The sequence below is a fragment of the Rhinolophus ferrumequinum genome, chromosome X (genome assembly GCF_004115265.2).
Source record: "Rhinolophus ferrumequinum isolate MPI-CBG mRhiFer1 chromosome X, mRhiFer1_v1.p, whole genome shotgun sequence".
NCBI classification, from domain to species: Eukaryota; Metazoa; Chordata; class Mammalia; order Chiroptera; family Rhinolophidae; genus Rhinolophus; species Rhinolophus ferrumequinum.
In genome coordinates, this window is record NC_046284.1 from 73,731,393 (window position 1) to 73,803,481 (window position 72,089).

Here is a 72,089-nt window from a genome sequence, read left to right on the forward strand (position 1 = left end):
CTGGTTTGAGCAATATGAACGAATGTTGGTATGATGTACTGTACTGTAGTAAAGAGAGAAACAGGTGTGTAGGGTGTGTGTGTGTGTGATGCCTGAGAGACATCAGTTTATAAAGTAGGCAGTAGGGTTTTTGAGGCCAGAGTTCAGAGAAGAGGTTTAGCCTAGAGATCTAAATTTGGGAGTAATCTGTGTATAGATGGTATTAAAAGTTACAGAAATGGGAGCAAATCAAAGAAGAGGGTATAACACGACCTCTCTCCTGTCAGAATGGCTATCATCAATAAATCAACAAACAACAAGTGATGGCAAGGACGTGGAGAAAAGGGAACCCTCATGCACTGTTGGTGGGATTTGCAAATTGGTGCAGCCAGTATGGAAAAGAGTATGGGGTTCCTCAAGAAATAAAAAATAAAACTGCCTTATGACCCAGCAATTCCACTCCTGGGTTATTTATCCAAAGAAATCCAAAACTCTAATTTGAAAATATGTATACACCCCTATGTTTATTACAGCACTGTTCACAATAGCCAAGATATGGAAACAACCAACATGCCCATCAATAGACAATTGCATAAAGAAAATGTTGTACATTGATACAATGGGGTATTACTCTGCCATAAACAAGAATAAAATCTTGCCATTTGCTATAACATGGATGGATCTAGAGGGTATAATGCTAAGCAAAATAAGTCAGGCAGAGAAAGACAAATTCCATAAGGTTTAACTTATATGTGGAATCTAAAAAAACCCCAAAACAAACAAATAAAACAAAAACAGACTCATAGAAATAGAGACCAAAGGGATGGTTACCAGAAAGGATAGGGTAGGGGGTGGGGGAAGAAGGTGAAAGGGAATATAGTCAATAATATTGGGATAAGTTTGCAGGGTGACAGATGATTACTAGAATTAGTGGGGTGATCATGTTGTAAGGTATAAAAATGTTGAATCACTTTATTGTACACCTGAAACTACTAGAACTAATATAATTTTGATTATCAACTATACTTCAATAAAAAATAAAAAAATAGCTATTTCTACCTTATGTCCCAATAATTCTACTTCCAGAATATACCTTAAGAACTCTTAAGTGTACAGTAAGACAGTGAGCCACTACAGCATTGCCTGTAATTGAAAAAAATGACAGCAACCTATAAATGTCCATCAAGAAGGAAATGAATAATTAAAATGTGGTATGTTTATGTGATGGATTATTACATATACAAATGTCGATACATCAACATTTGTAGATCTCAAAAAAAACAATGTTGAGTAAAAAGTATGGAACCTAGACATATACTAAGTGTAATATTTATATAAATTTAAAAACACATATAAATATTGTATATTATCTATGAATGCACATTTATACATGGAAAAGAATACACAGTACCTCATGAAAATAGTTGTCTTCAGGAAGGAGAGCAGAGAAGAAGACTAATGAGTGTGGTGAAAGGAGACTTCAACTTCATCTATATTATTTTATTTTTTATTTTTATTTTAAGAAGGACTTGAAACAAATGTGACAAAATATTAACTGTTGTAAATTCTTGAAGGTGAAAACGTGGGTGTTTAATGTATTACTCTTTAATTTTCTATATTTTAACAATTTTTCATAAAATTAAAACTTCTTATAAAACTATAGAGGACCATGTAATATCGAAAGAATATGCTATTAAACTTATTTAAAATAAAAAAAATGAATATTCCCTTCTAACACTGAGTAGGCTGAGTCACAGGAAGATCACCTACTCTTACTTGCTCAAGATCCTAGCGATAAATTCATATTTACTCTCCCCATACACTCCATGATTTTACATACTGTTTCAATCAATACTTACCCTTTCTTTTTATGGAGAAGAACATTAAACAGTTTATTCTGATAAAAACCCTTCTGTCATTTGTTGTAAATGTCTTGCTCTGGGTCCTCTCTTGACATTAATTCTTTCTCAAGGAATGGTAAACAGAAATGCCTAAATATTTTGAAGCACCAAGGTATTATGCTTTTGTATTGTGCTTTTTTTTCTTTTGTTTCAAATACCTTTCTTGATGATGTTTACCTCCTTGTTGAGGGTTTTCTGGCTGCAGAGAGCATTCCTTTGTTACTATTTCTGAGAGCCTCTACCCTATACTTTCTAACATTCAGGATAATCTCATTTAATCCTCACAATAAACCAAGAAAATAAATATTATCCCTGTTTTTGCAAATGAGGGAACTGAAACACAAAGAGCTTAATAAATTGTCCAAGATAATCAGATATTAAGTATAGGATCCAGAAATTTAAACCTAGCTTTGAATGACTCTAAATTCCCTACTCTTTCCACTGCCTCCAAAGTGAAAAAAATGTTAAAATGACTTCAAAAATCCCTTCCATGGATCCTAGTTTTACCAATTTTAGTAAAGTGGTTCAAAATCTAGAGATGTTATTTATTATTGCTTTGCTCTTGCTACGGTTATTTCTGCAAAAGAATAAGCTGAAAGATATTTTTGTTGCTATTCCATTGTGTGTCTGTTGGTTTAATATTAAGGCAGTGCTAGATGATTCTAGAGCTAGAGCAGTGGTTCTTAACTGCAGGTGGTTTTGTATTCCAGGGGATATTTGACAATCTCTGGAGACATTTCTGGTTGTCACAAATTGGGGTTGGGAGGAGCTATGGGTATCTAGGTGGTAGAGGCCAGCGATATTGCTAAACATCCTACAATGTACAGGGCAGTCCCAAAAAACAAATAATTGGAAAGCCCAAAATGTCTATAGTGATGGTTAAGAAACCCTGATCTAGAAGTAGTATGGACCACGCTGTAAATGATTTTCAAAAGTCATAGAATGTGTGTACTAAAATATAGAGGACTCAAAATATTTACAAAGCATGCTAACTCTGTTCTAATCAATTACCAGATAAAGTTCTAAAACCATGGGAGTTTTGATAGAATTTTGACTTGAGATTCCAAAATCAATCTAGATAAAGGGTGGTAAGAAAGTAATAGTAGATAAAAGCAGTAGCTGAAACTAAGCGTGTAGGTTCTGTAGCCAGTAAAATGGGATACAGGAGTACAGAACAGCAGTCTTTTAAGAAAGCTAGTGGGCTTTTTGTTTGTTTTTTACCTTGCTTTCACCTGCTCTTCTCTTATTTTTGCTTTTTCTTAAGACTTTTCTTCAAACAGCTCCTGGTTAGTAAAATAATAGAGATAAGGAAAATATTTATTAAAAATCAGTTTGACTATGAGCACTTACACCTATGTTAAAGAATTTGTGAATCATACAACTTTCAAAACCAATTTGGAATCATCCCAAAGTGGGAACCTATCTCTAATAATAGCAAATGCTTTATTCTTTCTAAGTCACCCTTTAAGAATTAATCAACTCAGCTAATAACACAATATAGTTTCATTAGATTATTCAAGTTTAAAAAATGATTCCTGGCAAAGGGAAATTTTAAAGTCTTGAATGCTCTGTTAAAATCAAAGATTTGTAGAGAAATGCTCTTTCTGATAACTACATATTATAATCACCAAATATACCATTTATTACTAAAATAACAATGAAATCTTAGAAATTATCATTTGTAGAAATGGTAAATGTGAATGTATTTTTCCTAACTATCCAAGAGTAATTTTTTCATTTTTTCCTATTCATTTGACTATTACACTCAGCTTCTTGTCTCCTTGTGCTAATCTCTCACTTTTTAATTATAAATTGGATTATTTTTCAGGTCACCTTTGGCAGCCACTCAAACCCATTCCTCTTGTCTTTAAACTTCTGTTCCCACCTCATCCTCTACTTGCCTCAGCTAAAGAGTTTTACCTCTTCAGTAGCTCCAATCTTTCACCTGTCACTTGAAGAATTCTAGGCTAGGGAATTTTGCAAATCAAATGGAAAACAGAATAATGAAATAAAAAAGTTGTTCTTTGTCTGCCTAGGGAAAGCTTTTCCATTATGATGAGGAAAGATCCTCAGTTTTTACTACTCTAGAATTTTTAGGAAACTGAATCTTCTTATGGAAACCAGAAAGACTACCAGCCAACTGGAATAATTCTTCATTTTACTTTTACACTAACTTGGCATGTAAGCTATAGAAAGCAGGAAGCAGAAGTAGTCTCACTTATAATTCCTCCTTGCCCATCTGTTACACACATTCAAAAATATTGGATTAGAAATCAAGGAGAACAGAATTGAATACAGACTCCATTTGCTCAAAACTTGCTTGGGCAAATCATGTTAATTTCTCTGAGCTTTGTTTTTCCTTTTTATTTTTAAATGGTAAAAAGAGGATGATAATGCCTGCCCAGGTTGCTGCAGATTACTTGACGTATCAAATGAAATGATGTATAATAAGCATTTTGTAAACTATGAAGTTCCACCCAAATTGAGCTATATACGGCAATATAGGATGTATATTACTCTATATTAAAACTCTAATTTCCATTACACAAACAGAAGCAAAATATAGACTTCTGGGCTCATATCCAAACTTATTCTATCAGAATCTAAAGCCATCTGTATTTTTAACAAGTACACAGAAATTTGACAAATACTATATAATACTACACGTATTTCTGGTTTACTCCTTTCCACTTCAAAGGAAGTTTGTTATGCACCATTTAATTTTTTAATCATCTTGAAATCATTTGCTAAAAAGTATCAAAAATGTATTGTCACACAAAAAATAGAATTAAAATTTAAAAATTAAGTAATTTTAACTGCAATTGTTTTATAAATGTTTTAACTTCAAAAAGCAAAGCTTATTATGTGTAACAGTGGATTGCAGAATATTTTGAGAACTAAGAATGATTAATCATGAAAATAACTCAATTTCCTGGGTGAATTATAATTTACCACATCAACTTCATTCATGTCAAACATTAACACATTCAATAGCTGCTGAGTTAAGATACTGTATTGGTTCTTTACATCTCAATTATCCTCGTGAAAATTCACAGATATTTTAAAACACATCTTTCTAAATATGCACAGGTGAAATTTACCATATCTGAGTTTATCGATCAATATGTGACTGACGTTGCTTCAGTGAAACCTTCACGTTTAGAGTTAACTAAGCCCCAAAACAACAATTTGGGAGGTACTATACCTATCATCTTAATCATTATAGCCCTGTTATAAAGGGTGAAAGGAGAAGAAGGTTGTTGCCTATTTAGGTGAGACAAGGTATGAGTTATTACTAAATCTGATAGAGTGTAAGAAACAAAGATGAGTTCCAAGATAACCCAAAACAATAAGAATATGAATAAATACAATAAACAATGAATAAATAATTGTGCCTAGGGTGAGAGTAAAATTATATTTTTAAAGATTACATCTGGCTTTAAAAATATTAACCTTAATCATCACTATGATAAGTATAGAGTTCATCCTAACATGGTTTGGAGACTAAAGTTATTGATCTTAGGTTTAATCAGAGTATGTGTTAACAATAAGACTAATATATTCTCAGAGGCTGTATTAACCTGGAAACAACCCAGATATCCCTCAGCAGAATGGATGAATAAATTATAATATATTCATACAATGGAATACGCTATAAGCAGTGAAAATGGATGAACTATGGTTACACATAATAACACAGATAAAGAACATTATGATGAGTTACAAAAACAAGCCACCAGTATGATTTCATTTACACAAATTTCAAAAACATGCAACACTAAATAACATAATGTTTAGGGATGCAAATACTATGGTAAAACTATAAAGAAAAACAGGGAAATTATAAATTTGAGACAGCAGTTACCTCTAAAAAGGGAAGGAAAGGGATGTGATTAGGAAAGGGGTACATAAGAATTTAAAGGGAATGGTAATTTTCTTAAATTGGGTGACAGGTCACAACTGATTGCTGTATTTTGTTTATTCTATACTCATGCTTTGCAAATATTATTTTATTGGTATTCAATATTTAACAAAAACAATTAAAGTTTGACCTCTTTTCTTTCTATATTTTCTCTGTAATAAAACAAGTTTATGCTTTGAACAGATTTCAATTCCTTGTTTTCAACAGGAGCAGTTAGAAATGAATATACATATACTTTAAATAGTTCTATTACTGTACCTAAGATTTAAAAAACCTAAAGAAATAAGATATCCAATTAAATAAATAAGGTCAATTTTAGGAGTCAAAATTAGTTCAGAACTCATAAAAATAAAAGCAACTTCTTGAAGATATAGGCTATGTATTTTTTTTTTAACTTATGATGGACATCAGTAACAAATTTCCTAACTGAAAAAATATCTTCACATCTTAATTTTACTAAAAATCTGTTCCTATCCTAAGGAACCCTCTCTTAAGAAATTCTATAATATGCAAAAACACTTTAAAAACATTTTTTTAAAAGACTTATTCTTTTAGGTTACCAACACATATCTAAAAAAATTTACATAAAACCCGGAAATGCTTAAACTTTAGGGGATTGTTCTAGTCCACACGTGGATTTATTGAAAGAGCTGTGTTAATACATATTAAGCATGTAGGGAAGAACTTTAAATTTTGTTTTTACCTTTATACAAAAAAAAAATCTCAAACAGTGAAATACAATTGGTGAGCACGGAAAGTGATGAAACAATGAAATCTACCAAGTTTTGTCTGTCTCTATAGAAATATAACTTACATCTCAAATACACACACTCACACACAGGCATCAAAAAATAATCTTTATATAGTTTCATCTATGGAAGTGGTTTCCAGATTAACCTTAAATTCAAAAAGGTTTGTTTTTCCGGCATCAAGGGTTTATAATTAGGTAACAGTCTAAAGCCTACCAATCATCCTTAACACAAGAGTAAAACAGCTTTTAGAAACATTTTCGTTCAGTAGAAAACAATTCTGAAGATAAAAAGGAGCTCAGCCAATTATATATATACTCATTATTTCCCCCATATACTGAAATTTCAAATATGAGAAAAATTTTAAAGCCAAACTTGTAAAATTCCTCAGTAAGAGAATAATTATTTTAGCTATTTTCCCCAAAGTAATATCTCTTAGCTCTTTCGTGGAATCTCCGAGTTTTGAGTTTGAAACGCAGTGACTCGACGCCAGAGACCCTTCCTCGTAAGTCATATATAAAATACCAAACACTAGTATGTCGATTAACCTCCCTTCCCATTATAGAGATTTCGTAGTAATTTTCAAATTTTACACCACCTATTGTAAAAGATAATAATGTATTTATTGAGAATATATAGCTCACAACAACTTTACCTCAAACCTAGGCTTACTATTTTTGTCCAGCCTTTCTAACCTAAAAGTTTAAGAATCATGATCCTTTTTAAAACTTCAATTGAAACTCATAATTCAAAGTTACCAGCCCCACTTATCCCTTAGGTCTTTATTTCACACGATTATACTTTAAAAAATAAAAGTACTTTAAAAGCCCTATACCTTTTTTTCCTTCATCCGTAAGATTTAATCTCTGAGAACAGAAGTGAGGGGCCAAAGATAGTATGAAATCTGAGGAAAGAGGTAGGGCGGAAGGTTAAGAGCGGAGTAAGACAAAAGAAAGAACTGGGAGGTTAGCTGGGTGACGAAAACCGTTAGGCGCTGGGTTCCACTAGGGTGCAGGAGAGGAACGCGAGGGGGAGGGGCGTAACCTCTTGCCCTCTGGCCCCCTAACGCCCCCCAGCGACTGCAGCCCACCCTAACCGCCTCTGCGGGAGGCAGCCATTTTGGCGTGGCCCCAGCTCCGCCCCTCCGGCGCAGACGGCTCCGCCTCCTGGCCGGCCTAGCGCAAAAACAGGAAGTGGGATCGCAAACCAAGGAACCTGTCTGGACGCAGCTGGGGACTAAGAAGGCACTCAGAGCGTCCTCCTGTCAAACCCGTGTCGCTGCCCCCGGCTGTCGCCTCCCGAGAAAAGTCGTGCAATCATGTCGAATATGGAGAGTATCCTTTCCTGTCTGAAAAGCTGCTACTAGGGCTTAGGTAAGGGGCGGATAGGGTCTGGGGCCCTGCGAGGAGCCGGGTGGTGACCTTTTATGTCTAGTTGTGGAGGGGAGAGGGCACTGATGCCAATTGATTAGCGTCGGCAGCTTGTTTTGTTTGTTGTTGTTTTCTGGTAGTCGCCGCCATCCTAGAATCGGGGGACTTGGGACTGCTTTGATAAGAGTCAGAGGAGTGGCGGGACTGGTTTGAGAAGATTTTTGAGCGCGAACCCTCCCCTCCTTGAGGGATAGTGTCACCTGTCCTTTCCGTGAATTTATCCACTTAGCAATCAGGGTGGATGGTGCAGAAACAGAGGCGGCAGGAGTTTGCCAGAGGTTTGGGGCGGAGGTATGGGTTTTGAATGCAATACGAGGGCAAATAGCTTTTGTGGAATTTCCTTTTTCTGCATAGAGGTGACTGGTAATGAGGTAAAATACTTAATACCTGCCCTCCTGAGTAAGTTGAGTGCTTGCGTGTTTAATTTAGCACATGGGTAAACTCATATAGTTCCCCAAAGCAATAAAAATTCACCCGTTGCAGCTGGGTTCCCACTTAAGAATGAGGTGGGGTTAAGAACCAACCTGTGTGAAGCCCTGAATTGAGGAATTAAATAGCTTTTCACAACTGAAATACCATCACAGGTTTTCCATATCGGTGTAATTCCTCCTTTCTCCAGGAGTGGGCATTATAGGAAATAGAGTAGCTTGGTATCTTGCCATTGAATGAAACTTCGCAAAATGGCAAAATATGGATAATAGTATTTGTTTGATAGCTCATATTAAAGCTCTTTTGCCATCATTAGTTTGTAAGTCTGAAATATAGAAATACTTTTGGTGAGAGGATTAAATTATATAAGCCATACTGGGAATATTGATAACATAAATTGTAGTGAGCTAACATATACTGTGCTGGACTGTCCAAGATAAACCAAGAATAGAATGTAAACACTTGAGGAGGTGCAGAAATAAATCATTTTATGAACAGAATAGATAATTAAAAGACCCAGTTATCACTGCAGTTTCAAGGATATAGTTTATGGAAGTGTGGTTGTGTTAGATGATTTTTAAAATGCAGTGTTATAAAGGAAAGAACACTGGACTGTGAGTCAGACGATCACTTTGTAATCCCAGTTCTGCCTCTTAAACATGTGAAATCACATCGGGTAGGCTTAGGTACAGAAAAATTAACTTGAGTCATATAGCCTCTGCCATGCAAGGTTTACTCATCTACAAACATACTGACTGACCTGCCAAACTTATAAAGCTTTTATGAAAATAAAATGAAATAGAAGGGCATACTAAATAGTAAAATTTTACAGGGGTACAGGGGCAGCCGGATGGTTCAGTTGGTTAGAGCATGAGCTCTGAATAACAGGGTTGCAGGTTCAATTCCCACATGGGCCAGTGAGCTGTGCCCTCCACAACCAGATTGAAGACAGTGACCTGTCGCTGAGTGCCTGGTGGGGCAGCCGGATAGCCCAGTTAGTTAGAGTGCGAGCTCTCAACAAGGTTGCTGGTTCAATTTCCACACGGGATGGTGAGTTGTGCCCCCGCAATTAAAGATTGAAAACGGCAACCGGACATGGGGCTGAGCTGCGCCCTCCACAACTAGTTTGAAGGACAACGACTTGGAGCTGATGGGAGAAACACACTGTTCCCCAGTATTCCCCAATAAAATTAAAAAAAGAAAAAAGCTCTGGCAGAGAAGCCGGGAGCCAAGATACCCATTTAAAAAAAAAAAAAAGATAGAGTACAATTGCTATCTCTTTCCCCAGTATTTGAGGTAATAGCTCTAAAATTGCTTGTGTTTTCTATGATAATGCAAGTTAATTTTTCTCTACCTAAGCCTACCTGATGTGATTTTTAATAACAAGATAATTAGTTACTAATTTTATTTCACTGAAAAGTATGTATGCCTGACTAAAATTAATGATACTGTTATCAATAGTTTAATACCTAACAGATGAACTATTAACTACCCTTTAGTCTATTAAAGCGAGGTGAGGAGGTTTAACTTGACTCACACCGTCTGGCAGTGGTTACTTCTCTTGGTTCCATTTTGTAGAATCCAGACCTTTTCCTTACAGTATACAGGAGGAAAATGACATGTGGACTCAGACCTGCCTTCCATAAATAAATAACTTGAACTAAAATTTCAGTAACATTTATTTGTCAGCTGTATATAATGCAAAAATCTCATTGTTATAGTATATAAGAAGATTAAATGTGCTAACAAATGAATTAGCATGGTAATTGTGACTAGTGTCTTTGGACAGTTAAAACACACTGAATTTATCACGATTTATCATGGTGGATTAGATCAAATCTTACATTAAAGAATTGGATGGAATGGCCAAATTTATTTGTTGTAACATGTTCATATAGGTGTTTTACAAGTATAGAATTAATAGCAATATATGTGCAGTATTAACAGTGTTTCAGGAGTAGTGTTTGATTAACTATAGGAATGAAACAATAGAAGAGGAATAATTAAGGGATGCTTTCCCACACCCCTATTCTTGTTTGTTTTTTTTTTTTGTTTTGTTGGGTTTTTTTGCTTCTCTATGTTTCTACCCCTCTTCTGGTATTTTGTTGTTTTTGTTGGTCTTAAGCATGCTTCATTTTCCAGGAAGCTTTCCATGTCATCTTTCTAATCTCCTAACCTATCATCTCCAACACACCTAAACATCTGAGAGCATCAGGTCCTACTCTGCTCCTTTTCCCATCTGTTTTCCCCTCAATTTTAGCCTCTTTTTTCACTATTGTAATCATGTTTCCTTTTTTCTCTCTTACATTAGACTGTGAGTTTCTTGAGGATTGGGTCCGTATTTAATCTTAGAATTCTCATTTCCTTGTACGGCACTTAGCCATTAATGGACATAAAATGGGTAAATGACCTTCTATTAAGAATTCTTAACATATATTGACTCTCTGCTATGGGCTGAACAATGCACCCAGGCTGTCGATACAGAGGGTTACAAGACCCATTACCAACTTTGAGCAACTTTTGATCTGAGTCAGCACACACATGGGTGCGGGTAAATAGCAATATAAGGTAGCCATACTAACTTAGGTGAATACTAGAACAGCAGTTCTTGCTCTCATGTGTGGATTTACTAAACTCCTTGAAATTGTATGCAAAATTTTGTATATTAGTATGTGCCTTTTTCCTGGTGAAAATATCTATAGCTGACATCTGTTTCTCTAAGGGATTCTAACCTGAAAAAGTTTGAGAAGTAATGAAATAGGTAATAGATACTATATATATATATATATATATATATATATATATATATATATAATAGATACTATATATGTGTATATATATATATATGCATATATGTATATGTGTGTGTGTATATATATATACATATATATATATGTTCTGAGAGTGAGTACAGAAAGGGATGTGAACTGGACTGGTAGCATTGTCTCCTTTTGTAGTCTCTCAGGCAGATGAGACTGTGTTTTAAGCAAAGATTGCTAGTTACCTTAACAATGTCTGTTCACCATTATGAAAGGCTTTATATCATAAAGCAGAACTAATTGCATATCAGAGTCTCTGAGGCTTTGCTAGTGTTAACAGATGTATTGTGATTTTTTTGACTCAGATATCAACAAAAATAAGACCTAGCCGGACAATCAGCTCTAATGCATCTTTTGTAGCAAAAATTAATATAAGACCCAGTATTATATTATATTATGTTATTTGACCCGGTCTTACATTATAGTAAAATAAGACCGGGTCTTATATTAATTTGTGCTCCCAAAGATGCATTAGAGCTGATTGTCCAGCTAGGTCTTACTTTCGGGGAAATATGGTAGTAATGGCAATTTATTGAACACTACTATGTGCCAAACTTTGTGCTGGGGATTTTGTATATATTATCTCAAACTCTCAAAACAACTCTAGAAGACAGGTGGTAGTCTCATTTTATAGAAGAGGAAGTTAAAGCTAAGAAAGCCACAGAGCTTTGTAAGCATACAGTAAAGGATCTGGCCTGGGCTCCAAAGTCTGCTGTGTTTACTTTTGTACTGTGACTCCACAACTTATAGTGCAATTCAGTTATGTCTGATGGAGTCCTAGAGTTATGTAGAGCTACTTTTTCTATGTATTGACATGGCACTTGAGATTTTGCTTTAAAACTGCATAAAACCATGAATCGCCACAATCATGTTAGGGAAAGCCTAGCTTAGCTTCTCTTGAAGACAAGTCTGGTTCATAGGTATTTCCTATGAAAAGGTACACTTATATGATGTAATATTTAAAATTTTAATTTTATAGAATTGGAAGGTGGGGTATTACTTTCTGAAATTTTGAAATAATTGAAATGTTCAGATGATTCATTGATTTCCTTATTTATCAATCCCAAGGGCCAACCAAATGAGTGAGTTTTTTGCTTTTGAATGGATTTTGAGAGGAGGAGGGAAACCTTTTGCCGTTAGTGGAGGTCTTTGAGACCAGTTTCTTAGAGTCAGTGTTATTGTTTATGTTAGCCAAAAAGCAAGCGTGGTCGTGGGTGCTAAACCTCACAGGGATTCAGAGAGGATAATAGGAAGGGGAGGGAGAAGAGTACACTAAGTATAGGAATTGTTTGTGAAAACACAGAGTCAGGTAACTGGTGGAGCCCGACATCACTGATGCACAGGGTGCTGGATCCTGAGATTACCCAACACCTATTTTAGGGCATTATGCATTATTCTATACATGTGAATAAATATTATCGTTCGGTCTTTCTAAATGTTCATCCATCAATAATAAAGTATTTCGGCCATTATCTTTTCAGTGGGCAAAGAAAAACAAGTGCTGTCTTAATAGCAATCACTTTGCGAAGTTGAATTTATGATGAGTCAGTGAAGGAGATTATTCTGCCAGTGTTATTTTTCCAAATAGGAAAATTCTCCAGGGATTTGTAGCCAACAATATATCAAGTCTAGTTCATAGCTCAAATTAGTAGTGGAATTGATGCCATTATTTTCCACATCAGCAATCAATTCCCACACTTCAATATCGAGGATATTCACTTACTGTAGTATATACAAAGGGTGATTATTTGAATAGCAGACACTTAAGAATCTCATACTCTGCTTGTGACAAGTACCCGAGTTAGAAACAAGGTTTTAGACCCTGGGATGTTTTGATTTCTGGCCTAGGACAAAAGATTCCTCATCAGAAAAACACTGGTGTTACAAGTTGTCTGAGCTACATAGACACATGAATTTATTTGACAGTGGTGATAGTCTAAGATATGTAGTCCTCCTCTGTAGATTTATGTGCTTATGCTTATTTCTACTTAAACTGTTGGTAATCTTGTCTCTGTTATATTTTAGTGTAAGGTTGAGGTCAGAGAATTCATATTCTTATTTCTGAAAGTATAGAATTATTTGCAATAGGAAATGCTAAAAATTCACATATCCTTAATGGACAACTAACTTCATGATAGTTAATATTTCTTAAATTGAAAGGAACTTGGCTGGAGGAGGAGTGGGAGAGGGAGAGAATGCATGTGCATTTTCTGCTTTTATAGGACTGAATTGTTACTCTGAATTTAAGAACAAGTGTAATAATAGGGCTGTAGTTTTCAGAACTGCTAGTAATTGTGATTTAATCAATATTCTCATGCTTTATTTCACTAATCATTGTTGGATTGTATGAAGAACTTTTCATCATCAAAATGTCCCTCCTGGCACTTAAAAGTAAATCACATTTTCAATTATTTGAGTTACTTTAACATTTAATTTATAAGTATTCAAAAGTATAAAGTTTAGACTATTTACTAAGCCCCATATCTTGTTAAAGAGAAAATATTCCTGACAAAGACATATAAATACTTCGATTGTGCAAGAAAGTAACTGTTTACATACAGCACCTTTCCAAAAAGAAACATTTAAAAATTGCCTTATTTCTCATTCTTAGGTACTTTTATACTTTTAAGGTGTGAACATTTTTTTAACAATAACCATTCAATACAATGAATAATTGAGAACATTGCCATACACAGGGAAGCAGATTTTGATTTGAGTTGCCATTTGTTTCAATATTCAAATCAGAATTCATGCTTCTTTAAATTTTTAGAAAGGCGTTAAGGCACATATGCCATATATTGCATTATATCTTGGTAGCTTTGGGTATCACCTCATAATCACATACATTAATTTATACATTGAAGCATGTGAACATTAAGTAGAATAAATTAAAAGCCTATACACAATTTGTTAGTTGAGATCAGGTTTTGTCACCAGATTTTTATAGTCAGATCATATTTTGTTACCAAATGTTATGTATAACTTTCATTTTCAGAACTTTTTGAATTTTGGAATTGTGGATAAGTAATCATGGAGATAGGAAGGGAGGAAAGGAAGAAGGACAGGAGGAAGGAGCAATGGAAGCATTCTGATAAAGGAAATCTGACAATAAAGTTCACGAACTCATCCTAGAAAAAGTGCTACATACTTCATTGCTGAATATCACTACCGTCACCTTCAAAATACTTCCCTTGGAAAGCTATGCACCGACGTCAGCGCCTAGTTCACCCTCCAAAGCAATTTTGGAACTCTTTTTCTGGAATGGCCATCAGAGCTGTGTATTACCCCTGATGTCCTGAATGTCATCAAAATGTCTTCCTTTCAGTATTTCCTTTATCTTCAGGTAAAGAAAAAAGTCATTGGGGCCCAGATCAGGTGAGTAGGGAGGGTGTTCCGATATAGTTATTTGTTTACTGGCTAAAAACTCCCTCACAGTCAGTGCTGTGTGAGTTGGTGCATGGTCATGATTCAAGAGCCATGAATTGGCGAAAAGTTCAGGTCATTTTCGTCTGACTTTTTCATGCAGCCTTTTCAGCACTTCCAAATAGTAAATTTGGGTAACTGTTCAGTTGGTATAAATTCGTAAAGAATAATCCCTCTGATAATCAAAAAAGTTTAGCAACATTGTTTTGACTCTTGATTTGGACCGACGAAACTTTTTTGGTCCTAGAGAATTGGCTGACTTCCATTGTTCACTTTGATGCTTTGTTTCAGGGTCATATTCGTACACCCATGTTTCATCACCTGTGGTAAAACGGCCCAAAATATCGTCTTGCCTCTCCAAAAGTTCTTGACAATCTTCTACTCTCTTTTGCTTTTGTTCATCGGTGAGCTTCTTTGGGAACATTTTTGTACACACGTTTCTCATGCCAAGATCTCCAGTTAAGATTTTGCTAACTGGTTTTTCTATCAATGTTTAAATGGTCTGCTATACTTCTCACAGTCAGCTGACGATTTTGTCGCACAGTTTGACAAATTTTTGCACGGTTTTCGTCATTTCTGCTTGTTACTGGTTGCCCTGACCTTTCTTTTTTTGTTTTAATTTTTATTGGGGAACAGTGTGTTTTTCCAGGACCCATGGGCTCCAAGTCAAGTCGTCATTTTCAGTCTAGTTGTGGAGGGCACAGCTCACTGGCCCATGTGGGAATCGAACCAGTGACGTTGGTTTTATGAGCACTGCCTGCTCTCTAACCAGCTGAGCCAACTGGCCACCCTTTCCCTGACCTCTCCATCAGTGACATGTTCTCTTTCCTCAGAAAAACGTTTAATCTATTTGTATACTGCCATTTTCTTCATGGCATTATCCCCATAAACTTGGACTAACACGTCCCTGATTTCACTTGCACTCTTGCCAAGTTTAACAAGAAATTTAATGTTTGTTCGTTGCTGTAATTCAAGCTCAGTCATTCTTGTGATGGCATACAAAAACACGCAACAACAATAATGAATGCCACTCAGCAAGACATTGCCACATGTCGACATGAACACAGCTGTGAGACACTGATATACCAAGGTTATGAAACCTTACCAAGCTGTTTGTACTGTGCTGCCAATGTAAGTGCATGAAGTTCGCAAACTTGATTGTCAGACATTGTAGTCTGTACTCATATATGTATATCAAAAGAATCAAATAGAGATCCATGATTTCTTTTTATTTTAAAGTAAAGTTTATTGGGGTGACAATGGTTAGTAAAGTTATATAGGTTTCAAGCATCCAATTTTGTAATACATCATCTATATATCACATTGTGTGTTCACCACCCAGAGTGAGTTCTCCTTCCATCACCATATATTTGATCCCATTTACCCTCATCTACCATCACCCCCCCCCCTTGCCCTCTGGTGACCACTGAACTATTGTGTGTGTCTATGAGTTTTTGTTTCTTTGTGTTTGTCTTGTTCCTTTGTTGCTTTCAATTATATATGATTTCTTATGTTGCTTATGATAGCAACAGAAACGTTAGTATTTCAATTTTCCTGTGGAAGAGGATTCTAAGTCAGTTTTTTCTAAACCTAGATGTGCATGAAAATCACCTGGTGAGCTTTTAAAAATTACAAATTTCTGAAACTCATCCCAGATCCACCCAATGAGAAATTCCAGAGATTGGGTCCAAAACTCTATTTTTAAAGAGCTTTATCGGTAATTGTTATACTGCTCGTCTATGATGAGGTTTCAAAATCCAATCAAAATGGGAAAAATAAAAAGGGACAATGTAGACATAGAGGAAAAACTGAGAGTTGCTAGATGGGATGGGGGGTGGGGATAAGGGGGAAGGTAAGGGGATTAGAAAACAGTAACCACAAGATGGCCATGGGGTTTTGAAAATTTGGAGAATGTAATCAATAATGTTGTAAAGATTTTGTAGGGTATCCGATGGTCCCATTTGGGAGACCACCTCAGGGATGATGTAGATGCCTGATCACTGCATTGTACACCTGAAGCTGAAGCTGATCAATAATGAATGCCAACTATAATTTTATGTGTGTGTGTGTGTGTGTGTGTGTATACATACTTACAAGAAGCGGAGTACAGCATTAGGAATAGAGACAGTGGAAATGTAATGGCTCTGCGATGTCAGAGTGATAATGGATGGGGGAGGGGGGTTCACACAGTGTGAGGGATATAAATGATAAACGTCTAAGTATTACTTTGTCTTGTGCACCTGAAACTAATATAAATAAATAAAATAAAAATAAGGGGAAAAAAGTATGCAGGGAAGCTGGACAAGTAAGAGTTTCTGATCCTGCAAAGTCTTGCCTCACTGCTACTGGAATTGAGAGTGTGGCTGTCAAGAAGGTTCCTGGTATTTCTAATAATTCACCTTCTCCAGACAGTTTTATGTAGTGAGGTTTAGGAGAGAATGAGCAGGTCATTGATAGAGAATGTGGACTAAAATTACCCCAAAATTACCTTATTTTTAAAGCCTTTTTTATAAATAGATCAAGGCTGAGTATATCTATGGGTGTGAGTGACCTTAGTCAGTGATTCCATTAACCCAGTAAAAACTGTTTAAACAAAGCATCTTGGAGTTTTCAAGTATATAATACTTACTTGAATCTCACACTCCCTGAATAAGCTACTGACAAATGTGATTTTATTGTGTCCCTTCCCTCCTAAGCTGCATGGAGGATAATAAAGTTACTTCTAGCCAGTTCACTTGGTTTGGTAGAGTGTTTTTATTTGCTCCTTTCTGTGAGATTGCTTTTCGTCTTCAGGAGGAGATAGACTGACTTTATGATGTAATGTTGATAGCAGGTTACAATAAAATGAATGCTGTGAAGAAAAAAAAAGGGACAATGTAAAAAAACATTTTCCATAGCTAATTGTATTCAATTTTAAAAGCTGTCCTTTATTCTGAGGCTCTCCTTCCTATATTTTTTGTGTTGGTATATTCTTTCTTTTAATTATAGCAATCCATGAAATTTAAAAAGTCTGGGATCTGCTTTGACCTTGGTTTTCTAACTCTTTTCGCAGCAGAACCGTTTTTGTTTTTTTCTGAATGAAATCTTATGTGGAATCCTAATAATAGAAACAGCATTGTATTAGTGTAAACTTATTTACAAACATAAATGTGATATTGATTTCTCTTGTCCAGCATCAGTGATGCTTTTTTCCAAGTATATCATGTACCACTGCAAAAACACTTTTCTTGCTATTCATTTACTTAAAGCTATATATAGTACTTCTCTTAAACACTGCACTAGGCTAATGATATAAGGATGATTAAGACTCATTCTGATTTCAGGCTGTCCATAGTCTAGTTGAAGAATCAGACTTATAAACAAGGAATCATGAAGTACAGGAAAACACATAACATGATATATAAAGTAACATGGGAATACAAAGTAGCTACTAATACTGTAAACTTCAAATTGTGTTTTTACAGAGTGAAGGCACGCTTCATTTTATTGTGCTTCACAGATGTTGTGGTTTTTACAAATTGAAGGCAAGACCCTCTACCAGAAAAAGATTATGACTCACTTTATTGCAACACATGTTTTATTGCAGTGGTCTGGAACTGAATCCCACAATTTATCTGTTCTCCTAGTGACAAACATTTAGGTTGTTTCCATTTTTCCTGTCATTACAAATACTGCTATGATCATTCTTGTACATATTTCCTATGTCTACTGAGGACAATATTTCTAGGGTACATACCAAGGAATGGGATTGCTGGGTTGGAGAATATATGTACTTTCACATTTCTATGTTGATATTATGTTGCCTGAAAGTAATAATGCTTTAATGATTTCCACTGTAATTTGTGTACCTTTTATTTCTTTTTCTTTTCTTATCATGCTTGCTAGGTTTCCATAGCAGTGCTTAGTTTAAAAAATGTATAGCAGGATTTTCTTGTTACTGACTTTAAAGGAATTCTAACTATTCGCTATTAAGGATGGTGATACACTTTTTTTTTTCAGGTTAGGAAGTTTTTTTCCATTCATAGTTTGCTGGGAATTTGGTCACAAACCATTCATCTGAATGTTGGTTTGATGAATCTATTGAATGTTGGATTTAATGTTTTTTTCTTTAAGTATTGAGATTGTCATCTGTGTTTTCTCCTTTAATCTCCTAATGTAGTTAAAATTCGTGGATAGTTTTTTTGTTTGTTTTTTGTTTGTTTGATGTTTAACCATCCTTGGCATTTCTAGGATAAACACATCATAAATATGAAGTATCTTTAATGCATTGCTCAGTTGCTAATATTTTGTCCAGTATTTTTGCGTTTATGTTCATAAGTGAGTTTGGTATGTAATTGTCCGTTCATGTATAGTATTGTTTTCTGATTTGGGTATCAACGTTGAAAAGTGTTCCTTCTTTTTTTTATTCTTCGGAAGAGTTTGTATAAGATAGGAATTGCTTTTTTCTTAAATGATTGCTGTAATGCACCAGTAAAACCATGTAGGCCTGTGTCTGTTGCTAGTTAATTAATTTATATGTTAAAATATTTTAACATACTGAATCAATAATTTTTTTAAATTTATTTTTTAGTTCTTTAATATCGTCCTAGGGTTGTCCATTTTGTCTAAGACTTTCAATTTATTGGCATTATGTTCATATTTTATTATTCACATATCTTTATTATATCTGCAGTTATTTCTCCTTTTTCATTCCTGCACTGTTTACAACTTTTTTTGTTTCTTGATCAGGTTTTACAAAGTATGCTAATGTGGGTCTTTATAGAGAACTCAACTTTGGCCTTTCATTTTTTCTGTTAAATCTTTGTTTCTATTTTTCCTCTGAGATTTTTTTCCCATATGCTTCTTTGAGTTTATTCTGTACTTTTCCTGATGTTGTGAGATGAAATCTTACTGTGTTAATTTTTAGCCTGCCTTCCTTCTAATGTGAATTTTTAAGGCTAGAAAATTCCATGGCTTTAGTTCTACATCCCACAAGCTACATTCCACTCATTTCATTGTTACTCAATTCTGTTTTTTAATTGTTCGTTTTAATTTCTTCTTTAATCCATATGTAGATATAGGGTATTTTTTAAATTCCCAAAATATATTTTAATAAACTTTTTATATTGAACAGTTTTAGATTCTTACAGAAAAAATATGAAGAGAATTCCCATATTAATTCATTAATCTTTAGTTGTGGTTAGACAGCAAGTTCATCTGATATCTGTTATTTCATATTTGCTTTATGTCTAATGCATGATAGGTTTTCATATGTCTCATATGCTTGAAAACTATGTGTATTCTCAAATTATTGGGTACAGGATTGACTATAGTTTTCTATATGTTTATTAAATTAAACTTCTTAATTGGGTCTTCTGTAACTTCTATTCTTAACTGAATTTGGTCAGTTACTGAGAGAGTTTTGTTAAAATCTCCCAAGCTTGATTATTTTCTCTGTCAGTTTTATATATGTATACACAAAGACACTTCGAGGCTATGTAGGAGGTGCATGGAGATTCAGAATTATTTAATCAGCTTGTAAATTAATTTTTTTATCATTTTATAGTGGAAACTTAAGAAATGTCCAAACCTGTAGAGAATTTTAATGAGTTTATTTGAGCCAAACTGACAATTGCCGGGAAAGAAAATCTCCAGATTAAGAAAATGCTCTGGAGAATAGCAGTTTTGCAGCTTATTTTATACATTAGAATCAAAGGAGGAGATGTAAGAAGGGTTACATGAAATCCATTTGTGGTAGATTGATGGGGTGGGAGAAAACAAAGTGGGGGAAATCTCTGGGATTGGATAAAAAGTAAAATGGAGAGTTGCATAGCTATTTTACATTGGTGGGTACAGGATAGTTAATAATTAACATTTACAGTACATAGAGATGGTATTCCCGGAACAAGATGACAATGAGGGGTTCTGTGGGCTATGCCCTGAGGGGTCTGGAAAAAAGAGATTACTTTGATATTCCAAGATATGTTAGATGCAAAAAAGACAATAGACAGGCTTACTTAAGGTAAAGATCGATCTTTGCCAAGGAAGCTACAGGCCATGGATATGAGTGCCTGTCATGACCCTCTTTTAATTGGGAATTTTTATGTTCAGACCATCCTATGTGGTTAATTTTGATCTCTAAGTTTATAGGGCCTCCATGGGCCTACCCTGAGCTTGTCAGGTTTAGTATGTGGCCCCTTTTTCATCCACAATGGTAACCCCTACTTTTTAAAAATTCCTAATACTGCTTTACATAGTTTGTTTTGACTGATACTAATAAAGCTACACCCGGTTTTTTTAGGTTAGTATTAATATTTGTCTAACTTTTTCTGTCCTTTTTACATCTCACCTTGGTGTTCTAAAGTTCTGTTTAAAGCGCATAGCTGTAATTTGTTTCATTATGTTTTAATCCAACATGATATTTTGGGGTTATTTCTATCCTTTTGTTTTATTTCTGTTTATCCTGTTTTTTGCTACCTTCTTGTGGAATGATTAAGTGGTTCACCCCATTTTTCCCTCTACTATTTTGGAAGTTAATGCTATTTCCTTAGCAGTGCCCTTCACATTTTAACATGTATAGTTAATCTAATATCTAAATAATCAGAAACTTTCTCCCAAATAATACAATGATTTTTAAACATTTAACTTTAATCACCGCATCCTCTGTCTTGTATGTTTTCATTGTCTGATTATGTTTGTTCTGCCTTTTTTATTTCCCAAATTAGACATTGAGATTATTTTATAGTCAGTGTTTCTTTGGATTTGCCCATGTTTACCAGTCTCTATGCTCACTAAGCCTTTCATTATGTCAGACCTAACTTTCTTTCTTGTGAAGTACAGTTGGTCATCATTATTCAGTCATCATCATTCGTGGGTTTTGTGTTTGCAAATTTGCCCGGTTGCTAAAATCTATTTGTAACCTGAAAGTCAGTCCTTGCTGTGCATTCAGGGTCATTTGTGGACATGCTCAGGCAGTGACAAATTTTGAGTGGCTGGAGGCGCAAGTCTGCATGTGAGGTTGAGCTGTGCAAGGCTCTGCCTTCTTACTTCAGCTCTCCTGCTATAAGTAGTGTCTCTCTTGCTTTCTGTTTAGTGCCACGTTTTTTGTGCTTTCTGTTGGTGATTTCACTGATCCCCGAGTATTGTTTTGAAGTACTGCATAGTGTTCCTAAGTGCAAGGCTGTGATATGCCTTTTGGAGAATATGTGTGTTAGATAAGATTTTTTCAGGCATGAGTTATACTGCTGTTGGCCGTAACTTCAATGTTAATGAATCAGCAATATATATTAAATAAGGTGTGTTAAAACAGAAATACACATGAAACAGGATTATATATTGATAGTGTCTAGAGGCTCGCAAGAATCTAACCAAGTATTTCCCCTAGGAGCAATGAATTCATACTTGCTAATTCACTGTTTGCAATGACTTCATGAAACATAATTACTATGAATAATACAAATTCAATAATACAAATACTATGAATAATAACATCCTTTGGAAGTTACTTTAGCATTTTGTTTGAAAATTCTGCTAAGTTTGATTTTTGTAAGTAATCTGAATTTTCACTATGGCTCTTTAAAAGTAATTTTTGTCTGGCGTTCCAAGGTTTACTATGGTGTATCCAAGTGTGGATTTATGTATTTATTTATTTTATTATTTATTTTTTTAGTGTGGATGTATTTTTATTCATCTTGCTTGGGATTTTTTTGAGAGATTTCCTGAATCTAAAGATTTTATTCCTCTCATCAGTTATGGAAGACTCTCAGGCATCATCTCTTTGAATATAACCTTTCACACATTCTCTTTATTATGTCTTCGTGGGATACCTAATATTAGACCTTTTATTGTATTTTCTTCTCTTTCATATTAACCTTAATTTTTCACTCTAATCTTAATTCAGATGTATATTCAGTTTGCTGATTTTCTCCTCAGCTTTATCTAATTTTCTTTTATCTCCTTTGTTTTTCCCCCCATCTATGAACCAAGCAAGGCCCATAATGACAGTTAACACAGTCATCTCCTTTGCCAGCTCAGAAGACTATTTTCTGTCCTACCCTTATGCTAATGTTGTAGCCTTCAGGGGTTCCTTGTAGCTTTGTTCAGACAGTTCAGCACCTGATCTTCTGTGTGCCCAATAGGGGACTTTGGCTTCAGGAGCTTCAGTGCTTACCTACTGCTGATACTTGCTTCTTCCTCTTTGATTCTGTACCCTGAGTATTTCCCTTCCTTTTTTGCAAGCTAAGCTCTGTATTCAAAAGGACATTTGTTGTATTTTATGCAGTATTTCCATGTGTTTTTTTCAAATCTCTAGGCTTCCATATTTATGGAAATGGTTCATGTCTTAGAATGAAGGGGGAAAAAGCTTTCTGGTCCTAAATGGACTTCTATAATGGATCTCCCATTATTTTTTGGCCAACATTTTATACCATGATTAATATTAACTATTAATATTAAATAATTCAGCTGTCAATCCTCAGTACTTGCATTTTATAGTAAATTTCAGGTTTAAGGGAAGCTGAAATTATTTTTTAAAAGCAACAAATAATATTAATTATAGGAATTCATCTAAAATAATTGGCTATTTAATTGAGCTTTTAACTATAGTAACTTTTTCTACAGAGAGTGTGATTCTGTTTGGGAGATGATTTGGGAAATGAAAAATTTATTCCTTTTTCTGTCTTTATTTCCATCTATATTAGTGATTCGGATTCTCAGCCCGGTTGGATTTTGACTCCCCACCCAGGTGACCTTTGACAATGTCTGAAGACATTTTTGTTCCAGTTAGGGGGGAGGATGCTAGTGTCATCCAGTGACTAGTAGTCTGGGAGGCCAATAAACTTCCCAGAATTCACAGGACAGTACTACAACAAAGTATCGTCTGGCCCAAAATATCAATAGTGCTTAGGTTGAGAAACCCGATTTGTAATCTTAAACTATAACTTTCTCAGTCATCTAGCTGAAAATGATAAATCTTACTTATAAATGTAAAGTATATTTTACATTAAAAGCACCCAGAAATTCACGCACATATACTTATTTTCGTAACAATTCTAGGTATATCTATCATTGATGAAAAATACTCAGGGTAGCTGAGTATTTATTGCTATTCTTATTGTTATTCATAAACAAGGTGTTAAATTAGAACCATGGAGCCATTGATAGATGAACAAGGTAGCTTAATTTATGATTTAGCTTTGGTAAATAAAACCATGAAATAATTCTTGTTTTTTGATAGTGATATAATGCATCCTAAAGTCAGCTCTTTATACACTGTATGTGTACCTTTCAAAAAAAAAAAAACTAACCTTTTTCATAGATGTTCTGAAGAAATACAGAATCAGGGTTAAAAAGAAAGTAGATTTTACCATTTTCTAAAAGGCAGGAAACACATAGACTTCTTAACTAGTCATTTAATCATGACACAAACCAGTTGATTTTTAAGTAATCCACACTGCTTTGTCATATTCATGTGCAAATACTTCATGTTTGTTTTTGTTTGTATCGTGAAAATGAAAGATTTATGGATCAGTAATTGGAGTCCTATTGAATAGAACACTTTTCTTTCCATTATTACTATTTTTTAATTTAAAATGTTTAATCTTAAAATAGTTATAGACTTAAAGAAAATTGCAAAAATAGCAGTTATTTTATACTCTTCACCAAGCTTCGCCTAATGGTAACATCGTACAAAACTATAGTATAATTATCAGGAATAGGAAATCAACATCACTACAATGTTATTAACTAAACTACAGTCCTTACTTGGATTTCACCAGTTTTTCCGCTAATGTCCCTTTTCTGTTCCAGGATCCCATATTGCATTTAGTTTGCTTGTCTCCTTAGTCTTTGCCACTCTATACCAGTTCCTCTGTTTTTCTTTGCTTTTCATGAACTCGAAACTACACTGGTCAGTTATATCCAAGGATGTGTCTTAGTTCAGGATTGTCTGATGTTTTCTCTTGAGTAGATTGAGGTTATGTTTGTTTTTGGCAACACCACCGTAGAAGTGATTCTGTACCCTTCTCAGTCATCATTTTGGAAGGTAAATGATGTTGGAATGTCTTACTACTGGTGATGTTATCCTAGGTAAAGTTGTGTCTGTCAGGTTTCTCTACTGTTGTTACTTTCCCTGCATAATTAATAAATATCTTTCTTGCTGTTAATTTAATGAAGTTTTAAATAGAAAACAAATGTGGAAAGGATAAAATTTGTTCTGCTTTCTCAAATTATTTGTGAAGGGTTGGTTTAAATAGCATAATTTTATCTGATAGTTTTTATAAATTTAATTTCTTGTTTGCAGTTAGGTTGGGAAATGAATAGCCTTAACATATATTTACAGAACACCTATTTAACTTAAAGTTTGCAGCAAAAGAACTTAATAGGAATGCCAAGAAATGTGATAAAGAAGAAAAGGCTGAAAAGGCCAAGATTAAAAAGGTAAGCATTTTAAATATTTTTACCTTTTTTAAGACTCACGAGATAAGCACAGTTAATCATTGAAGAGTGATTAATTGTTTCAGTTTATTTTATATTGAAGAAAGATTACTGGCTTTAGCATTCTAAATAAAATATTTAAATTTTATTATCTGACATAGTTAATAATGTCTCTTTTTGTTTATTACTATTTATGTGTTCAAGTGTGGCTCACATACAGAATATAACTGTTCCGTTACCTACATCTAAAGACTATTCTTTGGTTTGTAGCCAAAACTACTCTTACTGAGAAGTATAAAGCCTACGTGGAAGAATAATATTTAACATTTTGGCTCATTTTAGTTTCTGTAGTCTCTAAAATTTTATACCTAAACAGTTATAACATTAATGCATATTGTGATTTGTGTACGGTATATTTGCTAGGAGGATTCACAGTACTCAGAATATAGTTGTACTCATGGCTATGATGTATTACACTGAAAGGATACAAACCAAAATAAACAATAAAAAAGGAAGGAAATCCTGCCATTTGAAACATGATAGTCCTTGAGGGCATTATGCTAAGTGAAATAAGTCAGACAGAGAAAGGCAAATACCATATGATTTCACTTATGTGGAATCTTTAAAAAAAAACAAGAAACTCAGATAGAGAGAACAGACTGGTGGTTGTTGAGGGCTGGCGGGGTGGTTTGAGTGAAGTGGGTGTAGGTGGTTGGTCAAAAGGTACAAACTTCTGGTTATAAAATAAGTCCTGGGGATGTAATGTATAGTATGATGACTATAGTTAATAATACTATATTGTATATTTGAAAGTTTCTAAGAGAGTAGATCTTAAAAATGCTCATCACAAAAGAATTGTAACTATGTATGGCCACGGATGTTAACTAGGGGAAAAAAAAAACTTGGGAAGTGTGTGAGGTTGCATATCCTAGTGTACACGTATTTATCACATTGCTGCTTGTATTATTGAAAAATTGGAAACAGACTAACTACCCAGCAGTCAGGGATCTTAATCAATCCATGTTCTCAAATTTCAGTCACTTCTGTACCTTCTCGACTTTGCTTTTTTGGAGGACCATCTGAACTATTTGACATTTTCCTTTAAATTGGCTTTTAACTTTAGCCCTGCCCAAAGTTCTTATAGTACGAAAAGCATGAATTTATGTTAGTTACATCCATTTCAAATATACATTTAAATAAATGCATAATTAAAATGAAGATACTTATGTCTATATAACATCTAATATCATTTCATGTACCATCAGTAGTAGTTGTACCACATACGAGAAAGCTCTGGTTAATGGCACATTCATACTACACAGGCTTTAGAAATGATGATGTAGTTATATATTTGATTTAAAAAGATGTCTTTTTAAATATTAGGTGAGAAAACAGTATGCTTTATGCATTTACTTTTGAAATAAATTTATATTGGAATGAATAGGTTTTTGTACTTGGAATACTATATACTCACTAAAATATTAACGGTGGTAATGGCTCAGTGATGTGATTATGGGAAATGTTTTAAACTTTATATTCCAATTTCTTAAAATATTAACAAGTATATATTTTCTAATCATAATTTAAAAATTAAAGAACACACAGTGTATAGATGATGTATAGATGATGTATTGCAGAATTGTACACCTGAAACCTAAGTAACTTTACTAACCATTGTCACCCCAATAAAAATTTTAAAAAAAGAACTATAATTCTCCATTTATTTCCTTAAAAACTGATTGTTAAAGCTCTTAAATATTATTAAAAATAAGTTAATTTGGGGTTGTTTTCTCTTTTTAAAATATCTGTAGTTTTGCTTCCTTTGTTTACCAATATTTACTTTTGCGCTTTGTCTTCACCATTACTTACTTTTGCTCTGCTTAAAACAGGCCATTCAGAAAGGCAATACAGAAATTGCAAGAATACATGCTGAAAATGCAATCCGCCAGAAGAACCAAGCAATTAATTTTTTGAGAATGAGTGCTAGGGTTGATGCTGTGGCAGCCAGAGTTCAAACTGCAGTAACAATGGGCAAGGTAAGGCTTGATACCTATAAACAGTAGTAACTCTTGATTTAAGTTTAATGAGAGTATTAGGAGTTGTCAGAAATGTAAATCCATTGCAAGGTGCTACATGGTGCTGGTAAAGGCCTTCATGGGCAAGAGAGACATAGTCAGAGTGCTTGATGAGGAAAACGGTTTTGTCAGTGGATTTTAAACTATGGTCTATTACTTGTCTTCCAGTGAAAAGTTGGTCGGTGTCTAGACCAGAAATACATACCGTATTTTTACTGTTTAGGAAAGGGTAGACAAATTTTATAAGTTGGTCTGTAAGTAATGTATTTAAGAGACTACATACATTTTGAGATTACTTATAGTACTTTCAAACTTTTTTTTTTTTTTTTTTTTTTATACTCCCAATAGGTAACCAAGTCCATGGCAGGTGTAGTTAAGTCTATGGATGCTACATTGAGGAGTATGAACCTTGAAAAGGTAAAAAAATATATATGTGTATTTGATGTCAGATAGCATCTTTTAACTGTAAGTTTTTCTTATGGTTATATTTCTTTTTACAGATTTCTTCCCTCATGGACAAATTTGAACACCAGTTTGAAACACTGGATGTTCAAACACAACAAATGGAAGACACAATGAGTAGCACTACAACCCTAACAACACCACAAGTAAGAATAGTTTCTCTACTTAGAATAACTTTTTTAAATTACCGAACTTCAAAATAGAATGGCTTTGTGAGCCTAAATCATCTCTAGAATGCAAAGTAAACATGGTGTATCTCCAAAATGCAAGTAGGAAGTTATGCTCTGCCCCTGGATTCCTGAGAACATGTTGCAAGATGATATTCCCTATTTTGTTTTGAAGTTCTAAGAATCATACTAGGTCACATGTCTCAGAGTGTTTGGAACTTGATTTTTCCTTGCTGTCAGTGGTTCTTACTGATGAAGGCATTACAATAGAGGCTAACTGAGGCCAGTGGGTATTAAGTATTATCCTGAGCCTCAGCTAATTCATCTCATTGCAAATATTTTTCTGCTTCCTTCCTATTCTTTAGGTATGTTATTTATGCACAAGTCACAGGTGAACGCATAGTAAATCACAAGATCAATTATTTTTCAGAAAACTAGGATGTTTACTAAACTTAACAACTTAGAGATGTGCTACAGAGAAAATTAATTAAAATGTGAAACTAGTTTGTATATGACACAAGCCAGAAACAGTTTTTTGAAATTTAAATATTCAGATAGAAAATTTCATTATCACTCTTCTCTTTGATCCTAGTACCTATCACATGGTTAATCAAATAAACAAAGAACTTGTTACTACTACTTGGGATGCTAATATGGAAAAAATATAATTTACAAAATAGGTTAGGAAGAAATCAGCAACCATCCATCAATATTTGCAGACAACTCTTTTCACTAACAGGTACATAATAAGAGAACAAGCTATATTCAAGTTTTAGAGTTAAGAAGAAAGAATTCATGCGTATGTCTTATAGTAAGCATATATTTAGCCATTACTTTTCTACCTTCTCTAGAGCTTTGATCCCCAAAATCTTGTTCAAGAATTAGGAACATCAGTATCATCTGGAAGCTCATTAGGAATGCAGACATTCAGACCCCATCCACAGACATACTGAATTAGAATTATTTTATTAAGATTCTCAGATGATTTTTAATGCACTGAGTTTAAGAAGCACTGTCCTAGTGTTTCTGATTCTTATTCACTCACCTTAAGTGATCCCCAGGTGATTTTAAGAAACACAGATGAATTGGAAAAATGACTTGAAGTCAGGACATTTGGATTTCTAATCCCCACTCTACCACTAATTAAATTTGTGACCTTAAGATATTTATTTATTAATAAATAATAAACGTGTACCTGTGTACCTCAGTATGCTTAGCTGTAAAATTAGGGGTTGGATCTGATGATTTCTAAATGTCTTTTAGCTCTGAAAATCTTGAGATTCATTCACCCAACATTTATTGAATGACCTCTCCTGTTTCAGATATTGGGTTAGGTGCTGGGGACATTCAAATATATACAAAACATTCTCCATAAAAACTGAACCAAAACTTAGAACAGAAACAGAGAGGGTTGAACACATTTAGGGCACAAATTGTCATACTCTGCTACTGAGAAGTTAGAATTTAAATTGGCATATCCACTTTGGAGAAGCAATTTGGTAATATCTACAATCTGTTCTTAACATAGCCAGAGTGATCCTGTAAACAGCTCAGATCATGTCACTCTTCTGCTCAAAACCCTCCAGTGGCTCCACATCTCCTTCAAAATAAAAGCTAAATTCTTTACAATGGCCTGTATGTAAGGTCCTGTGGGATCTGCCTCTCCCTGCTTCTCTAACCTTATCTCCTACTACTCTTCAGCACTCTTCTTAGGCACTTGTCCTCCTTGTTATTTCTCAAACACACCAAGTTCATTTCAGTCTCAAAGCCGTTCCTCTTGCAGTTTCCTTTGCTTGAATGTTCTTCCTCCATCTAGCAGACATCCTCGTTGCCCACTCCGTATCTCCTTCAGCTCTTTGTGCAGATGTTATTTTCTCTCAATGAATCAATCTTTCCTAACCATCCAACTTAAAAGTACAACAGCACACCCGCCATTCCTTATACTTCCTACATCTCTGCTTTATTTTTCTCCGTAGTACTTATCACCTTCTAATATACCATATAATTATTTAAAAAGTTTTAATTGCCCCCCTCTTTCACATGCACATGTGAGAATGTAAGCTTAACAAAGACAGGGATTTTTTTTTTAATCATTTTTGTTCATTGATGCATTCCTAGCACTTAAAACAATATCTGGCATAAAGTAGGTCCTCAATTAATATTTGGATAAATCAGAGTGTATGAAAGTGCATGTAACTTACAATCTAGTATTTCTACTTCCAAATTTATACACAAAGAAACCTCTACATGTGTACAAAAATACTTATACATGAGACTGTTCATTGCACCGTTGTCTGTAATCAGGAGAATTTAAGGAAAAAGTCTGAATGTCTAGAATTGAATGGATAAGTAAAATTGAAAGTATTTATATACTGTAGTATTATATAGGAGTGAATGTGAATAAACTAGATCTTTAGATCTCAATATAATTAGATCTTACAATGCTGAATGAGAAAAGCAAGTTGCAGAATAGTATACATATTATAGTACTATTTAAGTAAATTTAAAACACACAAATAATGGTATTTTAGATATAAAGTAAATCTTTTTTACCAAATGTAAATGCACATAAGCATTCAGTCTATTATTTTCTGAACTTTTCCTGCATTTTGGAAATATTTTAAAAGTAAATGAGAACAAGAGAAAGTTAAGGGCCAACAACAAGGGTAGTGAGTTGCTAAAATCATACACCTTGCAAATGGAAGAGCTGGGACTCATCTTAGAAATCCCACTTGTATGTCCAAAATATTTTTAACCACTAAGTTAAAAACAAGAGGTTTTGTTTGTTTGTTTTTAATTGGGGAATATTGGGGAACAGTGTGTTTCTCCAGGACCCATCAGTCGTTGTCCTTCAATCTAGTTGTGGAGGGCGCAGCTCAGCTCCAAGTCCAGTCACCATTTTCAATCTTAGTTGCAGTGGGCACAGCCCACCATCTGAATTGAACCGGCAACCTTGTTGTTAAGAGCTCGCACTCTAACCATCTGAGCCATCTGGCCACCCCACTAGGGACTCAGCAGCAGTTCGTTGTCTTCAATCTAGTTGTGGAGGACGCAGCTCACTGGCCCATGTGGGAACTGAACTGGCAGCCCTGTTGTTCAGAGCTTGCGCTCTAACAAACTGAGCCGTCTGGCCGCCCCAAAAACAAGAGTTTTTTTTGATTAATCAGACTATTTCCTGAGAACTCCTGTACTGCAGTAAGTATCTCAATATACTTATATTTTATTCATCTCTAGATATTTTTAAAGAGTAATCTTTAATATCAATTTTGTATCAACTAAAAGAACGGTTATGATTAATCTAAAATTCAAATCTGTTTAAATACAAGCAAAGTGGATTAGAAAAAAGCTTTATAAATTGGTTTACTCTGAGAGCTACATTACCCAGATTCAAATTATATGTGAATATCACTGCTAATATTTTTTACATAACCTCATAGTTTAAGGCTTTACATTTAACATTATTCAGAAATATTAATAAATCTTTCTTGAAATAATTCAGCTCCCTCTAGTGGTAAACAATATATTTTTTAAATTTCTCTTTTAAAAACTATAGGCCAGTTCCCCCTTTTTAAAGCAAAATCAGAAACAGAAACCACCCAAAAAGCAATAGTCGTTAAAATACAAATTCTCATATTCTTTCTAGAATCAAGTGGATATGCTGCTTCAGGAAATGGCAGATGAAGCTGGGTAAGAAGTTATTCAGATGTTTTAGATAATCTTGATTTGATATCAGGAGGTCCTAAAATTATGTAATGTAGATAAAAATATTTGTATTCAGCACCAATGGTTAGAGTTAGGTTTTTGACCCTAGGATTTAGTGTTGGAAGGACCCTTGAAATAGTCATCCAGCTCTTTACCATGCTTACAAAAATGTTCAGAACATTCCAGTATTTTCTTAAAAATCTCTGGAGATACATTAATTTAGTGTGTGATAAGAAATGGAGGAAGATAATTGAATGAGTCAGGAGAGTTTAAACATTTTCTCGATACCTTCTGTGTTCAGCATATATCAAATATTTGGATTCTTTTTTTTATAAAAAGAAATGCTGCTATGATCAGGCCATTAAGTCTTAAGCCCAGTTTGATTTCTGCAAACTGAGCAATATGTGGCAAAATGTCCCAGGGGTTTAAAGGATGGTAGCATTGCATCATTGCAGCTGGTCATATAGTTTTAAAAAATAAATAAATAATTGACACACTTTGTTGTACTGCTATTAGAAATAGGGTATCTATTAATGGGCTGTTTATTTCAGGCCCTTCGTGTTTGTGGGGAATGACTTGACCATGATAGTATCTGTGCTACAGAAATCATGTTATATCAGTGTTTTCTAGTGTATTATTTAGTTCAGGAGACCATTGTAGGGAAAGATTAAAATATATATTTTTTCAAAGATAAAGATAAAACTGGGTGATACTAAAGTTTTATACTTTATCCTTAAAGGTAGAGTAGTAGATTGAAATAGGGTCCATATATTCTATTCTTTTCTCCTGGAAGGAGAAAATTTGAAGACACCTGGAAAATAGAGTTGGTGAATAGTATTCTTGTATCTTGATTACGTAGAATGAACAGTTAAGTTTGTCAGCTGTTTAGATCACTAATGTATCATTAGTGAATTAAAACCCAAGTTAATCAAGTTTGCAATATTTAAGAGCAGAGCTGATGGTTAGGTTGTACACTGTTTTGCTTTGTTAGTGGCCTGACGTAGCCCACATACCAACAGGGAAGATAGCAAGAAAGGTGATTTTTGTTAAGTATTACAAAAGAGATCAAGGTATTGTGTGTCAGAAGACTCCATTGTAGTAAAATGAGGCTAAGGACTTGTTTCCGTTCCTACCAAAGACTAAATAAGAACATAGGGCTTGAAAATATAGCAAAGAGGGTCTTGTAAAATGAATATTGCCACATTATAGCCTTGCTGACCCTCAGTGGGAATCAAGTTCAGTAGACACATTTTTAGTAAGATTTAGAGCAGGATTTCTTAACCTTGATACTACTGACATTTTGGGCTAGATATTCCTGGAGGCTGTCCTTTGCCTTGTAGGATGTTTAGAAGCATCCTTGGCGTCTACCCTCAAGATACCAGTAGCACCCCTACCCAGGTTGTGACAGTCAGAAACACATCCAGATGCTGCCAAATGTTCCTGGGGTAGTGGAGGGGTTGGAACCCAAAATCTAGAGAGATTAGTTATATCAATAAAGAGTGGAGACTGGAGCAGTAGAAATAGGTAAAATCACTGATGTTGAAATACTGATGCCCATTCTCAAAGATGTTTAAGTATCTGAATTCTGTTTGAATTTGTGATTTCCTCAACAAAATTTTAGTATAGTGTATCTTTACTTTATAAATAATAACCTGTCTATAAACTCTCCTAATGGCTGTTAAAGTTACTTTCTTCCCTGTACAGTGTATTCAAACTGAAGTCAGTATACAGTAGTTGAGAGACAGGCAGAAAGTCTAGTTTATATCCTATAGGAGTCTCCGGTTATAATGGAAATTAAAATCACAGGCCTTGGAGGCAGACAAACCTAGGTTCAAATCTTCTCTGTCACTAGGGTGATCTTGGGCAGGTGTACTTAACTTTTCTAAACCTCAATTGTATGGGTGGATGCAAGTAATGATTCCTACTAAGGGCAGCTCAAGAGCTAGACATACTGAACTTGAAGTTAGCTCAAATGTTAGATATGGATCCTGAGGCTACATTTATCTAGCTTGTTTTATCTTTGCATATTAATTTTCCTTTACAGTGTGGATCATGTAGTAACTTCCAGTAAATTGAATACATAGGATGACTTCTTTTGGTGTTTTGTTCAGACGACTAGATCATTTTCCTGTCTTTTATTAGTTTTTCTATCGTAAGATTATCACCTACATGGGTCACCATTAGGGCTCAACAAAAAATGCTTTAAAAGTAGCCAATTCCTTTATCCTGAGGTAGACATTCGAAAGATGTTTAAGGTCTGTTTACATTTATAAAATTTAGCCAGTTTTATTAATATTTAAATTGAGGTAAAATACTATGTGGAATATTTGTTTGTAATAAGCCTATTTTATTGCTTATAATTACGTAAGGAGGAAAATGCCTATATTAACATTCATTTATGCTAATTATTTTTAAATTGTAGCCTTGATCTCAATATGGAACTACCACAGGGTCAGACAGGATCTGTTGGCACAAGTGTTGCTTCCACGGAACAGGTAGAAGTTGGATTTTATCTTGATTGGTATGAACTTGATGCATGAATTGCATATATGTTATGTATGTATTTATATATATATGTAAATAAATATATATATGTACCTTTATTCTTTTATAAAGAGTCTTTTTATACTATAATATGACATCATTAATTAGCAAAATGCAATTAGCCTTTAGCACCTCAGTGATGGATATTTTCTATTTGCATGCACATTTCATTTAGAGATTGAATTAGCTCCCCTTCATAGCTTCTGCTCTGTTAAGTTCTCCACTTATTTTGAAATGTTTAAAAAAATAATTTTTTTTAAATTAAAGTTTATTGGGGTGATAGTTGTTAGTCAAGTTACATAGATTTCAGGTGTACAATTCTGTATTACATCATCTATAAATCCCATTGTGTGTTCACCACCCAGAGTCAGTTCTCCTTCCATCACCACATATTTGATAAAAATACATTCTTAATTTTGGTTCTTATGTGAATTTCTGAGAAAATATTTTAATTTTATTTAAAAATGTGAGCTATTTAAAATATTAGTGATTTACATTTGTCAGTCTTATGACTTAAAATTTGTTTCCTCCAGGATGAACTATCACAGAGACTTGCTCGTCTACGTGATCAAGTGTAATTTAAAGAACCAGTGCTTTTGTTTACATCACCTGCTTCTGAAATATTTTGTGTATATATAGATAAGTTGTACTCCAGTTACACTAAAAACACCATATATTACAGAATGCTTAAACACTATTTATGTATAATGCTTTCTTTTGCCGTGCTGTACTTTCCAATACTTTAAGAAATTCCAGAGAGTTTCCACCTTGACAGATTTTACAGTTTTATATATTATGTTAAAAAGTGTGAGGGACCTTTTTATTTGTAGATGTCTTAGCTTGTATATGAAACATCTTCCTAAAAAATTACATTAAAAATCTAGCACCAAAGTACTACAGAAATAAAGTACTTTATGCAGAATAATGTATAGGATAAAGGTTTTGGTTTCTTTTTAATTCGAAGCAATTTTAAACCCCTGTCTGCATTCACATGTAATGCATAAAAATAAAAGGAAGAACATGTTTACTTAAAATGGTGACATAGCCAGAAACACCTCATTTAGTGTCATACAATGGAGAGTGCTATTTTTTGTGTTTTATGTTTTCTGTTTGTTTTATTGTTCAAGCAGAAATACAGTTGACTTTTAATCTGCTTTTAAATTTTAAATTATTGGAATATTTACCCAGTAATCTAATGACCATTTGACTTCCTTAAATTTAAAACAATTTTTCAATGATAATTTCCCAATATAACTAGAAAAAAAATCTACAACATTAAATCCGAGAAGTTAAGGTTTGCTCAATTTTTAAATTTTTTCTTTGCTAAATATCACTGTTGTTAAGATTCAGAGAAATTTAACCTTTCATATTTTCAAAGAAATTTGAAACACATTTTTAATGATTCTATTTCAACTCTACCCTTGTTACACTGTAATTTAAAAGATTAATTTACCTGGACTTAGTATCATTTACATTTTCCATAGGAATGTTGACTGCTTTTTGAGAATCTTGGCCTACATTTTTAAAGGAACCAACAACAACAACAAAAACAAATTTGAACCAATTCAAGTAACAACTACTGTAAGCCCTGGTTAAATGTGTTTGTTCTTTTATTTTAAACAAAAACTCTCTAATAACTGGAAGAAATGAAGTGGAAATAAATGTTAGAATAAAATGTTTTTCCTAGCTATGCGAACAGTTTCTAGTCCAATGGAAGTTGGACGCACAACCTAGTGGGTGAGGGCACTGAGAAGTCCTAAGGTCATAAAGAAGAATAAACTCTGGAAGGCCAGACTACTTGGGGAAAAGCATTTGATGGCTAGCTGTACTACTTTCCATTTCCCCAGAAATATTTCTGTTTTACCACTGACACGAACAGATTAACATATGCCTGCAATTTTCTGATATGACATTGGGCAATTAAGTTCACAAACTTGTTGCAATGATGTTGCTAACATTTTTTGATATCAGAGGGATTATTTATTATGAAGTACCAACTGGCCAAACAGTTAACCAAGTTTACTATTTGGAAGTGCTGAAAAGGCTGCGTGAAAAAGTTAGACAACCTGAACTTTTCTCCCACAATTCATGGCTTTTGCATCACGATAATGCAGCAGCTCGCACAGCACAGTCTGTGAGGGAGTTTTTAGCCAGTAAATAAATAGGGACACCCTATTGGAACACCCTCCCTACTCACCTGATCTGGCTCACAATGACTTCTTTCTTTACCTGAAGATAAAGGAAATATTGAAAGGAAGACATTTTGATGACATTCAGGATACCGAGGGTAATACGACGACAGCTCTGATGGCCATTCCAGAAAAAGAGTTCCAAAATTGCTTTGAAGGGTGGACTAGGTGCTGGCATCGGGGCATAGCTTCCCAAGGGGAGTACTTCGAAGGTGACTGTAGTGTTATTCAGCAGAGGTATGTAGCACTTTTTCTGGGATGAGTTCGGGAACTTAATTGTCTGACCATGTATAGCAGTCTCAAATGTGCAGACATGACCAAGCTATATTTCAGTAAGTACTATACTACTAACCTAGGTTAAGTAGGTAAGGTATTTTTTCATTACTTACTGCATGATTGGTCCATGAAATAATTTTAATATTTCATTAATTTCTATTGAAGAGCAGATCTGTTTAGAAAAATCTTTCCATTGCTAAGTCATGAAGGCATTCAAAGTGCAATTATGGATACTCTTTTTTGCTAAGTATTCACCATTCATATATGTTCCCTACTGTAAATGACAGAGTATATAAATGAAGATTATTTTCACTGGCTAATGAAATGAGAAATTACTTTTTTGGTAAATTTGGTTTAAACCTATGTAACTTTCTTGGTACTTGACTGTATGGTGTGACTTCAATGTGGTAATTTTCCATTGTGTTTATACTTGATTCTTTGTCCTTTCTACTTAAAGGGTAGGTTTGTTTATATTGGAACATACTGGGGAGCCACAGAAGAGATTCTTGCAGACTAAAATATCTATGAAATAGAATTTTCTTATTTTTCCGTTGGTGGGAAATGTAGTTTTGTTCTTTTGCGTTCAATAAAAAATTGTTAAATTGTTAATATGGCTTACTTAAATCTAGAAATATAAATGGTTCTGATCTAAAGATAACTGCTCATAGTTTTATTTATCAGCCATATCAGATTTGACTTTTAAAAATAGTGTTCTTTTATAGATATTACGAGGTGTGACCAAAAATACGGTGAATGTTTAAACAAAAAAATGTATTATAGTAAAAGACGCATTGCCATTAATCCACCTCAAAATACTCCCCCTCACTTCGAACACACTTATCCCATTGTCCTTGCCACTTTCTGAAGCAGTTCTGGAAGTCCTCTTTCGTGAATGTCTTTAGTTGAGCTGTTGTGGCTGCCTCAATGTCCTGAATTGTTTCAAAACATTTTCCTTTCATGATTTTGACTTTGGGGAATAGCCAGTAGTCACATGGTGCCAGATTTGGTGAATAAGGTGGATGAAAACACACTGTAATGTTTCTAGTTGAAAGAAATTGCCGTATTAGAAGTGATATGTGACATGGAGCATTGTCATGATGGAGGATGAGTAAAGACACTCATGAAAAAGAACTCTCAGAACTGTTTCAGAAAGTGGCAAGAACGATGGGATAAGTGTGTTCGAAGCAAGGGGGGAGTATTTTGAGATGATTAATGGCAATGTGTCTTTCACTGTAATAATTTTTTTATAATTTAAACATTCATATCTTTTGATCACACTTCATAAGTTTTGCTTTTGGAATTATTATCTTATAAATAATATTAAATGTTCTTTATTAAATTGTTCTTAAACCAAGAGCCCCACCAATCTGTACCTTGTTAGTATAAATTACGTTTCTAGTTTGATAAGTGATTCAATTATTGAAAAGTAACACATGCCAGACTATACTATCTTGAAAGGTAGACATCATAGCACCTTTATTTTACCTTCAGTTTTAATTCCTTATCAATCTAGTTTTGTCCTGATTTTTTCCCTAGGTATTTCACTATATCATTTGATAGACTATGTAAGGTCAAATGCTCAGAAGCATTTTACTGCACCTTCACCTTGTAGACAATGTGGCTATTATTTAAAGAGTTTTTAAAAAGCATCCCTAACAAAAATAATATCCCTGTTCCTATGCCTTGATGCCTAAAATCTTCCACTTTCCTGTGAACCATCTTAGGTAAACATTAGGGGCTGGGTTATTTTACCTGGTTAATTTATTACCAATCATTGCTACAGAGAGGAAACAGGAACAGGAAATAGAACAGGTAAATTATGGTAAGAGGATTTTGCTTTATAGTTTAGAGAGTTACAGGAATGGAACCTCTGGACAGACTATCTGAAGAGAATCAAATAGTACTAGTTATTTATAAATAAACAGAATGATTGATAGGATGCCAAAGACAAACAGCCTAATAATTTTCTACGGATTCACTGAAGTTACTACATAACAGCTCTCAGATAGACTTAAGTTGGCTGTAGTGTAGACTGTAGAGGAAAAAGCCCTGGATCCAATCTGAGGTGATTGAAGTGTGTTTCTAGCCCTAGGTCTGATACTGATTTCTTTCTTTCTTTTTTTTTTTTTTAATTTATTGGGGTGACAATTGCTAGTAAAATTAAATTGATTTCAGGTGTACAATTCTGTATTACATCCCATTGTGTGTTCACTACCCGGAGTCACTTCTCCTTCCATCACCATATATTTGATCCCCCTTACCCTCATCTCACACCCCCCACCCCACTTACCCTCTGGTAACCACTAAACTATTATCTGTGTCTATGAGTTCTTGTTTCTCATTTGTTTGTCTTATTCTTTTGTTGTTTTTGCTTTATATGCCACATATCAGTGAAATCACATGGTTCTCTGCTTTTTCTGTCTGACTTATTTCGCTTAGCATTATACTCTCAAGATCCATCCATGTTGTCACAAAAGTTCCTATATCATCTTTTCTTACCGCTGAATAATATTCCACTGTGTATATATACCACAACTTCTTTATCCATTCATCTATCGAAGGACATTTTGGTTGTTTCCATGTCTTGGCCACCATAAACAAAGCTGCAGTGAACATTGGAGCACACGTGTCTTTATGTGTAGATCTTTTCAGATTTTTTGGGTAGATACCCAGGAGAGGGATTGCTGGGTCATACGGTAATTCTATTTGTAATTTATTGAAGAACCTCCACACTGCCTTCCATAACGTCTGCACCAGCCTGCATTCCCACCAACAGTATATGAGGGTTCCTTTTTCTCCACAGCCTCTCTAACACTTGTTACTATTTGTCTTGTTGATAGGCATTCTGACTGGGGTGAGGTGATATCTCATTGTGGTTTTTATTTGCATTTCTCTGATGATTAGTGATGTTGAGCATTTTTTCATATGTCTATTTGCCATTTGTATGTCGTTTTTTGAGAAATGTCTCTTCAGGTCCTCTGCCCATTTTTCAATTGGGTTGTTTTTTTTGTTGTTGAGTTTCATGAGTTCCTTGTATATTTTGGATATTAGCCCCTTATCGGAGGTACTGTTTGCAAAAATCTCCCATTCAGTTAGTTGCCTCTTTATTTTGTCGATGGTTTCTTTTGCTGTGTAGAAGCTTTTAAGTTTCATATAGTCCCGTTCGTTTATTTTAGCTTTTACTTCCATTGCCTTTGGAGTCAAATTCATAAAATGCTCTTTGAACCCAAGGTCCATAAGTTTAGTACCTATGTTTTCTTCTATGCAGTTTATTGTGTCAGTCTTATGCTTAAGTCTTTGATCCATTTTGAATTAATTTTGGCACATGGTGACGGATAGCAGTCCAGTTTCATTCTTTTGCATGTGGCTTTCCATTTCTGGCAGCACCATTTATTGAAGAGGCTGTCTTTCCTCCATTGTATGTTTTTAGCTTCTTTGTCAAAAATTATCTGTCCATATTTATGTGGTTTTACTTCTGGGTTCTCAGTTCTATTCCATTGGTCTATGTGTCTGTATTTCTGCCAATACCCTGCTGTTTTGATTATTGTAGCCCTGTAGTACAAGCTAAAGTCAGGGAGTGTGATACTTCCAGTATTGTTCTTTTTTCTTAAGATTGCTTTGGCTATTCAGGGTCTTTTGTGTTTCCCAACAAATCTGATGATTTTTTCTTCTATTTCTTTAAAAAATGCCATTGGGATTTTTTTTTTTAATTTATTGGGGTGACAATTGTTAGTAAAATTACATAGATTTCAGGTGTACAATTCTGTATCACATCATCTATAAATTACATTGTGTATTCACCACCCAGAGTCAGTTCTCCTTCCATCACTATATATTTGATCCCCCTTACCCTCATCTCCCACCCCCCACCCCCCTTACCCTCTGGTAACCACTAAACTATTGTCTGTGTCTATGAGTTTTTTTTTTTTAACTTAGATATTTATCATTTATATCCCTCACACTGTGGCCCCCCTCCCCCAATCCACTACCTCTCTGACATCGCACCGAGCCAATAATGAATGCCAACTATAATATTTTATATATATATATATATATATATATATATATATATGTATGTATACATTTACAAGAGGCAGAGTACAGCATTGGGAGTGGAGATAGTGGAAATGCCATTGGGATTTTGATGGGGATTGCATTAAATCTGTATATTGCTCTGGGTAATATGGCCATTTTAACTATGTTGATTGTTCCAGTCCATGAGCACGGAATGTCTTTCCATTTCTTTGTGTCTTCTTCAATTTCTTTCAAAAAAGTCTTATAGTTTTCAGCATATATGTCCTTCACATCCTTGGTTAAGTTTATTCCTAGGTATTTTTATGTCCTTCACATCCTTGGTTAAGTTTATTCCTCGGTATTTTATTCTTTTTGCTGCAATTGCAAAATGAATTGTTTTTTGGATTTCTTTTTCTGAGATTTCATTGTTAGTATATAAGAATTCAATGGACTTTCATACGTTGATTTTGTAGCCATCAACTTTACTGTATTTGTTGATTGTTTCTAATAGATTTTTAGTGGAGTCTTTAGGGTTTTCTATATATAGCATCATGTCATCTGCAAAGAGTGATAATTTAACTTCTTCATTCCCAATGTGGATGCCTTTTATTTCTTTCTCTTACCTGATTGCTCTGGCAAGGACTTCCAACACTATGTTGAAAAGCAGAGGTGATAGTGGACAGCCCTGTCCTGTTCCTGAATGTAGAGCAAAGGGCTTCAGTTTTTCACCATTAATTATGAGATTAGCTGAGGGCTTGTCATATATGGCCTTTATTATGTTAAGGTATTTCCCTTCTATACCTATTTTATTAAGTGTCTTAATCATAAATGGATGTTGTATCTTGTCAAATGCTTTTTCTGCATCAATTGATATAATCATATGATTTTTGTCCCTTATTTTGTTTATGTGATGTATCACATTGATGGGTTTGTGGATGTTGAACCATCCTTGTGCCCCGGGGATGAACCCCACTTGGTCGTGGTGAATGATCTTTTTAATGCATTGTTGTATTCGATTTGCTAGAGTTTTGTTTAGGATTTTTGCATCTGTATTCATCAGAGATATTGGTCTGTAGTTTTCTTTTTTTGTGTTGTCCTTACCAGGTTTTGGTATCAGGGTAATGTTGCCCTCATAAAATGAGTTAGGGAGTACTGTCTCTTCTTCAGTTTTTTGGAAGAGTTTGAGCAGGATTGGTATTAGATCCTCTTTGAAGGTTTGGTAGAATTCACTAGTGAAGCCATCTGGTCCCGGAGTTTTGCTTTTCGGAAGATTTTGGATGACTGATTCAATTTCATTACTGGTGATCAGTCTGTTTAGATTTTCCAGTTCTTCATGTTTCACCCTTGGAAGGCTATATGTTTCTAAGAACTTGTCTATTTCTTCTAGATTATTGAATATGGTGGTATATAGTCCTTCATAGTATTTTGGATGATCCTTTGTATTTCTGTGGTGTCCGTGATAACTTCCCCTTTTTCATTTCTGATTTTGTTAATTAGTGTCTTCTCTCTTTTTATCTTAGTAAGTCTAGCCAACAGTTTGTCAATTTTGTTAATCTTTTGAAAGAACCAGGTCTTTGTCACATTAATTTTTTCTATTTTGTTTCTCTATTTCATTTAGTTCTGCTCTGATTTTTGTTATTTCCTTTCTTCTGCTGACCTTGGGTTTCACTTGTTCTTCTTTTTCCAGTTCTTTAAGGTGTAACATGAGGTTATTTATTTGAGATTTTTCTTGTTTCTTGAGATAGGCCTGTAATGATATAAATTTCCCTCTTAAAACTGGTTTTGCTGTATCCCAAAAATTTCCGTAGGTTGTATTTTCATTGTCATTTGTTTCTATGTATCTTTTGATCTCTCCTCTAAACTCTTCTTTGACCCAGTCATTCTTTAAAAGTATGTTGTTTAATCTCCATGTATTTGTGTTTTTTCCTGCTTTCTTTTTGCAGTTGATATCCAATTTCAAATCCTTATGATCAGAGAATATGCTTGGTATGATTTCAATCTTCTTAAATTTGCTGAGGTTAGTTTTATGTCCCAATATATGGTCTGTCCTTGAGAATGTTCCATGTAGACTAGAAAAGAATGTATAGTCTGATGTTTTAGGATGAAGTGCTCTATATATGTCAATTATGTCCCTTTCATCTAATGTGTCAGTTAGGGGTGCTATTTCGTTAATGTTCTGTGTGGATGATCTATCCATAGCTGTCAGTGATGTATTTAGGTCCCCTAGTATAATTGTGTTTTGGTCAATTTCTCCCTTTACTTCTGTTAGTAGTTGCTTGGTACATTTCGGTGCTCCCTGATTGGGGGCATAAATATTGATGACTGGTATGTCTTCTTGTTGTATAGTCCTCTTTACCATTATGAAATGTCCATTTTGTCTCTTGTTATCTTTTTCACCCTGAAGTCTGTTTCATCTGATATCATGATGGCTACACCTGATTTTCTCTGGGTACCATTTGCTTGGAGTGTCAATTTCCACCCTTTCACTTTGAGTCTATGCTTGCCTTTGTAGCTGAGATGTGTCTCTTGGATACAGCATATGGTTGGGTTTAGTTTTTTGAGCCAGTCTGCTACTCTGTGCCTTTTTATTGGTGAGTTCAGTCCATTTACATTTTAGATGATTATTGATATGTGAGGATTTCCTGTCATTCTATCTTTAGTTTTCTGGTAAGGCTGTGTCTCCATTGTTTCTTTGCCTTTTTGTTGTTGTCTATTATTTCTGTATGGTGGTATTCTGTGATGTTTTCCTCTGTTTCTTCTTTTATTACAGTATGTATTTCAGTTCTGGATTTTTCTTGAGTGGTTACCCTTAAGTTTAAGTAAGAGAAAGTTTGATATTTAGAGTATTCCATTTTCTTTAGCATACTTTCTTTCTCCATTCCTGTATTCCGGTTCAGGCCTTTTATCTCCCCCTTTTTATGTTTTGGTTGCCACAGATTGTCCCTCTTGATGGTGGTGGAATAGCCTCCTTTAGTATTTCTTGTAGTGCAGGTCGTGTATTAGAAAATTCCCTCAGCTTCTGTATGTCTGGAAAGGTCTTTATTCCTCCTTCATATCTAAAGGATATCTTTGCTGGATACATTATTCTTGGCTCCTAATTTCTCTCTTTCAATAGTTTGAATATTTGGTTCCACTCCCTCCTGGCGTGTAGAGTGTCTGCTGAAAAATCTTATGATAATCTAATGGGCTTTTTTTTTGTAGGTTACCATCTTCTTTTCCTTGGCTGCCTTGAGGATTCTCTCCTTGTCGTTGATTTTAGACAGCTTCAATACAATGTGCCTTCGAGAAGGCCTGTTGGGATTGAGGTAATTAGGTGTTCTATTTGCTTCTTGTATTCAAGGATCTAGTTCTGTCTACAAGTTTGGGAAGTTCTCATCGACAATTTTTTTGAATATATTCTCTGTTCCCTTCTCTTTTTGTTCTCCTTCTGGTATGCCCATTATTCTTATATTGCTCTGTCTGATGGAGTCAGAAAGTTCTTGTAGTGTTCTTTCATTTCTTTGAAGTCTCACGTCTCTTTCTTCTTCCATCCGTGTCATTTCCAGGTTTCTATCTTCGATGTCACTGATTCTTTCCTCCATCTAGTCAACTCTACTACCTAAGCTGGTTATTTCATTCTTGATTTCTTCTATTGAGTTCTTAATCTCCAGATATTCTATTTAGTTCTTTTTTAAAATTTCTATCTCTTTCGTAAAATGCTCATGTTGTTCTTTGATTGTGTTTCTGTGTTCATTAAATTGCCTTTCTGTATTTTCTTGCATCTCGTTGAGTTTCTTCAGAACTGCAATCTTGAATTGTTTGTCATTTAAGTCACAGATTTCCATATCTTTAACTTCATTTTCTGGAGAGTTTCCGCTTTCTTTCTGAGCTGTCTTGTTGCCTTGGTTATTCATGGCCTGTAATGATTTAGTGTTTCTCTTCTTAGATGTCTGCAGAAGTGGGTTCTGCAACAGGTTGATCGGAAGAGGTCTTTCTTTTATTTTCCAGTATGTGTTGCTAGAATATTTTATTTTCTCTCCGACTGCAGCCATTTTTTCTTTCTCACGCTGTAGTGTTATGTTTTCTCTGCACTATTGCAGTTTCTCACACAATAGAAGCATTCCCTGGAAGGCGGGCTTGTCCTCTGTTAACAGTTCTCCTCGGTCATAGGGCACCGTGTCCCTGTGGGCATGCAGAGAGCTTTTGAAGTTCCAAAACTCTTCCTGCACCACATTCAGAGCCCATATGTTTCAGCAATTCTGTTTAGTCCTGCAGGGATCCGCCCAGATAGGTGGGGACAGTGACGTGGTGAGTTGTGAGAGTTGGCCCCTAGCAATGGCAGCGACCACCACCACAGTCCATGTTGCTTCCACAGCTCCCTCCCCTTTGCCAGAACTAGTTGGGCTGCGAATCTGTGTCTGCAGACCACAGTTCTCAAAACTGTAAATATTCTGTTGTTTTAATCTGGCACTACTACTGTTCTGCTTCTACAACTGGGCAGGTTGGGGCGGGGCAAGCTCTGTGATGGTAGGGAGGTGGCAGCTAGTCTCAGTACCTAAGGCTTCCGTTCTCTGCTGTGCAGTGAGTGCTTCAACCACCGTTTTCAGCCTTCTTCCCTCAGTCTTTGCTCCGAGGTCTCTGCCGTGAGTGTTGGGTTCAGCCGTGTTATATGCTTTCCCCTCAGTCCTGTTGGGCATAGACAGAGCCCTAGCAGTACGAGTTCTTCCCTTTCCCGCAGCTGCGGTAGTTCCGGGATGAAGCAAGCTCGGAGCACTGAGCTAGGTCAGGGTCCTGTGCCCGTGTTGCTCTGTCTCTGCACTTCTCCCTTCCCCCCTCCCCTGCTCGCACAATTTGCCCACCTTTAGGTGAATTCAGTAGTGAGCCTCTTTGTCTTGCTTGTCTGCTGTGCAGGGAGTCCTTTGTAGAGTTATAGTTGTTCAATTTTTTGTAAATTCCAGAGGAGATTTCCAGAGGCTCAGCTCACACCACCTTTTTGATGACGTCTCTTCCCATTGTCTCTTCTCGTAGCCTTTGTTTTAAAGTCTGTTTTGTCTGGTATAGGTATTGCTACTCCAGTTTTGGTTCTTTGTTTTCATTTCTATTTTCATGAAATATCTTTTTCCATCCCTTCAAGTTCTGTCTGTTTGTGTCTTTCAATCTAAAGTGAACCTCTTGTAGGCAGCATATGTAAGGGTTTTGTTTTCTTATCCATTCAATCCTCTTGTGTCTTTTGATTGGAACATTTAGTCCATTTACATTGAAAGTAATAGTTGGTAGATGTGTAGTTATTGCCATTTCATTGTTCATAATTTTGATTTTGTTTTCCATGCTAAAGAAGGTCCTCTAACATTCCTTGTAATACTGGTTTGATGGTGATGAACTCCTTTAGCTTTTTCTTTTGTCGGAAGCTCTTTATCTGTCCTTGATTCTAAATGATAATCTTGCTGGGTAGGGTAGTCTTGGTTGTAGGTCTTTGCTTTTCATCATGTTGTATATTTCGTGCCAATCCCTGCTGGCCTTCAAAGTTTGTGTTGAGAAATCAGCTGACAAACATATGGGAGTTCCCTTATAAGTGACTAGTTCCCTTTCTCTTACTGCTTTTAGGAATCTCTCTTTGTCTTTCACCTTTGCCATTTTATTTATGATGTGTCTAGGTGTGGGCCTGTTTGGGTTTGTTCTGTTTGCTCCCTGGACTTGTATGTCTATTTCCTTCATGAGGTTAGGAAAGTTTTCAGTCATTATTTCTTCAAATAGGTTCTCAATCTCCTGCTTTCTCTCTTCTCCTTGTGGTACCCCTATGATGTGAATGTTGTTACACTTGATGTTGTCCCAGAGGTCTCTTAAACTGTCCTTTTTTACTTTTGGATTCTTTTTTCTTTTTGCTGTTCCAATTTTTCAATTCAGTGTTTTCTGCTACCTTATGTTCCAAATTGCTGATTCCGTCCTCTGCGTCACCTCTGCTGGTGATACCTTTTGATACATTCTTCATTTCAGTTATTGTATTCTTTACTTCTGACTGCTTCTTTTTTATGGTTTCTATGTCCTTTTTTATGTTTTCAATCTCATTGTTGAAGTTTTCATGAAGGTCTTTGAACATCCTTATAGCCATTGTTTTAAACTCTGTCTCTGGTAGGTTGCTTGCCTCCATTTCATTTAGTTATTTTTCTGGAGTTTTCTCTTGTTCTTTCATTTGGGACACATTTCTTTGTTTCCTCATTTTGGCTGCTTCTCTGTGTTTGTTTCTACATATTGGGTAGATCTCCTATGTCTCCTAGTCTTTGCTGGGCAGGTTTATGTAGTAGGTGTCCTGTGGGGTGCAGTGGCAAAGTCTTCCTTGTCACCTGAGCTGGGTGCTCCAGGAGGGTCCCTTGTTAGCGTTGTGTGTGCTCTCCTGTTATAGTTGAGTGTTGATTGCTCTTGGCTCGTCAGCAGGCGGGATTGACCCTCAGGCTGACTGGCTATGTGCTTTGGCCATATCCACAGCTTATGGGCTGCTGTGCATGAGGCTTACCCCCCACTGAGTGGGATTCATCCCCAGTGGGCTCTGGTGCCTGTTTAGACCACCCTTTGTTTGTGCCACTTGTGGGGCTAATTGGGTAGTACTCTGCTGTAATTTGAAGCCAAACTCCAAGTATGTTGGTTCTGGGGCCTCTTGTGAGGGGCTCTGGTATAGGGCCAGGTGAGCTAGAAAGCAATCCACAGTTGCTGGCTGCCTGTGGTGCATGGGAGAGGCCATGCTATGATCCGAGGATGGCTGCCACTAGTACAAGGCCTGGGGCAACTCCACAAAAAGCCAAGACACCTGGAGGCCTGCTGCCACCTGCCTGCTCCCTTAAGGGTCAACCGCTGATCGAGCCTGAGAGGTACAAGAGTTAGGTGAGGCAGGTCTCAGGGAATCACCAGACCAAGAAGATTTGTGGTCACCAGGTTAATGTAGACTCTGATTTGGTGCCACTGTTGAGCCTGGAGCAGCTCAGCAAAAGTCTCAGAGCTCACATAGGCCAGTCACTGCCCACCTGGGGCCTGTAGACCCTGATAGTTTTCCAAGAAAGACTGCAATGTGGGCTGGCTCCTTGTGGCAGAAAGTGCTTTCAGCCGTGGGCAAATTGGGTGGGGTGAGGTCCCAGCTGAGTCAGCCGTGGGAGCAGTAGAGCTCACCAGGCCAATGAGATTCATATTTGGCTTGTGGGGGTGGGCTTGACACCAGAAAGATGGTGCCCGCCTGCTGGCTGCACTGGAGGATGATCCCTCACTGGAAAAATATCCTTCAGACTTCCCCCTGAAGCGACACTCCTCAGTCTGCCCCCCATATGTCTCTGAGGCCCCCCAAGTCACCGTTCTTCTCCTGGAGCCCAAGGTAAGTGCCTGCGAGTGAGTGAGTCTGTGCACGGGCTGCTTAGGAGGATGTCTGTTTAAGAGGATGTCAGGGTTTTCCACTGCTTTTTGTCCCACCAGGATGTTCGGAATCCCCACTGTTTTTCATAGCCAGATGTTGTGGGAGCTCCTCTTCCTGGCACCAGTATTCTAGGCTGGAGAGCCTGGTGTGGGGGGCTGGGGTCCCTCACTCCTCTGGGGGGAACCTCCACGGCCAAGATGTCACTCCTTATTCTCAACCACCACAGTGAGGTTTGGGGCCCATTCAGCATCTCTGCCCCTCCTACCAATCTCGACGTGGCTTCTTCTTTATATTTTTAGTTATAGGACTTCTGTTCAGCTAGAATTCAAGTGGTTCTCCACATTGACTATTCTATAATTTATTAGGTTGGTGCAAAAATAATTGTGTTTTAAAAGGTTAAAAATAGTTGCAAAAACTGCAGTTACTTTTGCACCAACCTAATAGCTGTAATTTGTTTTTTAATTTATTGGGGTGACAATTGAGAGTCAGTTCTCCTCCCATCACCATATGTTTGATCCCCCTTACCCTCATCTCCCACCCCCTACCCCCCTGACCCTCTGATAACCACTAATCTATTGTCTGTGTCTAATAGTTGTAATTTTAATGTGTTCACGGAAGGATGCAGGCACAGTGTTTATCTACTCCGCCATCTTGGATCTCTCTATTGCTTTCAGTTTTATATTCCACATGAGTGAAGTCATACGGTTTTCTACTTTTTCTGACTTATTTGCTTAGCACGATAACTTCAAAATTTATCCATGTTGTTGCAAATGGCAGTATTTCATCTTTTCTTATGGCCGAGTAGTGTTCCATTGTTTTTATATGACACATCTTTATCCAGTCATCTATTGAAGGACACTTTGGTTTTTTCCATGTCTTGGCCACCATGAATAATGCTGCAATGAACATTGGGGTAACATATCTTTATGGATAAACGTTTTCAAATGTTTTGGGTAGATACCAAGAACAGGGATTGCTGGGTCACATGGTAATACTTCTTAATTTTTTGAGCAAACGCCATACTGTTTTCCATAGTGGCTGTGCCAATTTACATTCCCACCAGCAATGTGTGAGGGTTCCTTTGTGTCCACAGCCTCTCTAACGTTTGTTATTACTTATTTTGTTGATAATAGCCATTCTAACAGGAATGAGGTGATATCTCATTGTGGTTTGCTTTGTGTTTCCCAAATAGCTTGTGATGTTGAGCATTTTTTCATATATCTGTTGGTCGTTTTTATATCTTCTTGGGAGAAGTGTATGTTCAGGTCTTCTGCCCATTTTTTAATTGATTGTGTTGTTGTTCAGTTGTATTAGTTCTTTAAATATTTTGGACCTTAGCCCCTTATCAGAGGCATTGTTTGCAAATACCTTCTCCCATTTGGTTGGTTGCCTCTTTGTTTTGTTGACAGTTCCCTTTGTGGTGCAGAAGCTTTGTAGTTTGATATAGTCCCGTTCATTTATTTTTGCTTTTACTTCTCTTGCCTTTTAGTTGAAATTCAATAAAATCTTCTCTGAACCCCAGATCCGTAAGTTTAGTACCTATGCTTTTTTCTATGCAATTTATTGTTTCAGGTCCTATGTTGTGGTCTTTGATCCATTTTGAGTTAATTTTGGTACATGGTGACAAGTAGCAGTCTAGTTTCATTCTTTTGCACGTGGCTTTCCAATTTTCCCAGCACCATTTATTGATGAGGTTGTCTTTTCTCCATTGTATGTTTTGGGCTTCTTTGTTGAAAATTATCTGTCCATATTTATGTGGGTAGAATAGAATTACTCAGAAATAATTCTATTCTATTGGTCTGTGTGTTTGCTTTTCTGCCAGTACCATACTATTTTGATTATTGTTGCCATGTACTACAAGCTGAAGTCAGGGAGTGTGATATCTCCAGCATTGTTCTGTTTCTTAGGATTGCTTTGGCTGTTCCAGGTCTTTTGTGATTCTATACAAATCTGATCATTTTTTTGTTCTATTTGTTGCAAAAATGTCTTTGGGATTTTGATGGGGATTGCATTAAATCCGTGTATTGCTTTGGGTATATGGCCATTTTAACTATGTTGAGTCTTCCAATCCATGAACACGGGATATCATTCAATTTCTTTGTTCTTCTTCAATTTCTTTCAAAAATGTCTAATAGTTTTCAATGTACAGGTCTTTTACATCCTCAATTGAGTTTATTCCTAGATGTTTTATTCTTTCAGTTGAAATTGCAAACGGATTTTTTTTTATTTCTTTTTATGAAATTTCATTGTTTGTATATAGGAACACAATTGATTTTTATACATTGATTTTGTGTCCTGTAACTTTGCTGTATTTGTTTATTGTTTCTAACAGTTTTTTGGTGGAGTCTTTAGTGTTTTCTATATAAAGAAGAACTATGATTTTTGCAATTTACTCTCAAATGGCTCTGTAGAAAAACCAAAGAGAGTGAAATCAATTTAAAAAAATTAATCTGAAAGAAAAAGAAGTCAGTCTTCTTTCTTTAACTGAAGCTGTTGCCTGTAGTAACAGCTCACATTTCAGCCCTACAGCTGAAAACTGACAAGAGTGGGACAAAAACCCATGACTTCTGCTTCTGATTCTATTGTTTAAAAGTGGGTGTGATAGCATTTAATCTTTTTTTTTTTTTTTGACTTGCAAGCTATGGAAAATGTTTCCTATGATTGAGGTGAAACTACTGTTGACATATTTTTCTTTAAACTCAAAGGCTGATGACAAATAATTCAGATGATGGTATTGCTAAATGTCTCAAGTAAATAAAGCAAATGCAATTTTCTCCTTAAACTAATTCACAATGCATCTTACTACTCTCTAGTATAAATGTGATGCCAGATGTTGCCAGATATGGACTGTCAAAATATGGTGTGCTTGTTTCAGTGAACTCAGTGAGTCACAATTATTTGTCTAATCTTTTCTTTTTCTTTTAAGACACATTATTACATTCACCCTCACATAGAATGAAGACTGTTGTTTGAACAATGTCCAATAAGGGGGCATGGAGAATTTCAGATGTGGATAGAGAGAGTACATATTTAACTTGGGAATGTTTTTCAAATATAATATATTTTTAAAATCTCATTGGACACATTATAAATGTATATCACCTTAGTTCTTTGTAAAGGACCTCGGGAATCAGGAAAAGCTACAAATTTATGAAATGTTTTTGGCAGCAAACAGAAAGCATGAAATATGTTGACCAATGTTTAGACACACACTGTTTAGTCCACAATTTGGTAATAATGTGGTGTTCATTAAATTGTTCTCAGAGTTTGCTTTTGATTTAAATAAGAACTCAGTCTTTTCTCCCTTTGATCATATTAATGTATGGCTCTCAGATGCACAAATTGAACCATTTTTATCAGGCTGGTGAAAACAGGAAAGTGGGAGAAAAAGAGAGGAGTAAAAGAAATAACTTGGAAGAATTCTTCCATTACTCTTGGGCCTCTCTGAGTAAACAAGAAATGGATGTTCCAAAAACATCAAGACAACTGGTAACTATATTGAACATTATTGAGTTTGCCACATTTATGGTGTGATAATTGAATTCCCTTTGACAGTGAGCAGCAAACCTGGTAGGTGACCTCCTAAATGAAACTGAAGAATGGGCCCTTGGAAATCAATTATCATCTCAATGCTGGTAAACAGGAACACATCTTTCAGGTCTTTGAGGAAAGGGTAGACTTAACCCAGGGAAAGTGCAGGGTAGACTGACAGCAACAAATGGAAGCTGGAGGGACTACCACAGCTCCTAGGGTGATTGACCTCTGTTACCTGACGTGAAAGCCAAATAAGAGGCAAACAGGAGCTGAAAGAATTAGACGATAAATCACAGAGTTGGATTATGTAGCACTGCTCTAGGATGCTTCCAAATGTTTGATAAATGTTTGGTAGTAGATTAAAGTGTAACGCAGTGAAGTAGAAGGACAGTCATGAAGCCCAACTAGCATGAAGGTGAACATCTGCTTGCTTTAATTTCATTGATGTATTACTAGCTGTATTACTATATAATACAGCATATACTCTCTACTCTCCTCCCTCTGGATAATTGATCATTTGAAAATTCTTTTTTGCTGGCTATTTCCTATGGGAATTAGTTATCACCACCCCTTGACCTCATCACCAAACAAATTTAAAAAGTAAGGAAAAGATTGTGTTGTGACCTCTGTCTCATTGCAATATGATTCCACATGCCAAAAAGGAAAACCATGTAACAAGCCCAGATGCTATTAATAGGACAATTGAACACCCTGTATAAAGTCTAGATAATGTTTAAGGAATTTGAGATTGTGCTTTAAATAAAAGCACAAATAAAAGTGAGGAAACTCAAGGTTTGGGCTGATTTTCTTCCTCCTCTGGTGTTTGGAGAGTAAAAAGTACAAAGGAAATAAAATGAAAACAGGTGAAAGAGAAAAAGAAAAGCACCAAACAGACAAAGGAAAACCTTTATTTCTTAGTCATTTTCTGGTACTCAGATTTATCTACTGAAAGTCACAGGTAATTTTCTTCCTGGACATTCTTACTATTTTTACACGGCTGAGAGATTGCATACTCTTGTATACATGGTATGCTTGCTATCTCTCAAGGACTTGAAAGTGATCAAGAAATGGGTAACAATGAGTTAAACCATATGTGCAGTTGTACATTACGTTGAACATAAAAAAAGAAAGCTACTGACAAAATTAGTTCACTCATATTTTTCCTTAAACTAGAAAACACAAGGTGATTCTGGTAAGGAAACAAAAGGGAAGGGCCACTGGTAGAGGATGAAAAAGTACATGAGAGGCAAGGGCAGCAATCAGAGGAACTAAACAATGTTGAGGTTCTATCCAGGTCCTTTAGAGTTAATTTGGTTGAGAGGAAAATGCATCAGCCAGGAGACTCTGGTCTCATCTGCTCTGTTGCTCAAAGAAAATGTGTCTTTGGGTAAGTCACTAAACCTTTTCAAAAGGGCCTCAGTTTCTTCATATGTAAAGTGAAAATAATAATCTATTTTGTCTCTCTCAATTGTGTAGGACCCAAAATATTTATGACTACTTTACTGAAAAACAGTTGTATGAATCTTAGGGTTATACTTCTGATTATTATTATTATTATTATTATTATTGTTATTATTATTTTACCACACTGGAGTAGGTGCGTTGGAGCCAACAGAAGCTAGAATAAGACAGCTAATGTTATGCACTTACCATATGCCAAAAACTGTACTAAGCCCTTATGTGCATTAAGTCACTTAATTGTTACAACTTTCTAAAGCAGAAATAGTTACCTCCCATTTTACAGATAAGGAAACAAGCTCAGTGATTTGCCCAAGGTCATATAGCTAGGAAGTGGCAAACCTGGGATTTGAACCCAGGGCCTGTCTCAGTTACCCCAAACTTGCTGCTTCCAAATTGAGATGGAGAAACGAAGTTAATTCAGGTTGTTTGAATGGGGTATGCTATATAAGAGTTGGCCTAAAGAAAATGGTTCCCTTTTGGGAATTCCCGCTTTCAAGTATTCTACCAGTATTAATGGATGTGGTAAAATCATTCATGCTGAGGTGTTATTCCTTCCAAGAGTCTAGAGAGGGCAATGTTTAACCCATAGAGAAAGAAGTAGTAGCAATGGTATTAAAGACCTTGCAGTACTGAAGCAAATGGAAGGGTTTTGTGGCAGGGCCTCCTTCAAATCATATCTTTTGGACAATTGCCTCCTTTGTCTACATTTACAAATGTTCTTAACTTTTCAGAACACTGATAGCAATGTGTCCTTAGTTTTCTAGGGTATAGCAAACATACCTGGGCTTGAATCCTACTCTGGCTTTTACTGGCCTTAGAAGAATATTTAACTTTCTTGAGTTTAGGCCTCCCCATCTGCAAAAAAGAAATAATAATTATTACCACACAGAGTTGTTTTGAGGATTAAATGAGACAGTGTATGTCAAAGCGCCTGTTTCATAGTATTGTTCCAAAAAAAATAACAATAGCTAACAGTTATATAGCACTACTTTGTTGCAAACATTTTTATAAGCCCTTATTCACATTAACTTATATAATCGTAAAGACTCTATGAAATAGGTATTATTATCCTCATTTTATAGTTCAGGAAACAAGCACAGAAGGGTTGACTTGCCCAAAGTCCCAGAACTGTGAAGTAGCAAAGCCAGGATTCAAACAAGCAGAGTGACTCTCAGATTGCTGTCTACATAGTAGGAATTTTCAAAAGGAGAAAATTCCATAAAAGAAAAGAAAAAAGGTTTGGAATAATGAAAGCACGGCTGGATTGTTTTAACTTCTGAAAGTGCATATTTTTAAGAGAGCAGTGGATAAATTTGGGAGCATTTGTTTAAAAATGAACAGCATCAATAATAACGTAATTATGGGTAATATTTATTCAGCCTTTACTACATACAAGGTCCTATATTACCTCTCAGTAATTCTGAGCTATAAGTATTCGATAAGAATTAATAATGACTAATTTTTTCTATCATGATTATGAAGCTCACAATCCAGTAGGAGGAATACAACATGTGTACAAATAATTAGAATACAAAACAGAAAATGCAAAGTGACAAGAAACATTAAGATAAAGTGATCGAGGAGTTCAGAAGCACGAGAGGGGACTTCTGGGGTGGGAATATATATGCCACCGATAAAGAAAGTTTAAAAGATAGCCATTTACAAGAAGGAACATGAAGAGATGGTAACGGTTGCAAAATGCAGAGCAGGAAGGGAAATCAAATTCTAATAGAAGATACAGAGACAGTGAAATGTGCAATATGTTTTGTGAATGACAAGTAATTCATTTTGGTTATGAATGGGGACTGTAGAGATGAACTCAGCAAATTAGGATGAGGTCAGATTTGAGGAATGGGAGATTTGAATGTCAGGTTAATGATGACTTTGAACCTCATTCTATGGGAAATGGGGAGTCATTGGAGGCATATGAAAATGTTGTTGGCATGAATAAAGACCTCAACTTAAGGAAAATTAACCTAGCAACAAATGTAGAATGAATTAGAGGGGCAATGGAAAAAGGCAAAGAAGCTAGTTAGGTAGCTACATACTGCAATAGCCAGTTGATAGACACACACAGAGAAAGAGAGGGTTTGTTTCTGTATCAAGGGACCAATTCAACATATATTTGTTCAAAATATACACACTAAATTCCCACTGTGGGCCAGGCACGTGGTGAATTGAGCAGAGACCCTTTCCTGAAGGGACTTAGTAAATTATAATTTAGTAATTGTAGCTTTAAAATATCTTAGAAGTACATTCTATGAAAAAGTAGACTTGATAAACAGCAGTTTACTTTTTTAGGAAACAATTTGAACTGTGCAATCAAAGAAAATAATCACCTCATAGAGATGGACAATAATCAAGCTTGCAAATGCTCTTGAATCCACAACCACAACCTGTACTTAAATCCTATAACTAGTAGATGGCGAATATCAGCTTTCACCCAGACGAAAACAACTGGCTTTCAAGTCATGGGATAGAAGAAAGAAAAAGAAAGAGGGATGGAGAGAAGAGGAAATAAGGGGAGGATGAGAAGATATGTGAAAGGAAGGGAAGAGTTGGGGGTGAAAGAGTGGGAGACGGCAGGGTGCTAGAAGCTATGCTTGCAGTTCAAAAATGTCCCTGAGATATACTTAGTTCCGAACTGTCTTTCTAGCAGTTAAATTTATAGCCAGCCCTGTTGGTGTGGAAAAATGTGTATTGGATTCGAAGCAGATATTGAAGAAGAGAATGTTCTTATTCCATAACCCTCCAACTGAGTTTAGTAAAGAGAGGGAGTAGCTGTGTTTGAAAGGTGCTGCATTGGTCTTTTGACCTTGTGTAGTGAGAAATGTGATTGAAATATCTCATAACTATTCTGCTCCTTGTGTATCCCTTTCTTTCTAGTTAAGCTGAAAAGACTACCAGAGGAAGGGCAAAGTTGGAACAGACAAATTCCCAATATATTACAGGGGGCCTTTACTAAAGTCAAAACAAAGAGGTAAATTCTAGTCAAGTTGACCGTTTGAAATCCAAGTGGAGATTATCTCCAAAGGAAGAGTATCTTGAGGTAGACATTGGATCTATCTCCCTGAGTAGAGATGGGAAGATCAGGAGTTCAGAGAGGTTAAGAGCAATTTTTACCCCAAATACCCTGTCTTTGCAACCATAAATTTCTGTAGGTGGAAGTCTGACATGGGTATCACCAGGCTAAAATCAAGGGCTGTGTTCCCTTCTGGAGGATCTAAGGGAGATTATATTTCCTTGCCTTCTCTAGGTTAGAGGTCAACTTCATTCTTTGGCTTCATTCTTTGGCTCATCCTTTCTCCCATCTTCAAAGCCAGCAATGTTACATCTCTCTGACCAATCTTCCTCAGTCACATTTCCTGACCACAGCCCAGGAAGGTTCTCCCACTTTTAGGGATGCATGTGATTAGATTGGACCCACTCAGACAATCTAGGATAATCTAATCATCCCAAGGTCCATACCCTTAATTATATGAGGAATAGGAGAGAAAGAGAGAGAGAGAGAGAGAGAGAGAGAGAGAGAGAGAGAGAGAGAGAGAGAGAGAGAGAATAAAAACCAAGTTCACATAATAAATGGCCAACTCTTGTTGTCTAGGATTATTAAACAGAATTGCTTAGAAATGAGTATAGTGGGATAGTCAATCAAACAGGTTCTTTGAATGCCTCTATAAGAAGGGCATTATTTTTGGTCCTTTGAATTTGACAATGACAGAGGAATGTTAAGAGTAGATTAAAAATATAAAAGGTGTGGGGAGCCATGATTTCTTGTTATTCTGAAGCCTTGCAGACTGGCTCAGTTTTAGCTCCTGAGGCATTGTCTCTGCCTGCACCTGGAGGGTGCTTGCAAGCTGCTGAGGAATGAGGTGGGAACGGCCAGTTCCCGGACACAGATCACTGATGATTATCAGGGTAATTGGTGGGCTTTGTCATTGAGATAATGACTTTGGGGAAGTTTCAGTGAGTCTGTAGTTTATATGTAAAAGTTCAAAATTTTACTCTCAATGAGGTAATGCACATTCGTGATTGTTAAGCTGCACGTACACAGGTGGTATAAATTGGTAAAGGAAAGTAAACTCGGTGCTTCAGGATCACTGAAGACCGGCCGCATCATCATTTGTGTGAGTGTCTTTTTTCATTCCCACTCCCCCATTCAGGTACTGTTCGATTTGTGGCGGCTGGCCCGCCACACTTGGCACCCGAACAGGGACCTGAATACGGGGGATAATAGTGAGAAACACTGCGTGGTTAGGGCCCGGCTCATATTGAGGAGCTTATTTCGTGGATGCGCAGTGAGTAAGGCACTGTCCCCTCAGTCGAATGAATGTGTGAGTGAATGGTAGCTCCACGACTTCGTGTTACGGAGCTTGTTTGGGCCCTAATCTGAGGTTCCGGTTCTGTCATACGGCATAACAGCGATTGGGCTTCTGCCCACCAGTTCGGGGTTCTATACCGAAACGCCTTAGCTAAGACAGATTTGGTCCCGCGAGGGGCACGGCCAGACGGGCATCTGCTTGCTTTTTTTGTTGTGTGAAGGACCGAGTCAGGGAAAAGGGAAATGGGTCACGCTAGCAGCAAGGACCTGTATGTTAGAGGACTTAAGAAATTACTCGCCGCCCGTGGCAGCAGGGTGAGCAGAGAACAATTAGGTAAATTTTTAGAATTTGTAAAGGAAGTTTGCCCGAGGTTTCCAAATAAAGGTACCGTCAGCTTGGAAACTGGGAAAAAGGTTGGAGAACGATTACAGGACTATTATACTGTCCAAGGACCTCAGCGGGTCCCTGTAGAAACATTCGGGTTATGGACTCTGATCAGAAATTGCTTAGATCTTAAAAGGAAAGGCTGTAAGCTAGAGAAAGTAAAACAGACTGGAAATGAGAAAATTCTTCCATCTGCCGCCTCTCCGGAGGAGAAAGAAGAGGGGGAGGGAGTCATATGCAGAGGGACTTGCTAAACATAATAAAGAGCTGGGAGAAAGGGAGGGGGCTGATTATGCCGAGGAAGCTCCTATGCATAATAAAGAACCTGTTAGCCAGAGACCTCCAGATGAACAATGGAAAGATTTAGACCCTCAAGATCTGAAAGATTTGGAAGAGGCAGCTAAATATGACAGGGAGAAATATTCTTCCGTAATGGCTGTAGCTCAAGAAAGCAGACGGTTTGTAGATCCTATATTTATGCTTGCGGAACAAATAAAAATGCTTCAAGGACAATTAGTAGAACTCAAGGTTACTAGGGAAGGGGAGAATTGTCCCAGGCCTCCCCAGATTCCTTATAGAGATTCGGGGAATCCAGGGGGTGGAGAATCCCCTGTAATTAACCCCACTGCGTCACCTCCAGAGGGACCTCGTATGTGGGACCCTCCGCTGCCACCACCGCAGCCACCGATTTGGGACATGTCTACTAAGCCTCTGCCAGGTTATGTTAAGCCAGGTTCAGACTCTGTTGTGTGCTCCCCTCTTCAAATGGCTTGTGAGGAGGCTCATAAGCAGGGGGAGTCTACGGAACAATTTGGAGTATATCCTCTTATTGAAAGAACTGATCAGGTAGGAAACAGGATTAGAGAATGGAGACCTTTTCAGTGGAAGCAAGTAAAGGAATTAAAAGAATCTTGTGCACAGTACGGTCCTATTGCCCCTTTCACCATGGCGATTTTAGATGCTTTATCCAGTGAGGCTACTCCTCCAGAGGACAGGAAGCATATTGCTCATGCTTGCCTTTCCGGAGGTAATTATCTCTTATGGAAATCAGAATTTTATGAGAATTGCAAAAAGAAGGCCAATGAGAATGCCTTAAGACAGATCCCTATTACTTTTGATATGCTAGCAGGAGAAGGCATGTATGCTGACCTAAGAAATCAAATGGGATATGCGCCAGGCGCTTATGGCCAAACTGCCGCAGCAGCTAAAGATGCTTGGCGGATGCTGCCTGATACCTCCCGTAAGGAAGAACATGTTTCACAAATAAAACAAGGCGCAGATGAGCCTTTCCAGGAATTTGTGTCTCGCCTCAGCACAGCTGCAGGGCGGACTTTCGGTCCGTCAGTTGCTACTCAGTCTTTCATAACGCAGCTTGCCTATGAAAATGCTAATTCTGCTTGTCAAGCGGTTATTAGACCGTTTAGAAAGAAAGGAACTTTATCTGATTTTATCCGTTTGTGCTCAGATGTGGGACCGTCTTTTTCTCAAGGTATAGCCCTAGCTGCAGCTTTACAAGGAAAATCTATAAAAGAAGTAATGTATCAACAGGCAAAACTCCATGCAGGGAGTCGTTCTGGGGCTTGTTTTACTTGTGGAAAATTGGGACATCCAGCGGCTCAATGCCCTTGCAAAGCCGAGCCCGAGAATTCAGCAGCTCCTACAAAAAAGCCTCCAGATATATGTCCTAAATGTAGGAGAGGAAAACATTGGGCCAATGAATGCAAGTCTAAGACAGATAAAGATGGAAAACCCATCCAGGGAAACTGGGTGAGGGGCCAGCCCCAGGCCTCGAATCAACAATGTTATGGGGCACTGCAAATTCCGGAGCAGGTACAGGGACAAAAAGGGAACGAGTCTCTGAGAGGAAATACATCACAGATTTATTCCGGGCCACCTCAGGCAGCGCAGGATTGGACTTGTGTTCCACCACCGACATCGTATTAACTCCCGAGATGGGAATGCAAGCGTTGCCCACAGGGATCTTTGGGCCATTACCACCAAAAACTGTAGGTTTATTATTAGGAAGAAGTAGCACTACTGTGAAGGGGATTCATGTTTCCCCGGGAGTTATTGATGAGGACTTTACTGGAGAAATTAAAATTATGACCCATTCACCTTTAAACATTTCAGCCATACCTGCTGGGACTCGCATTGCTCAGCTAATCATTTTGCCTCGTATAAAAATAGGAAAAAATAGACAAAATCAGGAACGTGGAGACCAAGGATTTGGTTCTTCTGATGCTTATTGGGTTCAGGAAATAAAAAGAGATAGGCCAGTTTTACAGCTTAAAATAAATGGGAAAAGTTTTCAAGGGATTCTGGATACAGGAGCTGATGTATCTTGTATAGCTGCTGAACATTGGCCTTCCAGTTGGCCGACACATTTTTCTAATACGGATTTACAGGGCATAGGCCAATCTCATTCCCCTCAACAAAGCAGTAATCTTTTGTCATGACAAGATGAAGAAGCACATCAGGGGACTTTCCAGCCATATATTATTCCCGGCCTCCCCGTTAATCTTTGGGGACGGGATATTATGAGCAATATGGGAGTTTATCTTTTTAGCCCAAGCCTTCAAGTAACTCAGCAAATGTTTGATCAAGGGCTCCTCCCAGGACGGGGCTTAGGCACTGAGGGACAGGGACGTCGGGAGCCCATATCACCTAATCCTAATTTGCAAAAAACAGGTCTGGGATATTTTCCCCAGGGGTCATAGATTTACCTGTACTCCACCAGAAGACAGCAGAGACAATAACTTGGAAATCTGATATGCCTGTGTGGATAGATCAATGGCCCCTTACTCAAGAAAAAATATTAGCCGCCCAAGCGCTAGTACAGGAGCAGCTTGATAAAGGCCATGTAATTGAATCTACTTCACCCTGGAGTTCGCCCATTTTTGTAATTAAGAAAAAATCAGGAAAATGGAGATTATTACAAGATTTGAGAAAAATAAATGAAACTATGGAAATTATGGGTGCTCTCCAGCCAGGGTTACCTCACCCTTCTGCTATTCCAAAGGAAAGTTATAAAATAGTGCTAGATCTGAAAGATTGTTTTTACAATATGTTACTCCATCCCCAAGATTGTAAGAGATTTGCTTTTAGCGTTCTTAGTTCGAATTTCCAGGAGCCTATTGAAAAGATATCAGTGGCGAGTCCTTCCCCAAGGCATGGCAAATAGCCCCACCTTGTGTCAGAAGTTTGTTAGTGAAGCAATTGATAACACCAGAAAACAGTTTCCTTCTGTGTACATTATTCATTATATGGATGACATTTTATTGGCTTGTAAAAAAGAAGGAGTATTGTTAGCTTGCTTTGCAAATATGCAAAAGAATCTTCTAACCTCGGGTCTTATTATTGCACCCGAAAAAGTACAGAGAAGTGAGCCTTATTCTTACTTGGGATTTCAGTTGTTTGCTCAGTATTTCACTCCACAAAAAATAGAGCTTAGAAAAGATCATCTTAAATCTCTTAATGATTTTCAAAAGCTGTTGTAGATGAGAGAGGCCACATCTCATGTTATTAGACATTGTCTTGCTGCTTTTGCTATGATTGGAACACCTAAAAAACTTAAAACAGATAATGGCTCAGGTTATACCAGCAAAAAATTCTCTTTATTTTGCCAGCAATTCTCGATCAATCATGTTACTGCATTCCTTACAATCCCCAAGGGCAAGGGATTGTTGAACGCACTCATGGCACATTAAAAGTCAATTTACAAAAAATAAAAAAGGGGGAGTTGTATTTCCTGACGCCCCATAATTACCTGTCTCATTCTCTCTTTATTCAAAATTTTTTGACCTTGGATGCCCATGGTAAGAGTGCTGCAGAGCGCTTTTGGCATCCGTCTGCTGCCCCTCAGGCTTTGGTCAAATGGAAAGACCCACTTACAGGCTCTTGGTAAGGCCCAGATCCAGTCCTCATATGGGGCAGAGGACATGTTTGTGTTTTTCCACAGGATGCAGAAGGCCCTCGGTGGCTGCCAGAACGATTGGTGCAACATGTGGACCCTCTACCTGCTGATGACATTGATGACCCTCAGCAATGCAGAAGAAGACCAGACGTATTGGGCCTATGTTCCTGATCCACCAATCCTCCACCCTGCTGTATGGGATGGTCCTGAGATTCCAGTCTATGTCAATGATACTCATGCCCTAGGATTGCCTTCTGATGGACACATAAAACAACATTTGAAAAGTTTTGTAAATCAGGCACTCCCTGCAGTCAGGTGACTGATTTACAAGATGGGACTAGAGATTGGACCACTGTCGTTAAGACTGTTAATGTATCTGCTTGTGTTCCTTCCCCTTATGCATTTTTGATTGGAAATATTAATGTACATTTTGTAGGAAATCAATTTAGTGTATCCTGTAGTAATTGTTCTTTAGCAAATTGTATTTCTTGGGTACCGTTAGGAACTAATGTTATGATACTTAAACAACCATCTTTTGTTATGCTTCCTGTTAATATCTCTGGACCTTGGTATGCTGAAAGAAGTTTGCAGATTTTCAAAGAAATTAAGTATGCTTTGAGTAGACAAAAACAGTTCATTGGACTTCTAATTACAGGAATTATGGCTTTGGTTACTATTATTACAACTGCTGCTACAGCAGCTGTGGCCCTTTCTCATTTGCCCAAGGTCACTCACTTATAAATGGTAGAATCAAGGACCCATCTAGCTGGCTCTGGAGCACAAATTCTTAACTATACTGTGTCTAAATTTTTGGCCTCTCATGAAGAACTTGAGAAAGTCATATAAATATTTCTAAACACCAAATAAACAGACATAGCCCAGATTAGTCCCCTGATTGTTGAGGGACAACATTTCTTCTGTTTGACTTTGAAAGAACAGATGATCTCAAAGCTTATCAGTATTATCCCTTTTCAGGGCTAAATGACTTAAAATGACATTGAAGTTTCCTTTATATTCAGTGTTCCATGTCTCCATTGCTAGTTTGACAACTATTTCCTGCCAGGATGAAGAGAGGTAGAAAAGCAGTGAAAAACAGTTCTCCCCAGTACAGTTGTTCTTGCCGATTTCATTTTAATGGGTTTTCATATCTACTGTAGGGCAAAGCTTTAAACGCAAATGGTGTATTTGCAGGCACAAAGATGAATGTGTAGTACCTAATATTCACTTATCATTAAAATTAGAGCTAAGTTTGAGGATCGAGGGAATGGAATATATAAAGTCTATCCTCAAGAGAGTAAAGATAAATTGTTCAGACCTTCATTTGATAAGCTTTTCCTGGACACCATGGCCTGCAATTCTCAGGGTATAAGGTGAATGGGGTTGGGCCTTACAGAAACATTCCTGGTTTCCCACAGATATTGGTAAAGGAGAAATGATACAGAAAATATTTCCAGTCAAATATTTTCCTTCATCAAGATATAATTAGTTATTAAATAAAAATTATTGTTTTTGAAATTATTTATTAAATAACTATATATTATTTATTAAAAGTAACCATTGGTTAATCATTTTTAAAGGCAATATGAAATCAATATGATAATGTTCTCTGTTGTATAGATCTACAGTGGATAGGCATTTTCATTTTATTTATTTTCTTTTGATTTGAACAACAGATTAAGAAGATGGGACATAATTTGTCTATTTTACAAACAAAGAAGAGAGTCAACAATTGTCTAATCTCTCCTAGTCATTAGTTGCAGAGACAAAAATCTAATCCAGGTTATCTGAATTCTAGTCCAGTGCTTATCCCGTTTTCTTCAGAGAAGCATATACAAAGGACAGATGATGAAAAGGCAAAGAAGTGTTGGAGAGACAGAAGATAACAGATTAGGTACAGTATTTGTAATATCTTTGTTTATTAAAACAAAATAAAACAGGAGAAAATCTTAACCTACCCTCTGTACAAAGAGGTTGATATCTCCAGTTGCTTGTCTATGTGAGGTCTTGTAAGACTATAGGGAATGATGGCTGGAAGGGTCTCAGACAATGGAGGTAGCTGACAGGATGAAATGGCCAGATCAGAGAGTACACTGGAGGCCAAGGCCAGTTCTTATAGAAATCATAATAAAAATGTTAGCAATAGTTGACATTTATCGAACATCTACTATGTGTTATTATTACCTTAATTATTTACTTTCTAAAACTCAGTCCAAGGTAGGTCTTGTTTTTATCCCTAGTTTATGGACATAAAATTTCAGACCCAGAAAGGTAAGAGACTTGCTTAAGCTTCCATAACTAGTAAGGTAAAGAGCTGGGGTTTCAAACCCATGTGTAACTGGTTTTATTGGTAACCTATTATTTTTCTAGAAAAGTAATATATTTGCACATAAGAATAAAGACCCCTTTCAGCACTACTTTTTCAGTCTTTATCCTAGTTCCTCTTTCTTTTATGCTTTGTATCTCACAAGACCTTTTTCTTTCTATGCATATCCATATATATTTACATAGTAATAGAAAGCAGATCATGTGATTTGTGTGATTGTATGATACCATACAGAATATATTATTCTGTAGTTTACTCTTTATTTAGGTATGTGTGTATGTATATACTATCAATCTATTATCTATCTGTCTTAATGATTTCATATCATTAGCCTTTTTAGCTGATATACAGCAGTCCACAGTACAGATAAATCATGGTTTTTTTCAGCCAACCTCTTCTTTTTTTTTCTTGTCTTTTTTTTCATTTTTTATTAGTTTCAGGTGCACAAAACAAAGTAATACTTAGACATTTATCATTTATATCCCTCACACTGTGTCAACCTCCCTCTCCCCATCCACTATCCCTCTGACATCGCACACAGCCATTACATTTCCACTGTCTCTATTCCCAATGCTGTACCAACCTCTTCCTAATGGGCATTTAAGCTGTTTCAAATTTTTTATTATTGTGAATAATGCTGAATATACTTGCATATGTTTCCTTGAGCACAGGTACAAAAGTTTATTTCTTGTAGTAACCATGCGTCTTTGTGTAGGTACTAATTGTTAATAACTACTGTCAAATTACACTACCACGTGGTGGTTCCAATTTATACTGACCTGCAGTTATTGAGAGTACTATTTTCTGCATACTCTATTTTCTCCAACTTGCTTCCTGAAAAAAAAAAATTGTTTTAATTTATGTTTTCTCGATGACTAATCCGGTTGAATTTTATTTTATGTGGACATTTATCATTTGTTTTTCCTCATCTTTAAAACGTCTAAGTGTAGCTTTTGCTTTTTTATGATTGGAATATTTCTCTCTTTATTATTGATTTGTAGGAATGCTTTACATATTCTAGATACTATCCTTTTTTTTCTGTTACCTATGTTGCAAATATTTATTTAAATATCATCACTTCATTTTAACTTAAGAATGGTATATTTCTGTCATACAGAAGTTTTAGGAATAGTGTAGTCAATTTTATTGATGCTTTTCATTTCTTTTTCTTTTCTTTTTCATTAAAGTTTATTGGGGTGACAATTGTTAGTAAAGTTACATAGCTTTCAGGAGTACAGTTCTGTATCACATCATGTATAAATCCCATTGTGTGTTCACCACTCAGAGTCAGTTCTTCTATCACCATATATTTGATCCCCTTTACCCTCATCTCCCAACCCCCTACTTCCTTGTCCTCCGGTAACCACTAAACTATTGTCTCTATGAGTTTTTGTTTCTCATTTGTTTGTCTTGTTCTTTTGTTGCTTTGGTTAATATACCACATGTCAGTGAAATCATATGGTTCTCTGCTTTTTCTATCTGACTTATTTCGCTTAGCAGTATATTCTCAAGATAAATCCATGTTGTCACAAGTGGTCCTATTTCATCTTTTCTTACCGCCAAATAGTATTCCACTGTGTATGCATACCATAACTTCTTTATCCATTCATCTATCAAAGGACATTTTGGTTGTTTCCATGTCTTGGCCACCGTATATAAAGCTGCAATGAACATTGGAGCACACGTGTCCTTATGGATAAATGTTTTCCATTTTTTGGGTCGAGACCTAGAATTGGGATTGCGGGTCATACGGTGATTCTATTTGTAATTTTTTGAGGAACCTCCACACTGCCTTCCATAAAAGCTACACCAGTCTGCATTCCCACCAACAGTGTATGAGGGTTCCTTTTTCTCCACAGCCTCTCCAACACTTGTTACTATTTGTCTTGTTGACGATAGCCATTCTAACTGGGGTGAGGTGATATCTCATTATGGTTTTTATTTGCATTTCTCTGATGATTAGTGATGTTGAGCACTTTTTCATATGTCTATTTGCCATTTGTATGACCTCTTTGGAGAAATGTCTCTTCAGGTCCTCTGCCCATTTTTCGATTGGGTTGTTTGTTTTTTTGTTGTTGAGTTGCATGAGTTCCTTGTATATTTTGGATATTAGGCCCCTATCGGAAGCACTGTTTGCAAAAATCTTCTCCCATTCACTTGGTTGCCTCTTTATTTTGTAGATGGTTGCTTTTGCTGTGCACAAGCTTTCAATTTTGATATAGTCCCATTCATTTATTTTAGCTTTTACTTCCATTGCCTTTGGAGTCAAATTCATAAAATGTTCTTTGAACCCAAGGTCCATAAGTTTAGTACCTGTGTTTTCTTCTATACAGTTTATTGTTTCAGGTCTTATGCTTAAGTCTTTGATCCATTTTGAATTAATTTTGGTACATTGTGACAGACCGCAGTCCAGTTTCATTCTTTTGCACGTGGCTTTCCAATTCTCCAGCTCCATTTATGGAAGAGGCTGTCTTTTCTCCATTGTATGTTTTTTGCTTCTTTGTCAAAAATTATCTGCCCATATTTATGGGGGTTTATTTCTGGGTTCTCAGTTCTATTCCATTGGTCTACATGTCTGTTTTCTGCCAATACCATGCTGTTTTGATTATTGTAGCCCTGTAGTACAAGCTAAAGTCAGGGAGTGTGCTGCCTCCAGTATTGTTCTTTTTTCTTAAGATTGCTTTGGCTATTCGGGGTCTTTTGTGGTTCTAAACAAATCTGATGATTTTTTGTTCTATTTCTTTAAAAAATGCCATAGGGATTTTGATGGGAATTACTTTAAATCTGTATATTGCTTTGGGTAATATGGCCATTTTAACTATGTTGATTCTTCCAATCCATGAGCATGGAATGTTTTTCTATTTCTTTGTGTCTTCTTCAATTTCTTTTAAATATATCTTGTAGTTTTCAGCATGTAGCTCTATCACAACCTTGGTTAAGTTTATTCCTAGGTATTTTATTCTTTTTGCTGCAATTGAAAAAGAAATTTTTTAAATTTCTTTTTCTAAGATTTCATTGTTAATATATAGGAATGCAGTGGACTTTTGTACGTTAATTTTGAAGCCGGCCACATTACTGTATTTATTGATTGTTTCTAATAGCTTCTTGGTGGAGTCTTTAGGGTTTTCTATAGACAGCATCATGTCATTTGCAAAGAGTGACAATTTAAATTCTTCATTCCCAAATTGGGTGCCTTTTATTTCTTTCTCTTGCCTGATTGCTCTGGAAAGGACTTCCAACACTATGTTGAAAGCAGAGGTGATAGGGGACAGCCCTGTCGTGTTCCTGAACGTAGAGCACAGGGCTTCAATTTTTCACCATTAATTTTGAGATTAGCTGAGGGTTTGTCATATATGGCCTTTATTATGTTAAGGTATTTTCCTTCTATACCTTTTTTATTAAGTGTTTTAACCATAAATGGATGTTGTATCTTGTCAGATGCTTTTTCTGCATCAATTGATATAATCATATGATTTTTGTCCTTTATTTTGTTTATTTGATGTATCACATTGATGGATTTGAGGATGTTGAACTATCCTTGTTCCCCAGGGATGAACCCCACTTGGTCGTGATGAATGATCTTTATAATGCATTGTTGTATTCAATTTGCTAGAATTTTGTTTAGGATTTTTGCATCTGTATTCATCAGAGATATTGGTCTGTAGTTTTCCTTTTTTGTGTTGTCCTTACCAGGTTTTGGTATCAGGGTAATTTTGGCCTCATAAAATGAGTTAGGGAGTAATGTCTCTTCTTCAATTTTTTGGAACAGTTTGAGCAGGATTGGTATTACATTCTCTTTGAAGGTTTGGTAGAATTCACCAGTGAATCCATCTGGTCCCGGACTTTTGCTTTTCGGAAGGTTTTGGATGACTGATTCAATTTCGTTACTGGTGATCGGTCTGTTTAGATTTTCCAGTTCTTCATGGTTCAGTCTTGGAAGGCTATATGTTTCTAAGAACTTGTCCATTTCTTCTAGGTTATTGAATTTGGTGGCATATAGTCCTTCATAGTATTCTTGGATGATCCTTTGTATTTCTGTGGCATCCATGATAACTTCCCCGTTTTCATTTCTGATTTTGTTTATTAGTGTCTTCTCTCTTTTTATCTTAGTGAGCCTAGCTAAGGGTTTGTCCATTTTGTTAATCTTTTCAAAAAACCAGCTGTTTTTCAGACTAACTTTTTTCTATTGTCTTTTTGTTCTCTATTTCATTTAGTTCTGCTCTGATTTTTATTATTTTCTTTCTTCTGCTGACCTTAGGTTTCATTTTTTCTTCTATTTCCAGTTCTTTAAGGTGTAACATGAGGTTATTTATTTGGGATTTTTCTTGTTTCTTGAGATAGGCCTGTAGTAATTTAAATTTCCCTCTTAAAACTGCTTTGGCTGCATCCCAAAAATTTTGATAGGATGTATTTTCATTTTCATTTGGTTTTATGTATCCTTTGATCTCTGCTGTAATTATTTCTTTGACCCGGTCGTTCTTTAAAAGTATGTTGTTTAATCTCCATATATGTGTGTTTTTTATTGCTTTCTTTTTGCAGTTGATATCCAATTTCAAAGCCTTGTGATCAGAGAATATGCTTGGTATGATTTCAATCTTCTTAAATTTGCTGAGGCTGATTTTATGTCTCAAAATATTGTCTATCCTTGAGAATGTTCCACGTACACTAGAAAAGAATGTATAGTCTGATGTTTTAGGATGAAGTGCTCTATATATGTCAGTTATGTCCATTTCATCTAATGTGTCATTTAGGGCTGCTATTTCGTTATTTATTTTCTGGTTGGATGATCTATGCATAGCAGTGAATGATGTATTTAGGTCCCCTAGTATAATTCTGTTTTGGTCAATTTCTCCCTTTAGTTCTGCTAGTCGTTGCTTGGTATATTTTGGTGCTCCCTGATTGGGGGCATAAATATTGATGACTGTTATGTCTTCTTGTTGTATAATCTGTACCATTATGAAATGTGCATCTTTGTCTCTTGTTATCTTTTTCACCCTGAAGTATGTTTCGTCTGATATCATTATGGCTACACCTGATTTTCTCTGGGTACCAATTGCTTGGAGTGTGAATATCCACCCTTTCTCATTGAGTCTATGCTCGTCCTTGTAGCTGAGGTATGTCTCTTGGAGACAGCATATGGTTGGGTTTAGTTTTTTGATCCAACCTGCTATTCTGTGCCTTTTTATTGGTGAGTTCAGTCCATTTACATTTAGTGTGATTATTGATATGAGGATTTCCTATCATTCTGTCTTCAGTTTTCAGGTAAGATTGTGTCTCCATGGTTTCTTTGCCTTTTTGTTGTTGTCTGTTATTTTTGTGGTAGTATTCTATGATGTTTCCCTCTGTTTCTTGTTTTATTAGAGTATATATTTCAGTTCTGGATTTTTTTTTTGATTGCTTACTGTTAATTTTATGTAAAAGAAAGTTTGATATTTAGAGTATTCCATTTCTTCAGCATGCTTACTTTCTCCATTTCCATATTCTGGCTCAGGTCTTTACTCTCTCCCTTTTTATGTTTTGGTTACCACAAATTGTCCCTGTTGCTGGTGGTGGAATATCCTCCTTTAGTATTTCTTGTAGTGCAGGTCGTGTATTAGAAAAGTCCCTCAGCTTCTGTATGTCTGGAAAGATCTTTATTCCTCCTTCATATCTAAAGGATATCTTTGCTGGTATGTTATTCTTGGCTCATAATTTCTCTCTTTCAATAGTTTGAATATTTGGTTCCACTCCCTCCTGGCTTGTAGAGTTTCTGCTGAGAAATCTGATGATAATCTAATTGGCTTTCCTTTGTAGGTTACTGTCATCTTTTCCCTGGCAGCCTTGAGGATTCTTTCTTTGTCGTTGAGTTTAGACAGCTTCAATACAATGTGCCTTGGAGAAGGCCTGTTCGGGTTGAGGTAATTAGGTGTTCTATTTGCTTCTTGGATTCGAGGATCCAGTTCTTTCCACAAGTTTGGGAAGTTATCTTCGAATATTTGTTCGAATATACTCTCTGTTCCCTTCTCTCTTTCTTCGCCTTCTGGTATGGCCATTATTCTTATATTGCTCTTTCTGATGGAGTCAGAAAGTTCTTGTAGAGTTCTTTCATTTCTTTTAAGTCTCAAGTCTCTTTCTTCTTCCATCCATGTCATTTCCAGGTTTCTGTCTTCAATGTCACTGATTCTTTCCTCCATCTAGTCAACTCTACCACCTAAGCTGGCTATTTCATTCTTAATTTCTTCTATTCATTTCTGAATCTCCAGAAATTATATTTCGTTTCCTTTTAAAATTTCAATCTGTTTGGTAAAATATTCGTGTTTTTCTTTGAATGTGTTTCTGAGTTCATGAAACTGCCTTTCTGTGTTTTCTTGCATCTCGTTGAGTTTTTTCAGAAATGCAATCTTGAATTATCTGCCATTTAAGTCACATATTTCCATATCTTTAACTTCATTTTTTGTAGACTTTTCACTTTCTTTCTGAGCTTCTTGTTGCCTTGGTTATTCATGGCAATTAATTGTTTATTATTTCTCTTCCTAGACATCTGCACGAGTGGGTTCTGCAACAGTTTGATAGGAAGAGGTCTTTTTTTTTTCCATTACATGTTTGTAGAGTGTTTTATTTTCTCTCCGACTGCAGCCTTTTTTTCTCTCTCAGACTGTAGTGTTATGTTTTCTCTGCACTATTCTATCACTCACATAATGGGAGCATTCCCTGGAAGGGGGCTTCTCTTCTGTTAAGAGTTTGCCTGGGTCATAGGGCACCACGTCCGTGTGGGGATGCGGAGAGCTTTTGAGGTTCCAGAGCTCTTCCTGCACCAGATTCAGAGCCCGTGTGTTTCAGCAGTTCTGTTTACTCCTGCAGGGATCTGCCCAGATAGGTGGGGACAAGGGCGGGGTGAGTTTTGATAATTGGCCCAGAGCAATGGTGGCGACTACCACCACAGCCAGTCCTCATTCCACAGCTCCTTCTTCTTTGCTGGAACTAGTTGTGCTGCCAATCTGTGTCTGCTGACCACAGTTCTCAGAACAGCAAATATTCTGTTCTTTTTATCTGACACTGCTACTGTTCCACTTCTGTCACTGGGCAGGTGGGGGCGTGGCGAGCTCTGGGAGGGTAGAGAGGGGGCGGCTAGTCTCAGTGCCTAAAGCTTCCATTCTCTGCTTGGCAGTGAGGGCTTAAACCGCCCTTTTCAGCCTTCTTCCCTCAGTCCTTTCTCCGAGGTCTCTGCCGTGAGCGTTGGGTTCAGCCGTGTTATATGCTGCCCCCTCAGCCCTGTGGTCCATAAATGGAGCCCTAGCAGTCCGATTTCTTCCCTCTCCCACAGCTGTGGTAGTTCTGGGATGCAGCGAGCTCGGAACACTGAGCTCGGTCTGCGTCTTGTTCCCACGTGCCTCCGTTGCCGCTCTTCTCCCTCTCTTACTCCCCTGCTGGCGCAATTTGCCCACCTTTGGGTGAATTCAATAGTGAGCCTCTTCGTGTTGCCTGTGTGCTCTGCAGGGAGTCCTTTGTGAAGTTATAGCTGTTTAATTTGTTGTAAATCCCAGGGGAGATTTCCAGAGGCTCACCTCACGCCGCCATTTTGATGACATCTCTATTGATGCTTTTCTTTATGTTTCTTTTTTATTTTGACATAATTATAGACTCAAAGGAGGTTACAAAAGTAGTACATAGTTTCCTGTATCCTTCACACAGTTTTCCATAACGATGACATCTTAAATGGCTGTAGTTCACTATCAAAACCAATAAATGGACATTGGCACAATACTTTTAACTAGAGTAGAGATCTTATTCTGTTTTCACCATTTTTTAAATGTGTTTATTTGTGTGTGTATGTGTATACTTCTATGCCATTTTAGTCCTATGTGTAGATACTGTTAGCATCACTGCCATCACCATGCAGAATTATTCCATGACCACAAATATATTCCTTAGGCTACCGCTTTATAGTTACACCCTGCCATCCCTAAACTCTGAGAGCCACTAATCTATTTTCCATCTCTATAATTTTGTCATTTCAAAATTCCTATGTGAAGGGAAATATAGAGTATGTAACCTTTTGAGATTGACTTTTTTCACTAAGCATAATATGCTTGAGATTCATCCAGGTTGTTGTATGTATCAATCGTTCCTTTTTATTGCTGCATAGCATTCCATAGTATGGATGCACCAGTTTGTTTAATCATTAACCTTCTGAATGACATCTGGGGTATTTCCAGGTGTGACTATTAAAAATAAAGCTTCCATTAACATTTGTGTACAGGTTTTTGTTGTGAAGATAAGTTTTAATTTCTCTGGGATAAATGACTA

The 72,089-nt window shown here is 36.3% G+C and overlaps 1 protein-coding gene across 1 annotated transcript; it reads left to right on the top strand.

Moving 5' to 3' along the window:
* Positions 1–7,740: 7,740 nt before the first annotated feature.
* On the top strand, positions 7,741–36,053 carry LOC117026587 (charged multivesicular body protein 1b-2). Its single transcript, XM_033113442.1, has 8 exons — positions 7,741–7,885; positions 24,971–25,068; positions 26,955–27,101; positions 27,489–27,557; positions 27,641–27,748; positions 31,413–31,456; positions 33,894–33,966; positions 34,549–36,053. Exons 1-8 carry the CDS (start codon positions 7,870–7,872, stop codon positions 34,591–34,593), a joined length of 600 nt encoding a protein of 199 aa, XP_032969333.1. The 5' UTR covers positions 7,741–7,869; the 3' UTR covers positions 34,594–36,053.
* Positions 36,054–72,089: the final 36,036 nt, after the last annotated feature.

Coding starts and splice junctions, on each gene's coding strand:
- LOC117026587 (XM_033113442.1), top strand. Junction 27,102..27,488: donor CTGCAGTAACAATGGGCAAG/GTAAGGCTTGAT, acceptor TACTCCCAATAG/GTAACCAAGTCCATGGCAGG. Junction 27,749..31,412: donor CAACCCTAACAACACCACAA/GTAAGAATAGTT, acceptor TATTCTTTCTAG/AATCAAGTGGATATGCTGCT.